This window comes from Pollachius pollachius (assembly GCF_949987615.1).
Source record: "Pollachius pollachius genome assembly, chromosome: 3".
NCBI classification, from domain to species: Eukaryota; Metazoa; Chordata; class Actinopteri; order Gadiformes; family Gadidae; genus Pollachius; species Pollachius pollachius.
Window position 1 is genome coordinate 38,859,318 of NC_136936.1, and position 72,089 is coordinate 38,931,406.

The following is a 72,089-nucleotide window of genomic DNA, read 5'->3' on the forward strand; positions in this document are numbered from 1 at the left end:
CTTTCCATAAGTCCATCAGCACCCAAGGTGATGTATTTGGCTGCTGCGCCTTTGTGCCTGAGGATCAAGTTTCTGCCTTGCCATTATGTGGCGCCCAGGAAACTGCAGCCGATACGCGCTGCGCTCCAGCCAGTGTCTAATGGTTACACTGCCAGGGAAGAAAATCATTCACAATCATTGAATTACACCACACTGATTCATGGGTATTGACTGGCCTCCCAGTAATGGTATCAGCGAAGAGGGCTTTGATAGTCCTGTTTGTGCATGCGTGTATGTGTGTGTATACAGCGCTTTGCTGGCCAGTAATGGTGGATAGATGGCGGTTTTCAGATCCCTCTGTCAACCGTCATTAAGGCCTGTGATAAATGGCTTCTAAGTGGCTCTGTCAGTCCTGGGAATACGCAGACACTGTCCATACGTCCGTTTATCTATCTACCAATTTGAAATGTGGTTAAGATAACTGCTGCACTTTCTGTTTATGGATTCGATTAGTGGGGGATATCTGCAGCATGGCTCATGTGCTTTTGTCTCTGCTCTCCTCCTGTTCAGTGATGTTTCATGGCCCGCCTCCGGCCAAGATCAAACGAGAGCTGACTCCCTCCAGAGAACTCTCTCCCTGTCGCCAGGACAGGAGTCCCATGCCCTACGGAGAGAAGTGCCTTTACAGCTACAGGTAGCCTTGTGCTTCGATCTTGATCGTACCGCTTCGATTCGCAAGACATTTGCAGCCAACACCACTGTACGGCATGCTTATCAATCCCTTCTCATCAGACAATGTTTTAAGTGTCTTATGCTTGTCCCCCCCTCTGCAGTGCCTACGACCGGAAGCCCACCCCGGGGTTCAAGCCATTAACTCCCCCCTCCACGCCAGTCTCTCCCTGTGGCCCCGCCGGCAACACGGGGGCACATCCCCTAAGCGAGCAAGCCTCCCCCTCACACCCACGGACACCCCAGGGTCAGACTCAGTCCAGGCAGCATCCCGGCCTGCAGGTGCAGCAGCAGCCCCTCGCGGCGAACCACGGCGCTCACAACCAGCGGCCGCAGCAGCTCCACGGCCAAAGCCCGCCGTTCGCTGTGCCCTGCCCGCCCCACAGCCAGGATGCCAACAGCTTCAGCCCCGAGCACAGGTAAGCCGCTGGGGTGAAGGGATGGCTTTCTGTCCTTGCTATGCTATTAGCTGAAAAAAAAACATGTACGGCTGAAGAGAAGACCGCAGATATATTTAACTCTTAACCCTGTGTGTGTTACACTGCTGTAAATGTACTTTTCCATTGCTAATGGGAGAAGCTCAGTGGGGTTGTGTTACCACTTTAATAGCTTTCGCTAATGCTGATATTGGGGGTGAGGCGGTTTGGGATGTAGAGGGTGGTAACAGACCGGGTTATGGATTGGGTTGGTGCTAGCAATGTGACAGCTCCTCATATGGATGGCCGCTGAATATCTGAGAGCTGTTGGAAAGCCTTCCTTCTGTCGAAACACCTTCTCCCGTTGCACAAGCTCCCAGCCCTCATGCTGCTCACTCTGCGAGCTGTGCTCCCATTATCTTTTGAGTGCTGTGGGTTGCAGTACATTTCATCAGCAACTCAAATGTCAGTCTATATGCAAACCAATGTGCCCTAATTGATGCGCCAAGACTGTACATCTGAAACCAGCCTTTAATATCCCATACAGTTATAGTTGGTTGGTTTTGTTTTTAGAAAGTAGGATGCCTTTTGATCAGTTGGACTTCTCTACCGTTCAAGCAAGAAGTAGTAAGGGTTCCAGTGTCGTCCAATGCATTTGTAAGACCGGTGGCAGAAATAGACATGCATGTGGCCCCCCTTGATATGCATGAAAATGATCTCTTTGGTCGCTGTCAAAACGAATAACCTCATCACCTTCGGTTACGTCTTGCTCTGCCCCAGGTTCCAGAGGCAGATGTCGGAGCCATGCCTCCCGTTCCCCCCGTCAGAGAGCCAGCAGTGCTCCCAGTTCCTGCCCCAGCCCGCCAGCGCCTCAACCAGCAGCAGCACCAACAGAGTGGCCCGCGACGGGCGGCCCCCTTACCACCGCCAGATGTCGGAGCCCCTGGTCGCCGTGCCTCCCCAGGGCTTCAAGCAAGAACTGATGGACGCGCGATACGCAGAACAAGGAGTCCCCTCCATGGGCCCCCCGGGGCCCCCGCAGGGACAACCTCAGGCGGCCTTCCATCCCATGGCCATCAAACAGGAGCCTCGTGACTTCTGCTTTGATTCTGGTGAGTTGTCACAGTTAAGAGTGCTCGGCATGCAGTGGATTTAGTAATGTGCGTAGCTGTTTACTAGTGGATACAGATCAAAGGATACCCACCGAGGGTCCAGGTGTGTGTACGCTTTCAGGCAGGGTGGGTGGAATGTTCCAGGCCCTGTTTGTTTTGCCTATGACGCATGTATGTGAGGTTTAGAGGGTAGAAGATCTCCAGGCACGCACAAACAACCACGCTAAAGGTCCTCATCTTCCCAGCCCCACCCCACCCCCTCCATCCACGGCAAGTAGAAGTGGGTCTCCTCCTATATCAGCTTAAGCCTCCAAGGGCAAAAAGTAAGTGGGTCAGCCAGCCAGGTTAGGAGACACGTCTTCAATGTACCTACCTTGAAATAGATCTAGGTCACTGGCCACAAAGGGCTTAGAGTGATGCTATACAGTCAAGCGATTGGAGTTTGACTGTACGTTTCTAGGGTCGTAATACACGGCTCACTTTAGCAGAAGGTGCTAGAATGCCTTCTTCCATTAAAAATCCTTCTTCCAGCATGGTTGGAACCATCAACTGTGCTGCGCTTATGTGGTATGAACTACAAATGTCCATATGCAATTGCTGTGGTTCATCTTTTATTTATTTATTTATCTGTCGCCCACACCGCCAGCTGTTGTTCTTCCTCATTGCCCACGTCCTCCTCCACATTTACACCAACGTGCTCCTAAACTGTTTCATCCCTTCTGTCTCAGTGCTTTTCACTGCCATTCCATGCGGAACAAGCAAGCAAGCCAGCCAGTGATGCAATGATAAATCCTCTTAGCTTTGTATGGCCTTGAGATGCCAACGTCACTGCCAGGCTCTCCCGGTGGCCGGTAGATGTAAATGACCACCATGAACTACTGTGTTGGCAATAGCGCAGTGCCAAAAACATGAGCGGTTACATTTCCACAAAGTTTAGTATTCCTTTTGTCTTCTCAGCATTTATAAGGAACTGGAAAGGCAAGATCCTGCTGCTGTTATTCCCTTAAGAGTACGCTGCTTCTTAAGAATAAATGGGGACAGCCAGTAGAGGAAACACTTGGTCTTGATTGATCTCTGGTTTTCTTATCAGTAGACAGGAAGCAGAATAATGAGGATCCGCAGTGACACAGCAAACATAAGACAGATGTCTGCCCCTGCGGGGGACAGGCCTAACTTGATTGTCAATGAGAGTTAATACAGCGACCCTGCTACTAATCCTATTTATTTGTTCTCCGTGGACACGCAAGTGATACAGGGCAGGGCTCTCTCCAGTCCCAAAGGGCCTCTGTGTGTGTCGGTCTCCATGCGTGGGTGTAGGGTAAGCATTTTTTGGCCCAGCTGTTGCGTCATGGCCAGTTGTGTAAGAAGCCGCAGATGGGGGTGGACAGTAGGCAAGTCGAAAGGACCCGCCAGTGTTTCTATGGTTACCGCCATGTGCCGAGGGTTTCTGATGGTCACCACTTGCATCAATATCGCCTCTCAGACCCGATGTCTCTAGTGCAAACAAGAACTGCCAATGCGCAGTGGGGGACATCAAAGCCTCTTTACTTAAGCCTGTGCAGAGGCAGGTGTAAAAAATGTCACAAATGTTTTGGTGTCGGACGTGAGGCGGATGTTGACGTGCTTGGAATACAATATGGCATTGAGTTTGGCTATGGCTCCTGCTCTAAACCAACCCCTCCTCTTTGTGTTACAGAAGTGCCTAACTGTCAGTCGTCCTTCGGAAGACCAGGTTTCTACCAAATCAACCATGAAGGTAAGGATCTGAGAGGATCTGCTCATACAGTCCACTAACTGTCTAGGCTTGCACATACACAACAAGGTTATCTAAATGGCTTAGTCCAGCCCTGACGCATCCACCCAAACCACTTGACATTTTAAATCAGTGAAAGTACATGGAAGAACAGGAGGTCAGCAGCCTTTAAATGATGCCACCTGGAATGCAACCAAAATATTAGCATGCTTCTGTCCACTTCCCAGATGCATGTAATAGTAACAAAAATAATTGTTTGCTACTACTGGGATGTTTGCTAGGATTTAACGCTTTTTTATTGGATTGTTCTAATAGAGCCCCGGAAGGGGATAAAATCGAGGGCCCGTTTCCCACAAGCTGCCGTTCTTCCATGTATTGCTCTTCTTTAATTTTGTTTCTTTACTTTTGCTTCTTTTCCGACCACAGGCTTCTCCTTCGACAGAGAACCTCACCTTTACTTTGACGATGCCTGCGTTGTACCGGAGAGACTGGAAGGTGAGATTTAAACCAAAGTGAATGTCACATTGCGGAATAAAATAAAAATGCAATCCGACTTTTGTCCTCGTTTCAGTTTGCTAATATGCTGCATAGAAGTAAAATGAGGCCCAAGTCAATAAGATTGCGCATTGGAAGAAGAGAAGGGTCCTTTGACTGAATGGCAGTGGCACGGCTGTGCAGAATGAGCAGGCGGGCCACTTCACAGTCGCATGCTGCCAGGAATGTCTCACCACAGTGTGGCTGTGGCAGGGAACAGTGCTCACTGACACCTCTTTTTCTCCAACTCCATCTGGCTGTCTCTCTCTCTCTCCCTCTCCTCCTGTCTCCTGCTCGCTCTGATCATAGGTAAAGTAAAGCAGGAGCCGTTGGTGTACCGCGACGGGCCGCCGTACCAGCGCCGCGGCTCCCTGCAGCTCTGGCAGTTCCTGGTCACCCTGCTCGACGACCCCGCCAACGGCCACTTCATCGCCTGGACGGGCCGCGGCATGGAGTTCAAGCTCATCGAGCCTGAGGAGGTGAGCAAACCCCCCCCCTCACCCCTCTCACCCGACGTGGCCTGCTTAATCCCACCACCTGCTCGGCATCACGTGAGCTGTGTTGATGACCTCCTTGCCCGCTATTAGAACCTAACGGTGTGTCCTCCTCTGACCCCAGGTGGCCCGTCGCTGGGGCATCCAGAAGAACAGGCCAGCCATGAACTACGACAAGCTGAGCCGCTCCCTGCGCTACTACTACGAGAAGGGCATCATGCAGAAGGTAAAGGCAGGTTCAGCCCCTTTATTATTTCCTCCTTGAATCATAATCAGCCTAAGTAGTTTATTTGAATTAGAATTAATTTGATTATAAAGCACGTCAAGCGATAGTAGGCCGTTTCCCTCCTGTTAGTAAACACATGTTAGGTATTTTATGTTCGGGAGTCTAGGCTTTTGACTAGTTTCCCCTGTCCCAAACCATTACAATAACTCCCCCTAATGCCCACACGACAATGGTGTTTCTGAACCATGGTAAATTGTTTTGATTCCCAAAATTCTTACAAGTATTACAAGAAACTTTTTACAAAGCTTCTGCATGTTTCATGTTGTGCTCATGAAATATGATCCATGACCCGGGCGTCTAACCCTCTCTCGTTGTCTCATCTCCAGGTGGCTGGCGAGAGGTATGTCTACAAGTTTGTGTGCGACCCAGAGGCTCTGTTCTCCATGGCCTTCCCCGACAACCAGAGGCCCAGCCTGAAGGGGGACCCCGACAGCCTGCCCGGCACGGAGGACGAGACGCTGCCGCTCAGCCACTACGACGAGAACACCCCCTATCTGTTGGACACCGCCGAGCAGTGCACGGCCGGCCTGCCTTTCCCCGACAGCTACGGCTACTAAACGCCACAGTGGCTCCAATGACGCACATGACGTCACAGGCATCATCCATAAACACACACACCCACACACTCTCTCTCAACCTAACGTGCACCCAGAAAAGCCCTTGAGTCTTAAGGGGCCTGCTCCAGTAACCCAGGGTTGGAAACCAAGATCACCTCCCCCTTCTTCTTTTTTTTTTTGCCATCGACACACACTTCTTGTTGCTGGACTGCCTGATTTAAAACTCGCCACACTCCCCGGAAAACAAGAAGGAACAAAAAAAATGAATGCACAGTTGAAGTCTTGCACTGGCAAGTGAGGAGAGTGAGGAAGCTAGGTGGTGTTGAAAGAGGTGAGGGGCAGATTGGACTCCAGCGGTTCTGCCCCCTGTTATCACTCCCTAGGGAAAGAGGGGAGGGGCCGGCTGTTACTATGGAGACCCAAATGGAAGCAAGCCGAGTTGTCACGCAACATTGCAAAAAGAACTGACTCCTGTGCAAGAGTTGTTGCAATTCAGACTTTGTGACAATCTTTTCTAAAGAGAATCAAATAACCTATAGTGGAACATTTCAAGTTTTTAATTCTGAAAAAAAGATCATCAAAAAAACAGCACTGTTCTATATATGCCTTTTTTTTTATTATTCCCTCAGTTCTCGAGAACCCCTCTGGAATAAAAATACATTTTAAAAGGGCTTTAATTTAATGAAAAGAATTACATAAAAGAATAAACCACCATAATTAAATTCTGCTGTTACTCCTCTGTAGATATTCCAAGGTATTCCGTGTATTATTATTTTTCATTTTTTTCTGTCTATGAATATAAACCATGGCTGAGAACCTACGCCCAGTGACTGGGGGATTCCTGATGGTAGGGAGATAGCGGTTGGTAAACGTGGACCGGCCTCCAGAGAACCACTTTACTTGCTGCACTCCCCTGCTAAAAGCTAACGCTCCTTTTCAAAGTGTCAACTCCACACTCTGTTCAAGTCCTTTGTTTTCCCTTATCGGGCACAATCTCCAAACAATAAGCACTCCTTTTTCACCGTGTCAAAAGGGATAGATTAGTACATATTTTCCCAGAGCCCATAATGGATTTCTACATTGTTAAACATTGTGTATATGAAATGGTTGCATTGTTCCTTCTTTTGTTTCATTTCTATTGGGTATTTAATGTTTTCTCTGCAGTGTACTTGTTCCTCCGATGCCCCAGGATGGCAGGAGCATCGAGGCCTTGCATGCAAAATGACAGAAAGTGAATGAAATTTGACATCTTTCTTCCTTTCTAACAATCCCATGTTGTTGACAGGAGACCTTTGCTTGTCTTTTGCATGATATCCTCAACAGAGACTGCGTTGTCCACTAACATATCGCTTTACTCTTTTTAGACAAAGAAGACATTTGTGACGTTTCTGCTTTGTTTTGATTTTGCTTTTGTTTCTGTTTCACATTAAACATTGTTTCTAAATGGTAAAATAGACAAACTTATATAAAATATATATTTTTGCTATAAGTCTGCATCTGTTTTGATTTTAATGTATAAGCTGTATAGTTCTGCCTACTTCGGTACCTTTATACAAGAAACCCAATTCTGGATCCCTGTGATGCTCGTCTCGCTGATGGTTTCCACGCGAGACCACTGTACTTGGTTTTGCAGGATGGACGAGGGAACTGCTATCTTTACTATGGCAAGCGCTTGCACGCAAAGGTCTTAGTTCAACCAATGTCCGCTGTGTTGGGTTGCAGTTTCTCTAGCTATGTCTTTTATTGTTTTTATGAGAGGAACTTAGCATCTGGTCGAGCTCAAACAGAGGGATCGTCTGCACTTGTATAGGCTTCGATCCCTCTCTTCCTCCACAATGTGTATCTTACACTGCTGACTCGATGACCATCTGTACTGGGTACAATAAAATGTCCTTTATGCTCCACTACCTGCAGTCCTGGTGTTGTGTTTCATCAGTCTCTCCCAGCATGCCGACAGTCAGCTGATCAGCCGCTGTGATCTGCTGGCCACTGTGAGCTTGACCTGCCTCATTACCGAGTCACATGCCTCCCAATCTTTCTCATCATTTTCTCTGTGAATCCGGAGGGGGGTTAACCCAAAGCAAAGTGTGTTTGTCCTGTTCTAGTTAAAAAAACGACAAAAGATTAATATAATTAGATATCATTCCCCTTCCCCAACTAATAAGCATATCAGTTTTATCAGGCTTGAGGTGTTTTAAATGTCCATTTACTTTTAATTAACAAATAAGTTAATTTGAATTTGGACATTTGGAACATTTGGATCTACTTCGCAGGCAATTGGCCAACCACTTTCTTACAACAATCTTTGTCTGTCTGTGCGCGCACACACTCATTCTTTGAAACATTTTGTAGGCGTCGTCAGAAGGACATGAGTTTTTGCTGTAATACCTATGTAATGGCTTTGTCAATGTCAGTAGGGCCCTTTTCCTTCTGTTGTTCCTTTCAGCAACAATTTCCAATGCATTTCCTTGACATATGTGTCATATTATGTAGCCTACCATTAAAGAGTTATTATTTTGCTTTTGGTGAATACATGTATGACATAAATGTGTTAAATTTGCTATTTAATAACTACTAATAGTGACTTTCTCAGTTTTCCACACAGTTCCACAGAGTCTTGTATGAAAGCCTAGCTCTGATGTTCACTCATAGAGAGAGCCAGGCAGTTTCCCATTGATTGAGGGAGGGTAGAGGAGTGCTTTTGAATGCTATAAAAGGCTTTTTACTGTGCCCTAGGGAGACGCCCTGCCCTGATATTTGTGTGTATGTGTATGTGTCTCTCTCGCTCTCCCTTTCTCCCTATCTCTATTGCTTCTGTCATTATTTATGAGTGATGTATACTTAATGTGCACTTGTCTAGCTGTTCTTTATTGTATTGTGTTTCTGGGAGTGGAGTTGAAAGTCTAGGGCTAAGCACAGTTTAGTTTTGTCTATGCATAGGAACAACACACAAAATAACAAAAGACTACTTTTGTTCACAAAAGTACTTTTGTACTCCTTATTGTGATTTGTTCTCATGGGTAAGTTACATAGAACAAGCAAGTGCTACACAATAACCAGTTTTACATCATTATTTAGGAAACAAAAGGAACAAATGTGGCAGATGAAGCTAACGGGACACTATTACGTGTAACCCATACAACACAGAATGTATTTCAGTGAGCTGAGAATATCTGGCCTGTTGTGGCAATCTTCAGGTTACTTTCCTATTTCCGCATCACACACATTGTCCTCACTTGGTCATGAAACATTTACTCTTCGGAGGCCTTTCCCTCATGAGCTTAAGCCATGATCCTAATCTAACGGTCGTGATCCACTCAGCAAGAACAAACGAGCGGATTGAGGCTTTGAGGATGTCACGTCACCTTGGAAACTCTCCATCAACAGCAGGGAATACTGCTCAATCTGCAGCTCTCTCGCTCACATACTGAATGCACAGTGCAAGGTCCGCCTCATAGTTAACTACAACATCCCTACCTCCGATCTATGTTAGTTTGTCCATCTGACCGTAGTTGTCGAATATTTTACAAAGATCTTTTCTCTTATTCAGGGATTATTATTCTGTTACAGGAAAGCAGTCAAATTAAATGTTCATCTGTATTCAATGTGGACTTTTAGAAAACAGAATTGACAATAATGGTGTGATAATTGAGTCATATTTAATGACATTACGAATAAAACCCATCCATGGGCCAAAGGTTCGATACATTGTCATCTGATGAATAAGTCAATCAAAAACCAAGGGTTAACTTATAACTAACCCTTACAAAAGAAAAATAAATAAACTACCAAAAACAAATACACTGACTCACACACATACACACAGTTTATAATACAATAAGAGTCATAACTATTAGAGAAGCCTGCCCACTGAGAGCCTGGCTTTTCCACAGTAGAACATAAATCAAATGGAAAGTCCTTCAACATAAAACAAATCAGCTGAATCTAAAGTGAAGTGACCTTCAAGATATGGCAGTGAATGCCGTAGTAGGCCTTAATCTGTTAATGGCTTCTCTTAAACAGTTGGAAGGATAATCATTACCGTTCAGTTATGCGAATTGTGACAATGAGTGAGACATGTAAGGAATAATGTATAGAACGCCGGTCACTATCGGGAAAACAAGCCTCGACAGGGCGAACAGGACACCGACGCGCAGCGGAGGTGTGTCTTGCTTCGCCCAGAAGGGTCTTATTTTCAATAATAACCGGCAACGTTCTATACATTATCCCACTTATTACACGGCTACTTGCCAAGACGAAAAAATAACTGCACATGGTGTGTGTTTTTATAATATATTTGTTAAGAGCATTGGTAGTGTTGATCAGCAGAGGAATAGTCCGCAAAAGACGTTGACGTCGCTTAGCAACCGAAGACGCTGGGGTTGACAAGTTACCGGACTACTTGCGCAGTGTTACCAAAGACGTCATTAGAGGCAAAAAGTCCTTGGTTTTCCTTGACAGCGGTCAATTATGCTAAGCAACGGTGAATTAACAAATATAATTCACCGCCGGAAGTTGTGAAGAGCCCATGCATTTTAATGCAGTTGATATAATCTTTTAATTATATGTTTTCCTATTTTGTAGTACAGATTAAAATATTTATATTTAGAAAATGAACGATGAGTGCATTAAGTGTTTGTTTTTTTGCATAATGAAAGGAATTATGTTTCAACAACCCCCTGGCGGGTACATAATGTTATTACATCAACAGGGATAGGGAAAGTCTTTGCCTATGATATATGCTATAAAACTGTTTAAAAAAATGTCTGGCCCTGGTCGATGCAGTGATCCTCGACCAGCCTGTCCTGGACTCTGTCTGCTGGCCTTACACTCATGTGACCACTAATGACCCCTCGTGGTTACCAAGGGAACATCACTGTAATCCGATCAATTAGTTAATTTCCAATATTCTACCAGAATGTTCAAGAGGCATTTCAACATACAATTTGTATATTTTATTTAAATCTGTAATCATCTGTATTGAATTGGACCCAAAGGGTTAGACTGGGAGCTATAGGACACATCTCTGGCTATGCTAGGTGAGGTCCTGGAAGATCCTAGCGTCCTTTCAGAAAGGTCGCCTGGGCCGCTGCTGCTACAAATATGGCGCGAATGAGCATTGTTCTGTGTCTCCAAATAACGGCGATATTATTATAATCAAAACAATACCACCCGTTCTGTGATTGGGACAGGAAAGGAAGACCCCACGTGAATTGAATCGTGTTTAATTAAACTAGCGTAAGCCTACGTTACAGCACTTTGGGTGGAAGAGAAAGCAGGTCACTTATGCCCGTTGGAACAGAGCCACATGCCCCTCACCTCAGCTACATCCACATATTAAGTATTAATTTTCCCGTCTTCCATAAAATTATCTTAACTTTTATAGTTGCATGCTAAACCACCATAACTATCGTTATGGTATCGCCGTTCTGATAGTTAGCATGTATAGTCAATTTAACACTTGGTTAAACGTTATAATGTGGTGAATTGAATGAACCCGTTTATAAGTATTGATCTGTCGTTGTTTTTCAGAACATGTGGTCTTCCATTCCGACACCCACCCTGTGCTTGTCAACCCCTATCTCTATGATCAAATGGTTCAGGGGTTTGCAGTCGTAGTGCCCTGTCAGATGATCAAATATAACCATGGTGTATTTATCAATTCATTAGACATGCCCTGTTCAAGTAAGTCTGCAACAAACGTATGCATTGAATATAATGGCCGTTGAAAACAAAACAATTTGATAAACACGGACCTCGGTTAATCTTTTTCACTCTTTATTGTGTGTGTGTGTGTGTGTGTGTGTGTGTGTGTGTGTGTGTGTGTGTGTGTCTGTGTGTGTGTGTGTGTGTGTGTGTGTTAGTGCAGATAGGTTTTCACCAGACAACTCCAGGAAGTACTTTCTGAATAGGTGCAGTACCACACACATTCCCATCTATTACAGCAAGCTATTGAATACATTGACGTTTGCAGTAAATGCTCATAAAGTTGTAATGCCAACCTACAGGTCCATTTTTGATTTGGTGAGAGCCCACAAGTTCCTTAAGTTGACTGACCAGCAACTGCTGAGCTGGTATCACTCTTTGGAAGTGGCAGACCGGAAGCTTATACAAGGTACCACATACAAGCTTGAATGGTTTTGACACGTTACACCAATGCGTATATTAGGACCGCTAAACATTTATGGTGTGTCATATACTTTTCTTCTGTCTTAGAGGAAGGAGGGTTCAGACTATTTCTACAAAGACACCCTGCCTTCGAGTTGAACCATCAATATGTTTATGTGAAAAGTAAGTGTGTGTGTATATTTATATATATATATATATATATATATATATATATATATACATACTGTGTTTACAGACAAAGTTGAAATGGATCTTAAAATAGGTAAAGAACTGCTATCCTTCAAAAAGAGAGAGACCTGGTTTTCTGAAGTGAGGTGTATGCCTAAGCTGCGTATATATTTTGTCAAATTAAACATGTGTTTGGTACAGAAAACTATATTTTCTATAACTTGTCTAAGAGAAAGAGGTCCCTATGTGCTCAAATTAGGTCAGGAATTCTCCCTCTACACATCGAAGCAGGCCGGTGGGTGGGCACCAGTGAGGAGAATAGGCTGTGTCATTTTTGTGAGCTTGATGAAATTGAAAATGAAATTCATTTTATTTTGTATTGTCCATTTTATCGTGATTTGCGATTAAGTTTATTCAAGAAAGTCGATGTAAAAGAAGTTCATTATATGTGTGATAGTGCCATTGGAGAACAGTTGTGCTAGTGGTCCATCCAGAGCACGACGATGCGCTGGTAACACACTACGAGCAAGCTCATACTCTTAGCCTTTTTATTTATTATTCCAATTTAATAGACACAGAACAATATTTTGGTGCACAAAGTGAACACAATGGGGTTTTGTTTTGAGCTTGCAGTGGACCAAAGAGAGGTGGAGTGTCTTCCGAACACTGTCAGAGAGAGTTTTGACCTCCTGGATAACAGTGATGACGTGCGGGCTATGCAGCAAGTGCCATGGAATTCAAAGGTCTTCTACTTTTGAGTGTTTTTGTGTTGTTATTATTATTATTACTCTAATAATTGAAGGGGGTATTGTACAGTCTCCCATTGTTAATCTTAAGTGTATTATCAATGAAAATAAATTTCAAAAATGGAACCACTGCACTAACTGAAATTGTTGCAGAAGTTTTTGGTAACCAAAACAAGCAAACAGACTTGACTATAGCTGGGTTGTGTTGATGGTGTAGGCCCAAGGCTGGCAGGAGGGAAGCGGTAAGGCTGCACTGTATGAGGACTCTTCAGCCCAGGGCAGTTTCTCTCTGAATGCAGAGCTTGAACAGCACTGTCACTGGGGGGCACCTTGGCCAGCCCCCCAGTCTCCGCCCAGCCAGGCACAGCACTGGTGCCCCTCTGCTTGCACTGAGGCTGGTCGCTCATAGTGAGTATTGATGGTGTGTCGTGGAAGTCAGCATAGTCAAAAGTGTTGTGAGCCGTACTTTTGACCCTGCTTATGATGATTTAAATAGCGTATATTCGCCTTTATAGCTCTACAAAACTGTAACTGAATGTCATCATGGGATTGCCCTGCATTCTGCCAATGGCAAACTATTCTCTACAGTTATTCTCCCTCAGCTGGGGAACACGAGTCTCCCTCTGAGTTCTACAGCCTCGACGGCACCAAGCCGTTTACCTCTCAGCTCAACCACTCCTCCGCTACCTACGTCATGGTGCCCGAGCAGGACAGCCCCGCCCTGGCCACGGCGAGAAGCTCTGAGACGGCCGGGTGCGATAGGTCGTCCCCTGGGGCCGCCCAGCCCGTGGGCGTGTCATCCCCTCTCTTCTCCAGGCAGGCGGATAGTCGGGGGGACCCCATTCACGGCAGCGTCGCGACCTGCAAAGCGGGCGTCCCCGAAATGGACCGGGAGGAGAGCTCCGACTTCCACAGCTTCCTGGGGGAGGACAAGGACATTGTGGTGGGTGAGAGTAGCAGCAGGCCCGAGACAGGCGCAGGCCGAGACCGCTCCACGGGTGCTGGCGGAGAGGCCCCGCACACTGTCGAACGGGGCACTTCCCCTTCACCCCGCGTAGTCACGTCCGACGTATCAGTCGGTACGGAGACACGGTGTGTGTCGGTAGATGCCCAGACGAAGGTGCCCGCAACGGCAGACAAGAATCATCTCACCGTGCTGCACATGGCCGACCTGGACTACCTGGCTGAGGTATACTTATGGGATGAGGAAGGGGCGATCGGGGGACATGTTTGTCAACATGCCGCCTTGTTTTTTTTAAATGTTTTTTTGTGTTTTTCTGTTTGTAGGAATTTGCGAAACTCAAGTCTGCCAAGGAGGAACTTCATGAGCTAAGACAGAAGCTGAAAAGGTACTCCGTGCACTGGCATGCTCGCTCCATCCGCCCCCTGGCCTCCAGAAGGGAGGTCTTTCAGTGGCACCCTTGTGGTCGTGTGTTTCAGCTCAGAGGAGGCCGGGGAGAGGGAACCGTGTGCGGGATGTTGTGGGCGGGCGCAGAGGGCTGAGCTGTGTCTGCTGGCCCTGCAGTACACCATGTGCCAGCAGCATGCCTGGAGGGACTGCTTCACCTCCCCCGATGACCTCAACATGACGACAACACACTCTGAGTATTGCTCATACCCAATATTTTTTATGATTTTGTTTTTTTGATGATTTGTCTTGTGTTTGATGAACTTCAAGCAGTATTCAGCTTCTTACCTCATTCTGTTGAAGTAAAGATAACACAAGTGGACTTTGATGAAGATTTACAGTGAAGCTAAATCATGAGAAGATTCCAGGGCAAAGTGTCCCGAAAGCTACCGTCAAATAAGAATGATGGTGTACCATCGGTTTGCCTTTCTCTTCCCGCAGGCCCCAGGACCCTCCGGCCAAGCTCGTTAATGTCTGCGAGAAGCTCCAGTGTGACTTCAAAGAGATGAGCCCCAAGATCCTGGCTGGTGTGGCCCTGGAGCAGCTGGAACCTCTGTCCGTCACCCTTGCGAGACTTACATCTGGCTGCCCCTGCAGCCCTCCAAAGGTCTGCTTCTGCCCGACGCTATATTATATATTTCGTCATTCTTTTTTTTAGGTTTACTCTGACATTCATGATTGACTCTGGTCTGTTCTTTGATTTACTTTAGCTCATTGATGACGCTTTGGAGGATGTCGCGACAAGGTATGTTCTTGGTGTGTACAAATGTTGTACGATTTCCAAATGCTTGTCTGCATCATGTGTTTGTCTGATTACAAGCTCTCAGCCACTGGAGGGATGGAACATGGAAACGCGTGGAGGGAAAGAATGTCCCCCGTTTCCAAAGAGCGAAGACCCGAAGGTATATTGGACCATTACATTATTATGGGAAGTCATGTACCCTGTCTGTAGCCGTTAATCCCCGATTTCCCCTTTTTGGGACGCATTTTTGACAAAATTCATTCCCCAGGAGGCTAAGAGACAGAAGGCCCCAGTGGTTCAGTCCAAGGTGAAGCGCATCAGAGCGGTTTCCCAAATGCCCAAGCACAGTGGGACAGACAACAAGCAGACGGGTGATTATTGTGTATTGATCTGTCTGCAGCAGACGGGTGAGGACACCCACGGCCACCGCTCCATCCTATAACTGTGTATTGTATTGATCTGTCCACACAGTGGATCGTGTGACTGAGGTAGTGGCCGTGGAGTCTCAAATCGAGGGGGATTCTACTGAGTTGAGTACCGGCGAGACGTGGTACGATGCTAAGGAGGACCTGGAACCCGGCGTCGTTATGGTGCCGACCGGACCGGGAGACACCCCCTCAAGGAGCGATGAAGAGATAAAAGAAGGCAAGAACGCACTGGATAGGGTCTGATGAATTCAGAAAAGCGAAAGGGGCGGGGTTACGCATTGTTTCCTGTTTCATCTACTTGCATGAGCAACATTCAGACGGGTATTTTCATTATTTCTGCTGTGGCCAGTCTACACAGTGTTGATTCGAAACGTTTACTGACACTTGTTCACAGTTTTCCACTATTGGTCGGGTCTGTGTTCCCTGTTTATTGCCAGTTCGGCCCTACAGATTCCCGCCTCATTAACGGTGTGATCTGTCAAAACAAATAAGAGGCGAAGGAATGTGAAATGCATGTACTCGGTTATCAATCTGAAGTCTGATTTGTGGGTCTAGGTCTGATGATGATGTTGTGAAGCAGGCCAACTTCCAATCTGTTTTATTGGTTGTTGTTTTTCCTGTTTTACCACAGGCTTGCCTAAGAAGGTGGAGGAACAGGAGAGCTCATTGCTCTGTGTCTCTGGACTCCGCAAGGATGTGACCGAGGTGATCCACTACACCTGTGTGGATTAAACATGACATCACACTGCAGCATCTTTCAGAATATTTTCTCTTTATTATCTGAACTACAGCTCTAATTAGCAAAAAAACGATTAAGAATAGAGCTGATAAGTAACCAGATTCGTATTGGCCATGTTGAGTGAAAAATACCAAATCATGACGTATTATAGAGAATGTTTTAAATTACAGCCACCAGGGGGCAGTGACAAATGATTTATCGTACATTACAATTCACACTTGAGCAGGTAGAGGGCCCTACCAACTAATTAATGAATACTATTTTCTTTTAAGAGCGATGTGATGCAGTGGTTTGAAAAGGACCATGTTTCTGAAGTCAGATTCTGCACTTTCAGCAACCATCTAACGTGAGTCACCTCACTGACCTATCATAAATATTAGCATTGCTTGAATTCAACTTGGCAATGAAAACGCATACTGCCGAACTCTCACGAACGTACATGGTGTAACACAATGCAAGACTTTGTTTTCTGTTTGGCCTCATTTCAATGTAAATGTGGAACACTTTGGTTGCGACAATCTTAAGCATCCGTGGCATCTATCTCACGGTGGTTTTATTCTCTCCAGAGTTGCCATGGTGACCGTAAATGGCCCTCTGGCTGCTGAGTTGGCTGTTGGGAAGATGAATGGCGTCTGCGTGCAGGGCTCCACTTTACATGTGGAGCACATCAGACCGGTTACCGAGAGCTTGAGTCCAGCCCTGCAGACCCCTATCGCCTCCAGCAAGGTACCAGAGGAGACGGGTGGTGTACCGAAACCCAGTGCCACCAAAACCCACTCCAGCCTCACTGTGGGAAAGGTGAGGGGATCTGAGCAGCATTGTGTGCAATGTGATTCACACTTCCATGGGCAAAGCCTATTCTTAAATACCCATTTATGACATTATTTGTGATGAACATTATTGCAATATACATATTCAATTGTCATTTATTGTCTTTCAATGGTATTCAGAATTTGACTCGTCATCATACCCAGTTGTAAACTATATTGAATTAAAATGACTTGATCATTTTCATATGAGTTTTTCAGTGAGATGGAGAAACTTGTTTTATGGTCCTTAAAGATACTTTAAACTCCATATACTCTAATGTTATGACCCTCAGAGACAATGTGTTAAACGGTATGCTGAACCTTTCCTCATAATTATCGGGATAAGACATTTTCCAATAACTCCCAGCGCTAAGAAATGGTGAACCGAGGTACGCTCTTTCCGGGGAACACGGTAAGCTTGGGGCCAGTCAGCCATCCAAACCTCCCTCCCCTCCGCAGGTGCCCGGCCCAGACAAGCATATGGTCCTGAGCGACTCGCCCACGGCGGAGGGCACCTGCGTGCCGCAGCACTACGCCACCATGGGCAGCTTCGACAAGCTGATGGTCGCACTGAAGGAGCGCCACCCGGAGGCTGGGAGGCTGGCCATAGTGGGCGCTCTGCAGGAGGTGAAGACACGCCACCGGGGCATCCTCAGTGGCCTGCCGCTCAGTAGCATTGTGGAGATGGCGTCCAAGCAGCTTGCTGCTTCGTCTTCTTCCGGCGCCACAGCAGCCAGTGAAGGGAGTGGGGGGGGGGAGACACAGCCCTCTGAGTAGTTGATCACCACAGCAACCTGAAGAGGTAGTTTGTGGGGGGAGTGGCAGCACCCTGAAGGGATAGTTGGGGCATCGCGGCACCCTGTGGATGTAGCTTGGGAGGCTTTATTTAGTCAAATGTTCAGTGTTCGGGATTGTTGGGTGAAGTTGTCTGAATAGCATCCACAATCCTCAAGTTTTTGATAAATACATTTTTATTTATTTATTTATATATATATATATATATATATATATATATATATATATATATATATATATATACTAAGGCTATATACTATATGTTCGTTTTGTTTGGAAGGTTGTATATGGAGCAGTGATTTGTTTGTTTATGGAGAAGTTAACTGTTTGACTGGAAAGGTTGAGTTTATTGTTTTTTGTGTAGTAGACATTGTTTTTCTTTTGTGCCTTCCTTATGTCTTTACTTACTTATCCTTTCTTTCTAATATGCTCAATTTGTATAGGCTATTGTATAGACCAAAGCTGTGTTCATAACTAAGTATTCTTTGAACGTATGGGTGTTTGAATACCATAGAATGTTGGTCATGTGGTTATTCATCAATAAAAAAAAAATATATATATATATATATGTAAAGAAATTGTCTAACAATTGAAGGTTTTTCACGCCCAGATTGATTATGCAGCTGTATTTCTTTAAATGTCACAGGCAAACGCCTTATTGGATTCTGGACTCAGACATGCGCGTCTTACTATAGGAATGTAAATGACACACGACGTCACACAAAGGATGTCACCAAGGGTTGGAAAAAGCGAGTTCTTAACGAATGGCAATCAAGCAATCGTGTTGAGAAAACGACAAGGGATGGTCCACGTTTCCATATCGATAGTCGACATTTACTCATTGCACCTGTTCCAAATGCGTAAAAAACACCGCTACGGTGTACGCTACGCCGCGGCAGAGACAGGGTTAACGGGTGATCTCTACCCCCCTCCCCGCCAGCCCCCTCGGGAATAGGCGGAGATTCCAAGAGGGACGCGTACAGGAGAAGCCGAGAAACAAACTTGAGAGCGAAATCACGACTTCCAGACGTGGTGGATTTATTTTTTTGTGGACATTTGTATTCATTGTTCGCCACAGCCAGAGACCTATGTGCTTCGGATACATGGAGTGACTGATTGATTGGGATCAACGGGGGTCGTCTGTGGACCAGTACTGAGATGGAACGGTACCGAAGTTTCTAAAGAAAACATGCAGTGGTCATTGATCCTATATACGTGATTGAGTTGCGTGTTTTACTTATTGAGCAGTTGCAATGATGGATGATAATGTCCGACCACAACATGAAGCGTAAAGCCGCCCCCAGCTTGACGGAATGAGCGCGGAATGGAATACAAATCTGGTCAACGTGGACGTTACTTCGGTGTTTTGCATTGACCGAGTGGACTCCATCCATAAAGACGTCCTTCGGACAATCCACGGGACGGTATTGGTTAGGCCTACTCAGTTATTTTGAGGTATTTCGTTTCCCCAACAAGTGACACAATGTTGATCCCAGCGACATTGATGCGGCGTGCAACTCTGTGCTGCGTGGTTTTCGAAATACTTTGGCACAGCGGTCAAGGTAAAATATACAACACTGTAGTTTTCTACAATATAACTCATGCCCTTAGATAACAGTATTAATCTCTATGCCTCAGTGACTGCTGTGCTGGGACGTCACAAAGCAACAGTGTAGCCTATTGCAATGTTATCGCTATCTTATGTTTTTGTTGTTACACATTGATGCATGCGTACATGATTTTTCTATTACATTTTATGTTTTTGTTGTTTGATATAGGTAGCCTAATGTTATTTTATGACATTGTGCTAGTAGGCCGCTCTCTATTTGGTTAAAATTGCGATAAATGGGTCAGTCCGTTTTGAGTTTCTGTACCGAGAGTTTCCCCCTTCCTCAGGTCTCAACGTGTGTATGAGTGGCAGTGCGACATCATGTGAAGAATGCATCTTAATTCACCCCAGTTGCGCCTGGTGCGCACAAGAGGTACGCGCTCATTGTTGTTGTTTTGGCGTCGTTTCGCACAACAGTTGCAAAATCCTACTCTTGAATGTAGCATCACTGAGAGATAGTCTGTAACCAGAGGAAGCCAAATCGCAAAGTTATCATACTATACTCATTCCGACGCCCAGTGATTGACAGTTAGCTGTGTTTTTAATATCATTGCAGGACTTCGGAAGAGTGAGATGTGACCTCACTCAAGGTCTACAGACCCGGGGCTGCAAGGCCCAGTTCATCGAGTTCCCCAGCAGTCAGACCTCCATCCTGAAGAGCAACCCGCTGAGCACTAAAGGGTCCGCGCCCTCCCAGAACGAGGTCACCCAGATCATGCCGCAGAAGATCTCTGTGAGCCTACGGCCAGGTATGTCAAGCACTCCGATTCACCCCAGACTAGAACCCCACAGAACCCCTGGCCTGTCCAAAGCACCATGGCTATCCACCTCAGTATCTCCTTCGACAACACTCGCGTCGTAGACTGCAAAGAGCGCTCCCAGAACCTTTTCCATATCGATATATTGTGGCCGGCGATTTGGGCCCAACACAACCCAGTTGACGCCTCTGCGTCATCACTCTCATTCCCCCCCATCCCCCCACCCTGGGGTCCAGGTGACCAGACGTCGTTCCAGGTGCAGGTGAGGCAGGTGGAGGACTACCCTGTGGACCTCTACTACCTGATGGACCTCTCGCTCTCCATGAAGGACGACCTGGTGACCATCCACAACTTGGGCACCAAGCTCACAGAGGAGATGAGCCGCCTCACCAGCAACTTTAGGCTGGGCTTCGGCACCTTCGTGGACAAGAACATATCCCCCTTTTCCTACACAGAGCCCAAGTATCAGAACAACCCCTGCAACGGGTAAGGACGGGGGAGAGATGCAGGATTCATTGTTCTTATGTAATGCTATCCAGAGGAAAATTCATGTTGAGCAGAATGTGTATCATGCACGATGCCTTTGTGTGCTGAGCAGAACAATATCATTGTGCTTTCAACACGTGATCTGAGACTTTGACCTCATGAAGCTCAACTACTGTTCTGTGGTTCAGGTATCGAAGGCGTCATCACAGCACTCGGGATATTTGTAAAGGAAATGGTAGTTCTGTCTAAATGAAACTAACATGGACGCCTCCATCAGTCTGGTCATCGTACTCACATGACTGATCATTTGATAATGATAATTTGATCATGATCATTTTATCAGGGCCGTATGATCATGACCACTTGTCCAAATATCCAAATTGAATATTAGTCTCTTCTGGCCCAAAATGATCCTGACATGTCATCGTTCCACCTATTGAGAGTTCAAAATTACATCCACAGGGTTTATTTTTGAACCATTCATGAAAGATGTATCGGGAGAGAATCCCATGCATGGTTCATTATTCATCACCTCTGATGGTGATAGTTGAGAGAGCCAGTGCTCCAAAATGGCCACTGCCTCTCTGCATCCATGTGTGTGCATGTCTGTCGACTGAAAAGAGACCTAGAATAGATGGGGAGGGAAAGCAAGGGTATGTTTGCCCTGGAGGTTAGATTACTCGGGACTAGCTAACATGCTGCCCTCGCGCCTCACTTCCCAACTAGGCTAGTGTGTGTGTGTGTGTGTGTGTGTGTGTGTGTGTGTGTGTGTGTGTGTGTGTGTGTGTGTGTGTGTGTGTGTGTGTGTGTCAGACACTGCCATGTTGTAGGATGACATTAAGGGGACACATATATAAACTATTTTGATGCTTACTCAGGCGATGTATGGTCAGAAACAGCCGATCATGTTGGGAGAGGATATGATTGATAATGGTGGTTGTGTTTGTGTGTAAATTAAAATAAGCTTTGTACATATTTACAGAGAAGAAATGTGTAAAATTATATGTAGCGAATCATAACTACTGTATAATATTGGAGGCCTCAGGACACATAAGCCCTGGTCACAAGGCGCTAAACAACAAATGCATAAATGTAATGCAAAGGTAGATGACTTCAAAACGCCACTGGGGAAGGCTCCTGGTTGCCCTTAATCTAACAGACCGGTTCCCCACAACCCTCTCCCTCTCCGTCTCCACAGATACAAGCTGTTCCCCAACTGCGTGCCATCCTTTGGCTTCCGCCACGTCCTGTCTCTCACAGACAAGGTGGACCGCTTCAACCAGGAGGTGCAGAAGCAGATGGTGTCCCGCAACCGGGACGCTCCGGAGGGCGGCTTCGACGCCATAGTGCAGGCTGCCGTCTGCAAGGTGAGCGGGAAAAGCCTCTCCTTCTGTGGTGGGGATATTTTTGGGGGGGAGGATTCTGCTTTACCATTTCTCGAACATGTAGAATGTAGATGGAAACCGCTGATGGGAATCAATGAATGAGGCTTGACATGACTATGGGGAGAGACTGCTGAGTAAGCATGACTACAGCTGCAGGCTTTGGGGTGGGGATGTGGGTGGGGAAGTGGTTGGGGAGGTCTCTGTACAGCTACTGGAGGCAGCTTCCCCCTTTTGTAACTTGTTAATTAAAAGCTGTGTGTGTGTGTGTGTGTGTGTGTGTGTGTGTGTGTGTGTGTGTTGGGGGGGATGGGGGGGGGGGGGATGGGGGGGGGGGGGGGGGTCATGAGGAAGTGCACTGTGGAGCAGCTGGTCATGCACGAGAAAGACTTGACCAGCAAGGTCCCAATCTTGTAACAGGGGCTCCCCCAGTTTAATTGTCTCCCACAGGAAGTGAAGGATAGCCTCCTCCCTATCCGTCTCCTCCTCCTTCTCCCCTCCAGTAGCTTCTGCCTTGTAATTAAGTCTACCTCCGTTGCCACGTTCTGCGGGGGGGTGGGGGGTGATGATATTTATGTTTTATCCAGTGTAAGGAGTCATTACATCACCGGTATGTGAAAGCAATTGGGTCACTTTTCCCGGCATGAAGAAGAAATATAGAAAATGTGTGTTTTGATATATATACGATTGCAAAAGTTGTTTTTTTTATCCTGTGATTATTTAGCTTCACTTCCCTGTGTGGTGGAGGTGAACCACAGCGCCAGCAGAAATTGCAAATTTTAAGGGGTGTCTCCTAATCTCTCAAGAGGGGCTGATGGTGACCGAACCCACCAGGGCCGTGATAGGAACACAAAGCTCCTGGCGTGGTCTATCTGTAGACCGCGAAGGCTGAATGATACGGCCACTCCTCTGGTGGCCACTTCAAAAGGGCCCTTTTATTAGCCAGAGAAGAACACCTGGCCACTGTGCACTGTAGCCGGGGTTTAGGGAACTACTGGAAGTGTAAATAGTGGTGTTCATACCTCTGGTGTTGCAACAATGGTTCTGTTTGATGAGCCCTATGGCATTAGTCAGCGGCCCTGTCAAATCCTCACTTTTTCTATTGTCTGCTCCTTTTGTGTGGTGTTGACCGTGGCCGGGCCTGCACTGGGTGGCTCTGGATTATTTTTTAACAAGGATAAGGCAGGTGATGGCATGTCCGTTCTATTGAATGCACTATATTTGATTGTATTTCACAAATTTGCTGTTTATCTTAAATGGCTTCATAGTGCAAGGTTTCAGGCTCTTGTTTTTATGTTCCAATATGTCTATGATCTGCATTGCATTGACATACATACAATAGTATAATAAATAGTTGACTGCGATATTGTAAAAATCCACCATACAGAACCTGTTTATAGGAAGCACCAGCGTATCCACGCGTCACGATAATGGCTCTCAAGTGTTGCATAGGGGCAGTGTTTCTGATCCCTCTGCCCTGCTCCTCCCAAACCCCCACCAGGAGGAGATCGGCTGGAGGAAGGAGGCCTTCCACCTGCTGGTGTTCGCCACGGACGACGTGCCCCACCTGGCCCTGGACGGGAAGCTGGGAGGGCTGGTCAATCCCAACGACGGAGAGTGTCACCTGGACAAGAACAACGAGAACAGTGCTTCCACCCAGATGGTAACCGTGGCGGCGATACAGCCACACATTTAATCGGATCATCTGAGACTGAAAGAAGAGATTAGCCACCTTCTAGAAAGTGCAGTGTTGTATCCTGCTTCTTTTTGTAGTTGTTTGACAGCAGTGGCACATGTATTGTGTTACGACGCGTATTGCTAGACAAAGAGGCCCTGTTTAAACTCAGTTAATGTGCTCTCAACTTATTTTCATGCATATTGGATATAAAAACAGAGTGCACACAACCACACTACCCCAGAGGGAAATAGTGGATATAGATTAATATTATTGAGAATCGTGTGATTGGTCAATGGCTCTTAGTAAAACCTAATTGGCTTTATGTGCATCTTCGGTGATGCCACTAACACACAGAGCAAATACTCCCTTTAAACAAATCAACTGAACAGCAATAAACTGTAAATGTGGACCTCTGTATTAAAGCACTTAAATCCTGCTAACCATTTGCAGGGACTTAAACAGGCACAGATTTCTAAAGTCAGTTATTCCACAATAACTTGGGCCAATTGCTAATTTTATTTGATTAAGGACGAGCGGAAATTCTGTTAGTACGAAGTCAGGAATTTCGAATTTAATCTGTCCGTCTGTATAAAGTGGATTGACTGAGATTTTTTGTCTTTGCCTGGATTTCCCCACCCAAATAAATTAGAATGGATTCAATTGGATAGTTGTCATTGGTCAGATCCTAGAATTCCCCCACACATTGACTCATATTCAGGGCCACAAAGAACACAACAAACGGCAGTGGTTAACTGCAGAGGCCTGGCTCACAGACGGGTAATGGAATGAGTGAAATATAGTAAGACGCTGGTTCTCTTACTCTGCCCTTTAGCCTCTCTTTTTTTAACTTGTCCTTTTGGCAGGGAGTCCTATGTAAACATGACACTGTTATCAGTACGCTGATGACTTCTCTTCACCCACTTCCTGTCTGGCCAAAGGTTTTTTTTCTGTTATGATAGAGAAATGTTTCTATTTCCACAGGATTATCCCTCTCTCGGTCTGCTTGGAGAAAAACTGGCCGAAAATAATATCTATCTCATCTTTGCGGTGACAAGGAGGTATTACGTCATTTACAAGGTAGTTTTGTCTTTCTATCTGTTGCTCAGTTAATGTGTATTAATGATTTGATCATGAAGTAATTCCCCATGTGTGTTTTGTTTGTGTTTTGTGTTTTTTCTTGCCTTGTTGAAGAATTATACTGCCCTCATTCCGGGAACGACAGTTGAAATCCTCGACATGGACTCAAAGAACATCATTCAACTGATCGTCAATGCCTACAACGTAAGTAAAGAACATGGATGCTTCTTATATGAATGTGAGGATTGTAGGAAAGATGGATTGATGTGTGGTTTTAGAGCTTTGTATTGTGGCTAAGGTTCAATTCTGTGTTTCCAACAAGATATTTAACATATTAAAAAGTCATGAAATTAGATATGTAAATTGAAGGCCATCAAAAGGCATAAAAAAGTTTTAAATAAAGTTGCATAGGTCTTAATTATGTTTTTGGATGGTTTGGAGATGAAAAATAATAAACCTCCAACCAAGTGTCAAACATCGATATTATATATTATAACACAGCTATTAATTTGCGTCCCACAACGTGCAGGAGTTAAATAAGAACAAATATCCAAACAAATAATTTTGTTTACTTAAAAACAATTCAAGGTTGAGGAAAGAGGCCATTGGGTAATAAAATTGTATTCATTTCTGCTATAAGTTGAACTGAATAAACATATTAAAAAGTCTTTGAACTGGTTGAAACCTGCAGATTCCCTGTTCATTTAGCCACACTCAAACAAGAGAGGTTCATAACTGTGGAGGTAATCTTCTGTCCTCGTTTCACTAACACAAATACCCCAAAAAGCCCCTAAAAAAAAACACATTCCCTTCCTTAATTAACAGGTTCAATGACAGAGAAGTAATACAAATTAATTTACCATATCTAAATCATCATTGTTGTTGTGTCAGTGTTGTCCATAGGCAAAGCAGTTCTCCTTGCCCCTTTCAGCCGCAAAGAAGTACTCTTGCGTCTGATGGCAACAGGAAAGGGTCAGCGTGACCTCGCTAAATGAAGCAGGTGTCAAACAAAGACCTCACACTGAAAGCTTCAGTGGGAGGCTCTGTGCTCAGGAGAACATGTTAACCGTCTGATGTTATTCCCATCCAAGCTGCTAAACTGTATTCCCCAACCTAAGATTGGTAACGCACACCACTCAAAATGAGAAAGGGTTTTATTCAAAACCAACTTAAGTGTTTTAAGTGTGTGAGTGTGACAACGTTTGTTTGTGTGCGTTGATGGTTTCGGGACTTTGCAGCTGTGTTCTCCACAGCAGTCTGTGCCTAAGTGTTTCATTTGACACATGTTGTACAAGCTGTCGTGTCTCTCCCCCTATTTATATATGACCTGGATCCATGCCCACTCTGAGGTTTACAGTTGGTCTAAATTAGCAGTGGCAACCCGCCTAAGCAATTCTAAGGCTTGCCTCACTTGAGGCCTTTTGCCCATCCAGCCAGCCTGCTAGCAGACTCAAACATCAACCAGTGGTTTTATTATTAATAGCTGTGTGGTAGCACATTAGCACAGCTTAGGTTTCAAGGATCTGCAAAATGTTTGCATGCTAACTTGATGCACAAGGGCTCGGAAATCTTCTAGTTGTCTTGAATGTTTATGGTGTTAAAATCGTGTTTTGTTTGTTTTTTCGTTTTTTCCCTATCCCTTACGATTATTAACAAATGAGTGGAACATGCTCATCCCTTCCAGAACATCCGGTCCAAAGTGGAGCTGACCGTGTCGGACCAACCAGAGGACATCAGTCTGTCCTTCACCGCCACCTGCCAGGACGGACAGCCGCTGCCAGGCCTCCGGAAGTGCTCTGACCTGAAGATAGGGGACACCGTAAGTACCGCCTTCCAGCCCCACATCATTTAGGCATTGTTCAAAAGAGAATGGTTGATGTTTTAGTTTTACACAGTTCATGTATAATGTATGTGTTTAATATTCATCCGCTAACATTACAATGAAGATACTTGATGCATAATACCAGAGGTGTTGCACGATGTTATAATATTGAGTCAAGTTGAGGGCGTTCTGCAGTAACTGGCTGTTCTTGCCATACTTTGCCTGGTAATTACACAGAACTTTGAAGAACATCTAAAAAATGCTTCCGTTTGTTATTGTTATTTTGAGCAAGCTTAACACAGCTCCATGTCACTAAACAGCGAGAGACTTAAGAGATTAGCTCTTGGCAGAGATCACAATGACTCTCTCAGCCTTCCTCTGTTCCCTGTTGAACACGGGAGGGGTGCCCTCCTCTGACCCAGGGTGCCCAGGAGAGCTGTGAGGAATGTCCACATGCTGTGAACAGATTCCCTGCTAGCATTAGCCCTGTCGGGTCACTGAGTGTGAGGTTGTGACCGGGCAGCTGGTGACGAACGCCTGGAGACCTTTTAAACCCTCTCTAGGCGGAGTTTCTGTTTGATTAAATAAAACTGTTGTAGCAGTGGAGGAAAGGTTGTGTTGCTTTAAACTCTCGTTAAATGGACATCACCAGCACGTGTGGGCAAATGTTGTAGGGCTGAAGGCCATCCACTATCAGCATGAATTGCAGATCAAAGGTTTACATTTTGCTATAGTAATGACATCATTGACTCTTGCAATGTGATTGCTTGTATAATTATATATTTTTGTGTATTATGGAACAAGTTGAATCACATTTGACCACTGATTTAGCCTGTTCCTTAAAGAGCACCTATTATGCTTTTTCGACTTTTATGACCTATAAACGTTGTTATAATGATTTATAGTAATTTTTTACCATACTAAAGTGTCAAATAATGACGTACATGCATTTAGACGTATTCCCTGCTGACCGTGTGGGGTGGCTGTGCAGAGCGCTAAACACTAGGGATGCTGGTCGCCATTCACATGTTCAAATTTCCGGGATTTATCTACGTAGAACAATCCAGATTTTTCCATGTATGGTAATGCTGCAACATGCTCTTCTGGAAGGTAACCAATCACAACAGAGTGGGGTTGGCAGGAGGGGGGCGAGGGGGCGGATAAGGACGAAGCCGACTGTTGACAGAGAATAATGAAAGCGCCCAAATGAGAGGAAGAGTTTCCCGAAAATCGACATCGTTTTTTGCGCTGTGATTCGTGTCCGGTTGCTCTATAGGAATCATTAATAAGAAATCTAGACCAGAAAAGTAGTATTATAAGGAGATCTCTAAGTTCAGAATTCATCCTATCTTCATAAAGTTTACTTGTTAGAAAAAAGAAATACAACCACTCCTGGAATGTATTTATTTTATAAAGTGATTTCACTCCACAGATGGCACTGTCCAGTCTGTAGGTCTGTTTACAGTTTTCTCCATGCTTGTGGATTGCCTACACTAATGAATCATATTGTAATGGATGCAGGACTGAGAGTTGTGTATAGTTTTGTTAAGCTGGGTAGGAGGGAGGGGGCCATGCTTGGAAATGAAATACTAATAACTTAAGTTGTTTACCTCACAGACTGATCTCCTTGGGCTTTCAGAGCTATGAGCTAGAATAGAAGTTGGGATCCTATTCATATCTACTGAATGGCAGAAGACTAGGGTTTCTTCTCCCTCTCTGTCTCTGTCTCTCTCTCTTATGTGCTCTCGCCCTAACATGGGCCCATGTCCAACATGTCAACCCTAGTGGAATGCATTGTCCCCCTCCTGTCTCATTGAACAAAAAGCCAGGTCAGGTGACACAGGATCCTTACACAGCTTAATCGCTTTGAGTTTTCTACAGTTCGAATCACAAACACTGACCCCTCCCGCGCTCCCACCGCCAGCTCCTGCACATTATGCAGGGCGACCAATTGAAATGGGTCGTGGGCTCAGAGATCAATTGAAATGGCTAGCGAGTTGCTACTTTGTAAAGGCAAGCTCCAACCTTCTGAATTTCCCCCCTCTTCCTCTTCTTCTTCTCTATCTCAGCTTCAATCTTTTCTACATTTGTCAGAGAGAGACTCAGTTGAGTCCTGGGATCCCTCCACTTGGGATGTGGGATGGGGACTCGACCTAGGTCAGGGTATTTCTATGATGCTCGGCCTCCATGGCCCTGCCCACTGCCGGTGCATCTCAATGAACCTCCACAAAGGCCGGGCAGAAGGGGGGGGCCTTGTGAGACCACTAGCCCTGAAAGAAACGGGAGAAATGGAAAGGGGAGAAATTCTCGCCCCGGATTTTGGTAAGGTTGAGCCGGCCTCCTTGTGAGAGCGACCCTCTGGGGAACAGAGCACTGAATGGGCCTCATGTATATGAATGGGACCGGGTGGAGCCACCGCCTTGCTCATCTCCTTACAAGATGTCCTGTCCAAACGAACAGAAACATTTTAATTACATGATGGCCCGTTTTGTTTTTTCCCACACTTGAGGCGTGATGCATCCTATTTTTGTTCTTGTTGTTTTTTTTACGACCAGGAAGTCATAATCATTGAATCAACATATATATTTTTGTACTCCACGGCAACGGGGCTTGTTTATCAGTTTGGATGATGCAGCCCCCCGCCCCCCCACACACACTTTAGTCATGGGAATCTCATAAGAGGAAACAAGAAACGCATTCCGCTTTGCTGGCTTGTTAGTTGTTGCTTGAGTGCGATATAACTGTAGGCTGGCCTTGTGCCAACCTACTTTAACCCCCCCACCCCCCACCCTTTGAGGACATGTTTTTTTTGATCCAGGGAGGTTCAATCAAGGTGGAACCGTCAGTTGAATCCGTCGGTTCTTTGGCCCTGGGATGATCCTGGAGAAGGAAATCGAGTCAAAATTGTGTTGCTTTTACCCCACCTCACCCTTGGTGTCTCCCCACCAACCCCCTTGGTTTGGTCAACTTCGTAGTGGTCCTAACAAGCCTCATGATTGGGCGAGGCGCCCTCCTCGTGACTCACGTGTTCTGTAAATCTCATCTGGTTGCTTGTTATGTTGTTAGGTTGCCCCTCACTGTCTGAGGTCGAGGACTGTTCCTCCTGCCATGATTCCCGGTCTCCCTCATCACGCTTGTTTTAATTGTCTGTCAGAATGACGCCTGTGATTGTCCAACGTGTCGTTGCACAATCACATGTGAGAACAGCCACGTATGTGAGAACAGCCACGTGCACATCACAACGCCACCGTGCTTTGACATTCTGAAATGGTGCCTGTGCACGGATTCAGATCAAGCAGTTGCCCGGCCACTGGGCCTCATCTATGGGGAGGTCTCTACCAAATCTTGCCAAGTGCCATCCCCTCCCATTTGGATCATTATCGTTCATTTAAAGATTTAGTGATTATTTTAACGATTCTTACAATCATTAAAAACAACGATAGGTTAGGTTGGCTGTTTGGAAGTTACATGCAGATTCATTAATGAACAACTGAAACACGAAAGCCAAAGTAAATTCAATCATTTATTTATGCAGTCAAATGATAGTCTTTCAGTCAGTAATTAGAATTACACTACAAACAAACATCAGCTATTTATTATTAATAGGCAAAAGAAAGATAAACAAACACATTCAGATCTGAATCACACAAAATGCATTACAATGCCGTTTATACATTGATAACACTGCTGCGTCACTAATGTTTCCACAGCAGCTTAAGGCAACAAAATAGTTTATTGCTCCCTGGGTTTGCGCAAAGCCAACCCTGTATGTCAACGGGAAACCCAGCTATAGTTTCATTACTTTATTTTTCAGCCTGACTTGTTGCTACCATTCACTCCACATGCTCATTTGAGGTCACTGGTGAGCCATGCCAGTAGATCTTTATCTAATTAACATACATTCTCCAAAGGCTTGCCACTAGCTTGACTTCCTCTCTGACCGAGCAATTTACTGTCTGTCATACATTCTGGAAACGGCAAAATGCATGATTGCTGCTTCACTGCTCAATCACCATCCCTCCTCCCCCCCACCCTCCCTTACTTGCATCTAGAGTTTAGTATCCTAGCTCTTTACTCTCGGAGGAAAGGCAGTCTTGATTCCGGGGTGTTTTACCGCCTTTCTAAAGTTGTTGGAGCTTTAATAATAGCCAATACAGTTTCTAGTTTAGTCTGGTTTAGATAGTGCTTTGAAGATTCGAAACAGAGTGGGGTCCATTTGCTCACAGCAGGACACAGAGACGGCTGCACTTCGAACCGCTCCTACGCTATTGTCAATTGGTGTAATAAACAGAGGTTTTTGTTTACATAAGGTGACTTAAAGACCCCCCCCCCCCCCTCCTTTCCCCTTAACTTTGCTCATTCACACACGCTGTAGCCAACATCAACAGATCCCACAGTGGTTGCGAAGGCCTAATATTTGTGTTGGTTTGGAGTCGCAAACGTTGCCTTTCTCAAGACCTTAAACCTCTGGCGGGATTTTCAAAGCATAGAATGTCTTTTCCTCTGTTGCTACCCAGTGTGTGCTGTCCACTGCCCGGGAGCTCTAGTTAAACCTCTGCAAAACTCCTTAAAGCTGTATTCACACAGCTTTCAGTACAGGAAAAAAAAGGGTTCCATAACTGTTATTGTCTTCATCCCATCGTCTTAACGCCCACGCTCAAGCCATGAATACTTTCCATGTCTTTCAACCAGATATTCCCTATTTTGAGGGGAAAATAACAGTAAAGTTTGAGCAATGCAATCCCCCCCACCGAGCTGGCAGACACAGTGTTGCGGTTCGTTGATTTCGGATGAACACGTATTGGAGCAGAGCCTCAAAAGCTCACGTCGTTACGGGTCCAAACTGGCATGTCTACATATCTCAAGATCCTCTTACAAGCTCCTTCCGCCGAACAACATGTTTTATCTTGACCAACTTGCACGGTTTATGCTAGCAAGCCACATCAAACCTTTTACTGAAATGTCTTAACCCCCCCCTCCATCCCCCCCGGGGCTATTATAGGCCAGGACACACAGCACGGGGGGTCACGTCAACTCTGTGTCCCTCCAGCTTCCTGTAATAGGGGTTACGCACACTCCACATTAACCCTAGGCTTAGAGTTAAATTAGAGAGAACGCTGAAAGTGAAAGATTGAATCCATGACACCTTCCTAACGTCTGGCTCTCGGCACCTCCCTGCAGGTGTCCTTTGACGTGAACGTGGAGGCAAGGAGCTGCCCCCAAGGAGTAGCGAGCCAGAGCTTTACCATCAAACCGGTGGGCTTCAAAGACCGGCTGGAGGTGACCGTGGACTACAGCTGTGACTGTGGCTGCACCCGGGCCGCGCAGACCAAGAGCAGCGTCTGCAGCGCCACCGGTGAGCGCACCCCAACCCCACCCCGCCGTCGTCGACCGCGCTCTCTCTCTCCGCACGCACACCGCATGTGCTCTATGGGCAGCATGTAGCTCAGGAGGTAGAGCGGGTTGCAAGGTTGCTAGTTCGATCCCCGGCTCCTCCTAGCTGGGTGTCGAGGTGTCCCTGAGAAAGGCACCTCACCCTAACTGCTCCTGACCAGCTGGCTGGTGCCTTCTGTGGCTGACGCCGCCGTCGGTGTGTGAACGTGTGCATGAATGGCTGAATGTCAGGCAATATTGTAATGCCCTTTGGGTGGCCTCTGGTTCCAACAAAAGGCAGTTTACCATTTACCATTATTGACCGAGTCCAACCCTTCTCCGGATCCAGGTACCTTCACCTGCGGGAAGTGCTACTGCGAACCGGGCCACCTGGGCTCCCACTGCGAGTGTCAGGAGGGCGAGTCGGGCAGCCACCTCCTGGGCGCCTGCAGGGAGGCGGAGGGCAAGCGGATGTGCAGCGGGCGAGGGGAGTGCAGCTGCAACCAGTGCCTTTGCTACGAGTCGGAGTTTGGCAAGGTCTACGGCAGCTTCTGCGAGTGCGACGACTTCTCGTGCGCCCGCCACAAGGGGGTCCTCTGCGCAGGTAGGAGAGCTGTCTCCCCCCCCCCCCCCCCCCCCCCCCCCCCCAGGGTGCAGTCTTCTCTGGGAGCTGAGCTCTGTCTGGTTATTAAATGATGGAGTCTGTTGGAGCATGAGAGGAAGAAAGAGAGCGCTGGAAGGCTATTCTTTCAACTCGTGAGATGTTTTGTTGAGTCATTTTTTCTAAGTGGTGGGGCGGTGAAGTGTAAGGTTGTCTTGGCTTTGATTGCTAAAGATGATTTTATGGGGATTATGGTATTTATGGTATGTGAAGGTAAAAAAAAGAAGTGCTAGATACGCATGAAATCTGAGGCACAGTGTAGGTTATTGTTACGGCTCCAGGATGTTCGCTTGCTACGTCTAGGGGGGAAGTAGGGGAACCATAACACATGTAACTGTTGGACTGACTGGGAGAACAATAACGCATGGTACAACAGCAAACTAGTTACATAGGTATTTATTTGGCGAGCATTCCGCCAAGGGGAATAGGGAACTATAAGCGGAGCCAAATCAAAGAAAACAAGATAAAGTGACAACTAACTAGTGCACACATACAACATACCTAATACATACAGAGGGTGGCCCCGCTTCTAACCTGATGTGATAACAGAAGAAAAACTACGTGATGGTAGTGTACACCCAAGGGTATCTTACCTATTCACCTAAACCCCTATGGCATCTCAAAAACAAAGGCAACAGCATGACACAGCCAACAAACAGGCAGACAATGGCGTGTTACAATGGACACAGGCAGGTGTAAGGCCTGATGACACTGATTGGCCATCAGACAGCTCCCAGATTGGACAGGGGGTTGGACGATGGTGGAGGAACAGCCAATGGCATGAGACCTACGGAGAACACAGGAAGACACAGGAAAACAACCACACATGTAACAGTTATAATCATTATTGAAAATCGAATGTTCAAACATGTCCTTGGCATGTCTGCTTGCACTCGCTGAAATGATTTGAGTCTTCTGATCTATTCTGAAAGTTGGAAGTTTCACTTAATTGCTGTTTTTATTGCGTTGATATGCCCACACAGCACTTATTGCAGGCCTAGCAATGCTATAAGCAGGATCACTCTCAAAGTTTCTTCAATTTCCTTTCGGGGTTTGGTGCCGTGGTTTTTGAGGGCTGTCTCGGAGAGTATTGTTTGGGTGCTCTGTTTTCACATCAGCCTTTTAAATTTGGGAAGCTGTTTTGTAAAGTTATTTTGATTCGGTAACTGTGAGAAAGGGATGTGTTTGGACTTGATTCAGCTCAATGTTGCCACCTCTGGTCTTGTGGGCCTTGCAATGCATCTTGTGGAGATGACAGCGAAGGAGCTCTTGGCATTTAAACTCTTGAGTACAGGTTGTTGTTGGATGCTTGTGTTCTTGTCTTGAAAAAATCGTTTTTTAATATGCATGTGCAGTTTATTTGAAACAGAGCTTCACAGAGATCCACACTTGTCAAAACACTTTCATGCTTTTATTTCTTCACCCCAAAGCATTAAAATACTCTCTTAATAAAAGATGCATGTGAAGAAGTGGCCTTTAGAAACCCACTTTTCCTTCTAAGCCGTCCGTGTTTCAGTTGGCCTCCCTACAGTCTGGTCCAAGTCTTTGTTTTCCACAGCTTGGTGTATCTGCTCAGCCATACTTAACCAACCAGGCCGGTTCTCCTGCCAGAACATCGATGTCCATTCCTCACTGTGTGCTGAGGCCAGTTCTGCATAGTATCTGTGTGTTTTTGGTGAAGGAGGGAAGGCAGGGGGGAGGGGGGGGGGGGGCATGGCTCATCCCCAAGCCAATAGATGTGCCTCAGAAACCACAGAGAACGCTTTGTAATAGCCGGGGGCCAGCTCCTCTCACACAATGCCTGGCTCCGTTTGTCCATGCAGAGCCGATTGGTGCTTTCGGTGCCGAAACATAAAGTGATGCTGGACCTCTCCGAACGTTCCCGTAACAGAAGGGCTGCTTGTTTCTAAGCTGGTGGTGATCCATAGACGGTCATTAAATGTTAACACTCCAGTTCCTTCTGGAAGCCTCTCTCCTTTTTTTCTGGTTACTTTCCTTTCTCAGCATGGCTTGCCCAGTAATGAGTCCCTAATGACACCAAGCGGTAGTCCTCCAACGACTGCTTCCCTTCACTTCTCCTAATCAGTTAATTATTACCACAGAGCGCCCTGTATACACAGTGTCAGTCTGATCGTGTTCCTCACAGGAAGGGAAGGCCAGCCTTTCGTCACTCATCCTGGTAAACATGTAAAGTGTTAAATAGCGTTGAGCAGAGCCATGATTGGTCACAGTCCGTCGAGAGCAGCCCACTTGTACTGAAGTTGCCGTCTGGGTAGTCGGGCTCCTGTCCATGTCCTACTGGTAAAGTGCTTAAAGGCACAGCTGGTTATGTAAAGAGGGAACCAGCAGGATGCATTTTCTCACAACTATGCAAAAATTTGCATTTTCCCAGTCTTCCTAAATTGTAATCTTCTCATAAACCTCTTCTGGCCATTATCTTCAGAGACCTTTACTCTGAAAAAGGCCTGTTTAACATCAACACTCAAGCATGAACCATGCTAACACTGATGGAAGGATGACCAAGGTGGCAGTAGCCCCTAAATAGAATTAAAGAAAAGACGTTGATGTTGAGTCCTGCATCGGTGGGTCTTAAGCCTCAGCATTAGCATGAGCCAAGGCAAATGGATGCCAGCTTACAGAGAGACAGCTGGCCTGCAGTGTGCCAGAGCTCCTCTCCTACACCAATACACAGTGGCCCGAGTTGGCCTGGTCTCTGCTTAATTGCAGCTGAAAACTGCATTAAAGATGATTGTCGCTTTAAAACCACAGTTTATATTCCTTAGTGAATTTTTTGCCATTTCTCTGTTGATATTTCAAAGGAATGCTTATTCAAAGAGAGTCTCTTGCGTGCACAGCGGATGCCGCTGACTTGTTTGAGAGGCTTAGAGTTCTGCTTGGCTGTTACTTCCGGGGCCCTTGTTTATTGTGTTGCAACGCTGTCGTCGTCTTTGGCCTTTAAGGGCCACGGCATTTGATGTGTTTAGCAGCAACTCAACTTGCAGGTTTTCCAGGATGCATCAACTTGCAGGTTTTCCACGCCACACCCAGCTGTGGTTCCTATCTGTCACGGCGCGCGTGCGTGTGTGTGTGTTGGCGGGCATGCATGCGTGATGTGATGTGCATGATGTGCATATGTGGTGTGTGGTGAGGACATGAGGTTTCTTTTTAAAATGATCTAGACTGTTTTGTTGTACACTAGTTACAACAGGGTTTGTCTTGATCACAACGACTAGAGTGCTAAAATAAACATATTAAGCTGGAACTTTGATAATTTTTTCTTTGTTTTTTCTTGCTGTAATCCTGCAGAAAAGGGGAATTTCACAGACGGAAAGCTGTTCATAAATTAATTACAGCATCAGTGAAATGATATTAGTTCTTATCTTTCTTCATTCTTTAAGAGAATTCATCGATTTTGGATGTTGACTTTGGCCCGTTGATTCAGCCCCACAACACAAAACGATAAGATGGGTCTCAAAATGAGCCCAATTTCTTTCTTGCTTGTTTCTCCCATTCTCCCAGCAGCACCCTTGATGTTGCGGTCTATGCACAAGCGATGGAAAGTTCCACAAATGAAACTGCTTCACCCAATCCGTGGAAATGTACTGAATCACTGCTGTTTCACAGCGCTCTTAGTAGTCTCTTTGTGTTTATGTCTGTATCCCTGTGACCGGAAAGCGAACTGAATGTCTAATGGAAAAATAAATGTAAAACACACAACAAAAAAAAAAGAATATAAGGACATACAGCAATGCAGTATCTGGCACAGTCGCACGTGGCTGTGGTGGTCTGCGTCAACGCTTCGTTTGAAGCAGACATGTTTAGTCCTAAGAGAGCATTTCCCAGTGGAGGCCTGCATGCAGAGCTCCAGTTCCCCTTTGCCACACCATGACAATTAACTCCCCAGCCCACTGCAGCTGGATCTACACGGTGATCTCAGACAGCTGCTCAGCGGTCGTACAGAAATACAGAAATGGAACAGCTGTATTTCCCGGGCTTGCACACTTTGAAGCACACTCGTCTGTCTGTCTGTCTGTCTGTCTGTCTGTCTGTCTGTCTGTCTGTCTGTCTGTCTGTCTGTCTGTCTGTCTGTCTGTCTGTCTGTCTGTCTGTCTGTCTGTCTGTCTGTCTGTCTGTCTGTCTGTCTGTCTGTCTGTCTGTCTGTCTGTCTTTTCAAGTGTATTGATTTGTGTTTGTGCCATGCCAGGCTACAGTAAAAGAATAATGACTTCATTGACGTTGGAGTGTGTGTTGGGAGGGGAACTCAGACCTTTGACTTACAACAGTGATAACTCATACAAGTCTGTCTTTCATTGAGAGTGAAGATGGAGCCTTCCAGCCATAGACGGTTGCGATGGATTATGGTTTCAGCTGATCCCAGTAGCGCTGGCTACAACATGTCCAAACGCAGCTCATTCCCTTTTCAAACCGTATGCGTAGGCTGACTTCCATCCTGCAATTTCCCTGTGACACCTCAAACCACGGCGCTAATGGCTGGAATCTGCCACGAAATGCCACACAATTGTAGAGATTTGAGGGCTAACACTCTTAATAAATTAAAGTTAAGCCTTTAAGTCGGGTGGCTGTAAGTCAGTTGGATCCAACTTTTGGAACTGGGAGCTTTTGCTTTGCTACTGCTACGTGCAGTGCGGTTGATTGGTTGGCTGTGGTTTGTATTGGTCTTTATTGTAGTGTTAGCAGAACGTGAAGCAATTAGTGTGCATGTTCAGGGCTGATTCCTGGCAGGCTGGTCCCGTGGTCGACCTCGGAGGCCTTTTCATTCTACACTAATTACAAAAGAGAAGACGCTACAGCGCAGTCTATGAAACATGTTAAAGGTGATTTATTTAAATTGTGACCATTTTGTTGGTTATTTATTATTTAAACATCTTGATTTTCTTTGAACATACTTAAACTATACATATTGAACAAGGGCCTGTGCAACAGGCTTTGAAACATTTAAGATACATGACTGTACAAGACAATCAGCTGTGAGGCAGAATGTCAAGCAGTACCTCATTCCTCATTCTCTTGATATCAGAAAGGTATATGGTCTCTTTCATTTCATAATGTCAGCCATGTTGACGTTACACCGCCTATGGGGCTGCATTCATACAGTATTCATACAGAACATTCACAAAGTCTTATATCCATTATTTTCCTGAAGAGCTACAGATCAATGATCTTATTTGAGTTATCTTAGCGGTGGCCTTAACCTTTCATTTAGATGAAGGTGGTGAGCTGTCTGCTCTGGACTAGTGCAAGTAGACCCTATACAGCCATATAAAGACAACCACAATCAGACTCAAACCGCAACTCTATAGGCCTCTGCTCCATGAATAGCGCTCAGTGGCTGAAAACGTTCAGTTCCCTCTTCCGCCCCCCTCCCCCCCTGCCCCACCCCGGCTCCCCTGGAGGTAAACAGCCCTCTGTGGAGGCTAGACATGACTGAACTTGACCGTCCCCCCCCCTGTTCCTTCAGATCAGGTAGTCTCGCCTCGCCTCAAACCCTACCAACACCCTAAGACCAGTTTTAAGGTAGTAATACCAACAGTAAAGTAGAAAAAAAAGGGTGGCCTTGGGTGTTTCCTGGTAGTCAAACTAAGATTAAGCATTACTCACTTTCCTCTTTTATCCTTTTATACTCTCTCTCCTCTATCCTCTCTCTATCGTATACACTTTCTCTCTCTCTCTTATACACTCAACCCTTTCTCATCTGGCCGTGCTTAATAAGTGCCAGTGTTCAGTCGACGACAGCATCGTGCTAAGCTACACAAAAGTGCTAGAGGTCAGGAGTATTTAGCAGAATGCAACGCAGAAAGGGGATTCTGGCGCCCAGCTCTGGCAGCCCATTGTGTTTAAAGAAGGGATCGCACCAGGTCACATTTCAGCCGCGAGGCGCTTAGCTGCTATACGATGCTAACGTGATTGGGCTTATAGGGGCTGTGCTTCTTCCTCAATGTCACACCAGTGATGTAAGGTCATTGACCCCAGGCCAGTGGTCTAATCTATGGCTCTGTATAAAGCCTGACTCTCGGTGTGTTGCCCCGTGTGTACAGGAAAAATAGATACAAATGTGTATAAACTGTGCATAAATCGTTCAGAGTATCAGTGCTTGACAAAGAGCTGTGTGTTGCTGAAATATTTTTTAATCGCTCTCATTGTATTGTCTGTTTACTCAGGCACGCTTATGGTCGTCTCAGGCTTCTGGGTGGTTCCACCCGCTCCGATCCATTTCATTCCCAAAACAGAACCATGGACCAAAGTCCCTTGTTGAATCCATTTGTGAATCTTTTTCTCCTTTATTTCCCCAGCTGTTCAAACGCAGCTTGCTCGCTTGCTTGTTGTTGTTGCCTGCATGGTGTGTGGACTCTAGGCTTCTGAAGCAGGAGGAGATGATGACACAACAAACAAGAGCAGAGCTCCTGGGCAGGGTTGTGTGCTGAGGAGTGGGATCCAGATGGAGATGTAGTTCTCCTGCTGTTTATTTACCGGCCGAGATGGATAGTAACGCTTTAATGTTTGAAGTGTTCATGGCTGAGAAGGGCTTACCTTTTTGTGAGACTGCTTTCAGCATACAGTTGTTCCATGTGCCCCAACACTAAGTGTGTTTCTGTTTGTTTGGGTGAGTTTGCGTCTGCGTTTTGGGAAGACAATGCTCCTTTGTTGTTTGATACAGTGATACAACTGTGCTTAGAAAATCTCATTGCATATTCACTTTTAATTTATGCCTTGTTTTTCTGCATTCCTTACACTTTTTTTTTTAACGTGCAATTGCTGTTCAGAGTGTGCGTGTGTCTGTTTATAAACAACTGTTTGAAACACTGAGGTGTTGAGAATGGAAAAACGCTTGGATAATTACCCAAGCTGTTAATAACGACCTGTTTCTCAATCCACATGCATGGTTTCATGAGGGCTTTCCTTTCAGTAGGCAATTTCCAAAACCAAATGAAAGGGTTTGAAGAATATGGAATAGAGGCTTATGTCAACCGAGTGGGCCATTGAATTTATCTCTAAGATTCTGGTGATGAATGCGATGCTTTAGCTGAACAAATAAACAACAGTGAGAGATGGCCTTCTGTGCCATCAGAATTGGTTTGCCTTTTATTTTGGCCCTTTTATTCATGCACCATCAACAAAAATACCCCTAGCTCTACCAACAACACCACTTCCACCATTTCACATCACAAGTCTACCCCCTTCCCCCAGTACAGACAAAAGACCAGACTATATGCCGACTCAGCAAAACAAACCAAATATCTGACATACCCTTTAAACAAATATCAGCTGTGTGTTGACCGAGGTACTCCCCAGGAATAGTTTGTGACACTACATGGGTCTTTGTGTGTGTGTGTGTGTGGTTGTCATTTGCATGGAGTTATGAAGGGGAGAGCACGGCTGAGGAAACACATGTCCATTAGGAAGCAGACTGACGACACCAGAGTAAACATTGGTTTCACGGCTTCTAATGATCGTTGTCTGTCGACGATGTTAGCTTTGTTGCTATGTTTAAACCCCCCTCAGAAATACGTCATCACAGCTCTTGATAACGGTAATTTGTGTAAATCCACCACCACCGCCACATGGTCCACGCACCACATGGTTTGCAGTGAGGTCTTCAGACTAGGTATTTTAAAAGGTGAAGGTCTAAGCAGTATAAAGACACGACAGACACCTTCACCTTAACCCTGCCCTCCGTCCTGGTATCTGGGGCTGGGTCACTGTTGACTGTGTGTTTGGCTCTGATGACAGACGGCTTGCCTCCGTGTACACTGGGGAGCTTGTCTCGGCCTGCATATCTTCAACCACCCGCATATTTGGGAAGTTTTGCTGAGCGGGAGAACCACAGGGATGGAGGTTGTCGTGTTTGTATTATGTGTCTTGTCAATGCTGACACCATTAAAATGCAGAGCGTATCGATCGACATGTCTCCCAGGGATGCTTGTTGAATAGCGTTATATCAGACTTCAACTTGATTGTGTTTTTTGTATTTGTCTGTGTCTGTCTGCGTGTGGCCGTGTTACAGACAATACAATACTCTATTGTTATATCGTACAGCAGTGCAGACAAAAAAACAACCGAAAACGATCCTCCAACCCACCGAGGCGTTCTCATGCAAGCCATTCACAGACTCAGATTCCCTCTCTGCCCAACCCTGGTTCTATTTTCTATCCATTTTTTGCGAGGAGACACACGCATGTCGTGGTGGTGTGGCTGTGGGTGTGGACAGCGTCACGGCCTACGATGTTGACCGCCATCCTTGTTCCAGCCGGTTCTGCCTGGATGTCAGTTGACGGTTCAGTTCCTGGCCCTTGCTGGTGGGGTTTCCTGTGGGGTTTGGGGGGACCCTGGGCTCCGATGGCGGATAGGCAAGGGTTTGTTTCAGCAGATGCTGGCTGCTTTGCATCACCTCCTTTTAACTTTAAAGACCTTCATGTTTATCTGGTACAAAAAGGGCCTTTAGAATCTATTTGCATACGCTTTGTCTGTCCTGAATTGATTTGTTTTTTTAGTTTTTAATTTGACCATTATAATCTCCCTCCAGACAGCTGATGGCATTGCAACAAACACAGGCAGACAGGGTTGTGCACTTGGGATGCGAAGAGAGAGCCGCCAACAAGCCTGTTGTCTTATCTATAGGACAGAATGTCTCTGTGTGCTGCACGCCTTTTTGCATTGACAAGGTTCTCAGTGATGACTAGCCACTACTGCTGGTGTAAACACCCAAGAGTAACATAAGCAAAGCTGAAGTCCAAAAAAAAAGTTACTCTAAACAAAAAGGACGAGTCACGTCGACTGTAGCCCAAAGTCCAAGAGGAACCAAAGAAACTCAGACATTGCAATTGTTGGTATTTATCGTTTATGGGTTTTCTCGTGGTCATTTCTTTTTTCATGTGTCAGCTATTTTTCTCCTATCAGTCAGGGGATCCAGTAGAATGCCCTGTCTGCAGTTTCATCTGCCGCTAAAGTGAGCATGGACTGGTAACTCCCTGTGTGTACAGGAGCCCCCCCACTCTATCTCTGACGTTACCGAGAGCACAGTCTCTACTGCAGTTGTCTTAGTGGTTTTTCTCCTCACTGTCATCAAAGTATCACTTCTCCTTCCATCGCCGTTGGCACGAAGGGCTTATATTTTTACGTTACCCAATGATTGCGGGATTCTTTACTCCATCCTCCCGCGTCCGTGTGCATTGTCTGCGTATGCGATTTAAAGATTGCCGTTGAAACCACTCTTTGAGCAGGCCAAGCTTTCCCTTACACTAAAATAAACAGATAATGCAAAATAGAGAAGCCCTCTTTTCTTAGTTCCGTCTCCCATAACGGTTAGAAAGTTGTCCCCTCAGAGCCAGCCCTCTCTAGCCGTGAACCAACACAAGGGCCTGTAATCAGATCGAACAAAGCGCTGTGGAAATACCACGTGTGGTTGTTGCGATACAGCTTTTTTTGTTAAAGCTGTCATTATAATGATGTATTTTACAATCCGTCATAGTAGAAGGGAGGGGCTTTGCGCCGTAATAACATGATACCATATAATGCATGCAATCCTCTTAAACTGAAATAGATACACAAAAGACACAGTTGGTAGTCCTGTTGTTAACCTTCAAATTTGAAAATGGCAGCGCTCCCACAAAGCCAAAGAACGGCTTGGTTTGCAAGACCTCATGATTGGGTAGACAGAGTATTAATGCAGCTTTCAGTGAAATGCTCCGTCCAATAGAAAAGGGAAGGATCTTTAAGGAACATATTTTTATCGTCCGAGAGGCCACAGCTCATTTCCCCCCTAAAATAAAAATATTTTGTAATTTCATCACAAAGTCACAAAGTCAGTAACTTTGTTTCCATGAATAACCTCCATAACCTCTATGGAGTGTTTTCTAAAGCAACTCAACTTTTTAGTACGTCATTGTGTTAGAGCATTATAATTAGTAACGCACCACTTGATGCTTCTAAATTGTTCACACTGGACCTTTAAGTGTCACAGAAACATATGCATGCACAGTTTGCACACAGAAACATCCGCTTGAGAAAGGGGCTCTGACCACAAGAGGAGGAGGTCTTGCTTTGATTTTCTCTGTCCCTGTCTCCGTCCCGCTCTTTCTCTCTGTCTCTATCTCTGTCTCAGCCCTCTCTCCCCCACTGTCTGTCGTGTCCACACTGGGAGGCACTGGGGAGTCAATGTTCCTCCTAGTGTTGTGAAGTGCGGTCTGCTTTTAAATAAGCCTTTGTGCAGCAACCACCAGTGCATCGAGCCCACTATTTATAATGAGGGCCGGTGGGTTCATCAGGTCCAGTCCATTGGCTTTGGCTTCTGCAAGGGGTCGTTTGGTTCCAAACAGCTACAAGAATGCTGACAATGTGATGATTACACACATGATAAAAAGTAGATCTTGTTTTTTGATTTTTTGTTTGTTTCTTTGTGCCGGGTCATTCAACTAAAACAGCCTTCGCTCCTCAAAACCCTTCATACGGTTTTAAATCAAGTTTGGAGTTGTTTATACCACTTGACTTTTATACTTTTAACACAGAAGCAGCAAAGCAGCTGTGCTCCAGATTGTTTATTAAGCGAACACTGAATGGGAAATATAATTTATGGCTTAGATGACAAATCAAACTCATGAAATGTTACATGAGTCACCTCTGCTCCCAGCAACGGGGACAGTGTTGCGGACCTTTGACTAATGGAGCAGGCTGATGGGAAAGAGCTCTCACAAGCTGTGTTTGTTGGCTTGTTATTGATCAGTCAGGCGCTGTGCTCTGGACGTGATTCATGCCATGGACGGGGCATCCTTCCAATAAACGGCTTGTTGTTCTGCAGGTTCCAGACGTGGTAACGACCAGCGTAACGGCTATGTGATTGTGTTTTTTACGCATCAGGCCATGTGAGATTGTGATTATCTGCATTTAGTTTTAAAGCCGTAGCACATAAAATGCGATGCCCATGACGAAGAGCAACAGTTGATCCATTTTATGGACAATTAAAGCATTGTATCTGATAAAATGAATTGGGTTGATGATGTTTTGTCCAAATATAGTTAGCTAGATCCATAAACATGATTGTTGACAGCCCTAACATAACGCTAATGTTCCAAAACCTCTCCAAACAGTACGCTATGCATGGCTCATAATATATGTAATGTCTTCTAGCCCAGGTCTGTCATTTTTGCTACTGTTATTCACCTCATAGGTCATTATAGAAGTGTTTGAATTGTCTGTTTTCCTTTCCACCTTGTGCCTCTGTGTGTTGAAGTGCTGCATTGGTCACCGGCGATGGTTAAATACCGGATCCCAGTTAACCAGCAGGAAAATGTGGGCATGACCCGCCTCCACAAATGCAATTGGATGATTTCCATTTTGCAGGAAGCCGATTCCGCGCTTTGGGTCTGAACCATGTCCCTTTGGTCTCCTCTCTATTGTGTGTTTGTCTTTAGTTTTTTGACCGCTGTGTCCTGTCCTGCCCCACAGCAGGGGTGCGAGACATCAATTGACCCAGTGACCTCCACGCACCGAAACGTGGAGAAAGGGAAGGAGAGGGTTCAAGAGTTCACGACCGGATGCGTGTCACATTAAGGCAGAAATAACACGTCAATGTTGAACTGAGATTTCCTCATTTCCTTTTCCACTTCCACGGCTTAGTTAGTCATTACACTGCCCACTTAATGTGACCATCAGGTGATGTCGGGGACACCACAATGATAGACGGAAAAGCAAGAGGGAAATTGCATAACTTAACAAAGTAAGGATGATTCATAAACCTGCGCTCTCTCACGCTCATCTGTTTTTAAGGGTGTAGCTCTTACAAAGCCTGCGTGCTTAGCTCAAACTCTGTCGTTCTTTCTCTTTCTGGTGATGTTAAAGGAACAGATGAATGATTATCAAGACAATAATAATAATAATGGGCCAGGGTCATAGGATCACAAATGCTAAACGAAGTGTCGCGTTTGTTCTGATAACATTAAGTGACCGGACCGACCGGTCTGTAGAGTTTGTTGACATACAGTTCTAATTGATCTGACCTCGTCCATATCCATCCTAATATGTCAAGCTTAAATGATTAACTCATTAACAATTCATCATGTAAAATAATGCTTGCATTACAGCTAACAAGTGGCCTGTCACTGGAAAGGTCAACTAAGAGATGTATCGATCACTGTATGATGGCATTCAACTGTAGGAGAGCTAAACATAACAGGTGACGGAGGACTAATACACTTGTTGACATTTTGGACTTGCAGCTTCAACGTCAACAAGAAAAACACATAATTGTGAATTAATGTCACTGTTGTGTAACTGTTGTGCACACCTGCACAATAATCTCACCATCAGCAGAAAGGAATATTGAAGGCACACGTTGAAGCATCTTGTTTGACAGCTAGACGTTGACACCACCTAAACCCTGTCTCGATTTAAAAAAAGAGAAAAAACACCTCTAGCTCTTCCTCATTGATTCCCTTGGAGCCCTGCCATCCTGGTAACAACATGCACCCATGACCTTAGTGCTGGGACTCATCCAGACAGCCCAGTTGGTCATGCAACCGCCTACCACTGGACCCATTTTGGAAGCGGTGCTTCAAGCCACGTAGTGAGGAAAAAACTCAATTTTATTGTGCTCCACTATTAAATCTTAATTGTCTACAGCCGCCAAAAGATTTTAAGTTAGATAACAGCATCTACGAAATGGCTCAATGTACCCTTTTAAGTTGGCAAGATCTTTACATGTATATAAAAAAGGCCCTTATGTGTTGTCCGTAAAGCTGTCTGTATAATTTTACAGATAGTGTATTGTGTAATAGGTCTGCGTTATGGTAACCACCCAGCTGTGTCTGCAAGTTGTTTTTCTCCTTCAGTGTCTGTGTGACTTTAAGCGGTACAGTGATCTGTTTCCCATTATCCCCAAGTACACTGGCTGCTGGTCAAGTCTAGAGCTGACTTTAAAGTTATTTTTGCTGTCATTGCGGTTGCCATCAGTAAATATCTCTTCCATGTCTCCTAAATAATCTCATTTATATAATTTGTCATGATGTGTACTGTATGTAGAGATGTGTGCTTTTAATGTGTAATGTCATAAGCCCCATATAATTAATAGAAGCTAACATCCAGGTCTTGAGCTAACACCTGAAATATGTTGCAGTATTTATCTTGATGGTCCAGCCAAACCCAAGTTTAATGATGGCCTGTGGAATTTATTTTAACAGAAACTAAACCGTGCAGCAGCCCAGAGCCACTTGGTGAATTTGTAGTTTTCATTCCTATAAAGTTTTAAGTATCCCTTCCTTGTGTCTTTTAACCCTCAACCTGACCCAGTCACCTTTCGCCTTAAGCAGGCCTATATTTATGGGTTAATTTGCTTGCCCAAAAGCCTATATAAACAAACATCTCTCAAACGATTGGCCTTGACAAAATACGCCCTTGTCCCTTCAGTTAGATTCCACGTTGGTCCCAGTTCTCAACGCTGGAGAGCGACTGAATGAGAGCCTTCTTTGTACGGGTCACGGACCAACGGGCGCGAAGCAGGCCTCCTTATTAACAACACAGCCACCAAGTCACCGTGGCAAGGATTCATGGCGGTGTTTTTTCCGCCGTATGAACAGTGGTCACGCAGGACAGGGTGGGACGAACCAGTGTTCTGACCGGTAGCTCACCGTGCTGTCTGAAGAGCTCACGCCCTTGAGCCGTCTCATTGGACTGGAGCCAGGAGGAGGGAAAGGGTGGAAGGGGTTGGGAAAACACCCTAACCTCCAGGGGCTGTGATTTGGCTGTAGAGGTGTGCTTTGAATGACCACGGCGGTTGCTATGGAGACACTCGACACGGTTTCATTGGCTGTACACTACCCCCGGTCTGAGTGAGGCACCCTTAGGAGATTACGTCAGGAAAAGCAAACCATAAAGTGCGTGCGTGCGTGCGTGCGTTTACGCTTTGTGCATTTTATCGTTTTATCGTATTTGGATACGTCTTGCATCCTACATTTATCCAACAAATCACCGTTCTTTAAACAATACTTCTACACACCTTTTGGATGAACTGGCTTCCGGGTCTTGGCTTAGCACTAAACATACAATTGCGTGCTGTGCAACGTCTGAGGTGTAATTACTGCTAACGACCCCCGACCCTGACCCAACGCCTGCTTTCCTCCCCGCCCCAGGCCACGGAGAGTGCCACTGCGGGGAATGCAAGTGCCACGCCGGCTACATCGGCGACAACTGCAACTGTTCCACGGAGACGACCTCGTGCCTTGCCGACGACGGCCAGCTGTGCAGCGGCAGGGGCAGCTGCGTATGCGGCCGCTGCCGCTGCTCCGAGCCCGGGGCCTTCGGAGACACCTGTGAGAAGTGCCCCACCTGCCCTGACGCCTGCGGCACCAAGAGGTAGGAGCCCTCTGGCTTAAGGGGATATTACTCGCAGGTTGGGTTAAATGTTCAGATATATCTGGTGTCGATACACAGCGTCGGGAGGAGTTGCGGTTGCTAATGGCGTCGTGGGGAAACAGGCGTACAACGTTTAGGAACAACTGAATTAGAGATCGGTATATTGTTGTCTTTGTTGGGACCATTGGGCTTCTGTTCACTTTGGTTCGAGCTCCTCCGAGAAGGATCTAAGGAACTATTTGAGGGGTTGAACAGCTTTATTCTGTGTCAAATGTGGTGGAATGCAAGGCGTTTTGGGTAAATAAGTCGACACTTGCTCCAGGGCTTGACTCAGTCGACGTTGTGATCATAGACTGGGGATGTAGGTTAATCCGTTCCTTGAGTTATGGCAAAGCCTAAAATCTGACTATATGGTTTAAATATAGATATATATTATTTAATCTATACAAATTAATGTTGAAAATGTCAACCTGGATACTCAAAAGGTAATTCTGGCTACATGGTGGTAACTGAAATGACAGCATGGCAGTTTCCTGGCACCTGCACTATTGCCATACAAATACTAAACAGTAATTGAGAGAAGAATAATGGCTGAAAGTTGAGCTGAACCAATTAATGGTCAATCAATGGTCTTGAGAAGATCCTTCCCATCAGATAAACCCATTGTACAGCCTTTAATTTGGTGTAGACTCTGTTACGGTCAGGCCGTGTTCCATTTGGTATGAATAGGGACGTCAAAATGCTGTTGTAGGCCAAGACACTCAGTAATTGTAGTTGTTAGTATGATGCTTACAAGCAGTGATTGCCTGATAACGAAAGACATATGATAGAATTATGGTATTCATTAGAAGTCTACCGAAAAACGTTTGAATTTCCAACTATTACTGGCAATTGATGTCATGGTACATGCAGTGTTGGTTTTTTGATGCTAAACACTTCGACAATATCTGTTCGATCAAGACAGCCTACTTCATAAATGAATAAACAGTTTTGCTTTGGATTAGAAGCTAAGTACATGAGATGAGATGGTCATTCCTTTGCCACTGCTGACCCAAATAACAAAGGTTATTAACCTCCGGAAGTTGAGGTCTTGATCTGGTGATCTTTTTCAGAAGACTTTAAAGATTGAATATCTGCATAAGGTTAAGGATACCAGAATCAGTTTAGTGAACCCATAGACAGATATGGATCCATTTCATTTTGACCTACCTTAAGAAGTAACCTTTGTCCCTTCTGTCTGTCTGTCTGACTGGAAAGAAAGATTGTCTGTGTATCACTGATGTGTTCCTCTACGAACGGAGTAGTGGTGGTGGTTCCGCAGGTCTGATGCGCTCTGTGTCCCTGCAGGGAGTGCATTGAGTGCAGACTGTTCAACTCTGGCCCCCTCGCCGACAACCAGACCTGTCAACGTCTGTGCAAGGATGAAATCATCACCGTGGAAGCACTGGGTGGGTGCAAACCGGCCTGCGCTTACACACACACACACACACACACACACACACACACACACACACACACACGCACACGCACACGCACACGCACAGGCACACACACACACACACACACACACACACACACACACACACACACACACACACACACACACACACACACACAGGCACACGCGCGCGCACACACGCCACAAGAACACGGTTAGCCTCATCCATAACATCAGACAGAGATCCGCCAGGGACACTTCAAACCTCTACAATACACACTACTTCAGTAACTTTTTATTTGGTTCTGCAAGGTGATTCCATGTGTTGCACATTCAGGAATGCATTTAAGGCCTTCTCTCTCCTTTGTGCTCTCTTGTTCCTTCATAAACTCACAAACTCTATTCTCGTTATAATAATAATGGTCTATGGTGTCCTAACCAATTATCTTTGCTAAAAGGGCGCAAGATTCATGGCACATGATTACCAGTCATCTCTTCTCAACCCATCGGCTCTTGGTTCCCTTTGAACCTGCACCGACACTGGATCATGTTTAGGGTTAGCTGTTCTTGTTTTTGACAAGAGAACCTGATTGCTCGGAATGCACTATTATTAGATATGATGGGAGGTTGTCGACTGTGTGCTGAGCAGGCAGGCCCTCCTTGGTGTTTATGTTATTATCTGGCGCGTGGCAGTCTGGACACCTCCAATGAGGCCTGCAATGAAGTGCAGCTACAGCCAAACCGTTAATTTGGTCACTTGAAGCCACTCCATTAAATTATGGCATTTGACACCGTCACCCCCTCCTCTCTCCATAGGTGGTATGCCCCGCCCACTACATGCATGCAACGCTGGCAAGTTGTCAGTCAAGTCCTAGCCTTATCTTATTTGATCTGAAAACTGTATAGACAGTTTATTTATCAGTTATTGAACAATGAATTCTATGTATATGTAGAAAATCTTTTTATATGTAGGCCTATATACATTTTTGTATTAGACATATGTGATATAGTTCTAAGATATTTGTTGGATAAAAGGATCAAATAGGATAATAACACTAGGATAGCATTTGTGTTATTAGTGCATCTCATACAAATGGTGCTTTGCTTGCAGTCCTCCCAAGAATCTCTGAAAGCTTCCCGAACTTCCCTCCCAGTCCAAAGGGAGAAATCAGCATCATGTCTGGGAATGTGTTCAGCAGGCCGTACGGGCTCAGGCGCTGTAGGAGACAGCAATGGCTGCCATGACCTTGAAGATAGGCCATGAACCACGAGAAGGACACAGGCGGATCTGAAGAGCGTTTCCATATTGGCTCTGACCCAATTCTGAGCTCATGGCATAACATTCCCTGCTAGGCCTACTGTGATGCTGTCCCCTAATGGACTCCACATGTGCATACCAGAAGATTTTTGGCTTGAAAAAGAGGTGCAGGAATGGAGGATTGGACTGAGGGAGGGGTGGCTGTCGTGTTTGGACTGCGTTCGCCTGACCTCATAGTCCCTGTGGGCTCTGAATGTTTTGGTTGAGGTAGCCTGGTTGAAAACAAGGGCATCCAGATTCTGGGGTCCAGGCTTCTTTTGTCCACTGATTTCTTAGTCATCATGTAATTGTTTTTTGTTCCTCCCTCCCCGCACCAGACACGGACGACTCGGCTGGCGTGCTGTGCCTGTACAAGTCGGAGAACGACTGCGTTATGAAGTTCATGTACTCGGAGCACGCCAACGGAAAATCCATCCTCACCGCCCTGAAAGAGCCAGGTCAGTGCAACACGAAGTCACCACTAATAAACTATGAAGATAAACTCTGGCTGTTCCAGTTGGCTGCCGCTGAGAGCTCTCAGATGTGTATTGTAATGTAACGTAACAAGTATATTCAGGGCCCAAGGCACCACATATTAAGGGCCTTCTCGGCTGATCCCAGACCATTTTCGTTACGCATTCTAACAAGAAGTGTGTTTTATTAACTCTTTGACTCTGTCACCTCTCCGCCCTCATGCCTCTTCAGAGTGTGGTGGAGGTCCAGATGCCCTCATGGTGCTGCTGGCGGTGGTGGGCAGCATCCTGATGGTGGGCATCATACTGCTAGCCGCCTGGAAACTGGCCATCACCGTTCACGACCGCAGGGCGTTTGCACACTTCCAGAACGCTCGCTGCCGGGCGCGATACGAGATGGTAAGAACCTGACTTTTTCCACCTTTTAATGTTTTCTTTTAAGGCGCTTTAGGCGTCATCGTTTTGGCTTACTCACTCCGAGTTTTAGCAGTTGGCTCCTCCCCCCTCTGTCCCGCCGTCACCATAAAGGCGAGACTCGCGTGACTCATGTCTCTTTTTCCTTGTGCCTTTTTTTTCTTCTTTATTTTCTTCAGCTGTCTATCTCTTGGGTGTTTGGTAGTTTAACCGATTCCAGTGTTACTAGGAGTGCGGGAAATTGTAGCTTCACCTCTTCTGCCACTTTCAGTCAACACTAAAATCCTGCTGCCTGCCTGTGCACTCAGAAAGGAACACGTCTTTGTGGAGATGACTCCCCTGATTGGATGAAAGTGGGACACGGACACAAGAAAGTAGTTTCCTGTTTACTGCAGAAGGGCAGGACTGGGGAGCTGACCAAACACTGTAGATCAGTGAGGGCTGTCGGAATATAGAGCTGTTTAACACTTATTTTTAGAAATAAATACTGAGCCTTTTAAAGTTGTTTCTCATTCAGATTATTTTTTGTTTTATAAGTCTAGCCAAAATGTAAGAGAAGAAGGTAATTTAATAAATTGTGCAGACTGAATACAATTGACTTTTCAAAAAGAGTTTTTTTTCAGAAGAGTAGATCAATTGAGTGTATGCCCCGTTCTCGAATTTATTGAAAGGTGTGTGACTCAGAACCTAATATGTGGTAAATTGTTTGGAATCTTCAACCGATCTACCAAGTAGCCATCTTCTGTTGGTCTGCTCTTCAACATGTAGTCATTTGTTTCCAGTGCCAAAGAACCAGTTCCATCATACACGCCATTTAAAGAGGAAGCAAATTCAAAAAAGAGATAATACAGGGACAGCACCATCTAGTGGTGAAACTAGTAGATGGAAAACTACAACCTACAAAAAGCAAATCACAATAATTAAATATTTTAATTTGAACCTTGCAAAGCAGTGGTTCTTAAACAATTTTGGACTAATCTACCCCGTATATTCTTTCAGACAAGCGCCCCTTTCACTGGCACAAATCATTTACGGAGTGTGAACATACATCATTGATCCTTTTGACCTGACCCAAAGTCGTAACACCTTCTCTTAAAAAAGACATGGCACTGCTGCAACTGTTGGCTCATTTCTCGCCGAGAAAGGCAGCAAGCCAGAGGGTTCGGAACAGAAACCGACAGGCAAAAGATTTGACGTGCCTCTTTTTAGCTGTAAATTTTATGTCTGATTATTATTTGGTTTTGTTTCTTCTTGTTTTGTACAAGTTTCTCAGGAAGCGATGCAATCTCACTCACTCCACCAATCCCCCCCCCCCCCCCTCCTGTCCCAACAGGCTTCCAACCCTGTGTACAAGCAGCCGGGGGCCAGCGACGCCGTAAGGGAGGACTTCAGCATGTACGATAAGCCTTTCAACGGAGGGCACCACTGATCCTCCCCTCCCCCCCTCCCCCCCTCCCCAGCCTCTGCGGGGCGGCTGCTGGCGGCGGGACCCATCCCATCAGCCCGTCCCCGGAGGACAGGGTAGGGTCGGGTGGGGTCGGTGGACCCACGCTCACCCCACCGACCGGCTCCGTGCCTACGCTAGGGAACGGACATGACGCGCGTGTGTCGGAGACGGCGTGTGACCTTAAATAAATGGAGAAAGAAGAAAAAAGGCTCTTTGAAGAGTTAACATCTGACAGGCCGCAGTGACTTAACTGATTGGGCCCGCGGCATTGCAATTTTGCAGCAGGTTATGACACCCGGAATGCTGATACTGGTATTGGGTTGTGTCCAAAAACAAGCTTGTTGGATTGTAGATAATGGACACAAACGCACAAAAGACTTCATTAAGATATACGGCACATGACACTGACCTTTATAATCTTTTTGTATATATCTTTTCAATTTGAAAAATGCCTTTTCTCACTCCCAGCTATGCTTTGTACAATACGGTACCCTCGGTAAGGAAACTTTATATAGCATCGGAGGAGCTTCAGCTCCACAAGATTATCGTGACCATGGTGTTACTAACAAATCATTAGCAATAGACAGCCAATCTTTTGAGTATTTGGGGTCTGAGGTCTGAAATCTGGACCCCCTACTTTGTATGCCGTGTTCCCTCCTCATTGAACTCCATCCTGGTTATCTGCAATGTACTAACTCTGGGCTCCTCAAGGCAACTGCAACCAATCATAAGTGGATGTACTGATGCATTTATATAGGCCCAGAATCAGGCCATTGCCTTGCGATGCATTTTCAGAATGCAGGGTTTTTCTGTATCCTGTACTGATTCATCGACCAGGTGGCTTCGAAACAATGATTCTTGTCGTCCAACCAAAATAATCTAAGGGCCGAGGATGGTTTCATTGCAAGCTGCGGATATTGACACGCCCTTCCACCAAGCCAGCTTCGGTAAACCCCAGAGAGACTTGGAGAGAGAGAGAGAGAGAGAGTTAAAAGATTAACGCACTCCAGAGTTCACTCACATAACTGCACTGGAAAAGCTTGGAAGTGGGTGACAAGCAGCTAGAAGTGAAAGGGGGGGCAGCTTTTTGGTATTTTTGTGGCAGTCCTCAAGTTTCTGTGGCTGGGTGTGGGCAGACGGACGGGTGGGCGGGCGCTTTGGCCCAGAAAAATATGAGCTCATCCACATGAGAACCGCCCGGGGTATATCCTCTACTAGAATGATACGCAATGTGTCTGCACAGCCTTTCAGAACAAGTTTATGCATCTGTACACAGACCAGGAATGGGAAAAAAAACAATAAATGGATTTACATCAAGGCATGTCTTTTTTGGTTTACATGTGTAATACAAGCCGTTTCAAAATCTGCCCAGACCTGTGCCTTGATGACCTCACAGGTGGGAGTGTCCACCAAGATATCTGATGGCTAGATAAGTCTCCCAATCTAGGCAGTGGACTGCAGAAAATTGCTCATCTATCCATCATACATCTAGGGTTGTAATTGCTCATCACACTCACACCTGGTGGTACACTAGGACTTTAGTTTTTCTCAATCGTTTAAACATGTTTTCTGAAACTATAGCTCAATTTCTCAAAACTCTGAACACAAACCTGAGAAGAGTTAATCATTTTGTCAACACTCCACAAATTCTTCTCAAAACTGATTTTTTTCCACCAAACAGTAAACACAGCTATCAAATGAATATATCTTAGAGAGCATCAATTAAACACTGGTGTGATAAATTCAAAACACTTCCATCAAAATACTATTTACATATGTTTTGGCTTCATGAGGCCATGTAACATATTCCAATGAATAAAATTGTTTATAAATAACTTTCTTTTTGAAAGTTGCAATTAGGTGGTACATTTACACTGTTGCCATATTGTAATACAATACTGTGAATATATATCATATAAATATTGCATGGACACAATCGCATCAGAATAGGATGCAATGCATATTTGTCTATCCAATGAGCTCCAATGGGCTAAACTCACTATCCAAGCTTCCCAGAGTTATATTGTACACCAATAGTTGATGCTGTAACATTGTTCTGACAATACACCAATGTTACCTATATTACAGTACAGTAATTGCACTAATAAGTAAAATGAAAAACACTACAGTAAGAAAATGTTTAGACTGTCTTTCGGGGATGTAATGATGAAATCAGTGCACAAGTACAAAAAGGTAACAAAGCACATATTTATTTGTTACTGTAATACAGTAAAATGTTCAGCTGAACTGACTGCATTAAAAGCTTTTCGTAGGCCAACAAAAAATAAAAATAAGAATATAAATGAGGTGAAACAGATCTACATGTAAATCAGTCTGTATCCCACCTCCAATCCTGATCAGGCCAGAGGACCATATCCACAACACAATAGAGCATACCTGAGGCATCTTTTATGCTCTGAAACATGATTGAAGTGTTTTGCCAGTTGAGTTTGAACAGGTGAGAGGAGTGAGTTAGACGTTTACATGACGCAAAAGTGGCGTCGCGTCTTCACTTTTTATTCCGCGTTTAGACGAGCGTTTTCGGGAGGAAATCTGCGAGCATACGGTGACGCAGAAGTGTGTGTAAGTCGATTGGGTATGCATGTCAGGCGGCTAGATGGTGCTGTGATACACGATGACGCAACACCGCCATGTCTGAGCGCATGCGTAGAATCTTCAGTCTTCTCTTATCTGCGCCGCGAAAACCAAAACATAATTACAGATCCTTCTCTGTTCAGTAATACTGTCTGTTCATATCCTGTACATTTCGTGGAAAGACTCCTGTAAGTTTATTAGAGCTGCCAGAGCAGCTTGACGGTCCGACGCATGAAAATAATCCAACATGTTTATTTCCCTGTATTGGCGCATGTATGTGACGTAAACGCGTACGCGACGTGAGCAGATTTGAACAGAGTTTTGCGTCTTGGCAGTGTAGACGGAAACGTTACTGCAGAGCGTATTCAAGTTTTCCGCTCTGGAGTGTGGTTTCAGATTTTTTTTTGCGTTTTTAAGACCGAAAAACGCCGTCGCCGTCTAAACGAAAGGCACTTCCGATAAAATATTTGGTCGTTTTTACCCGCAAGCGTCCTCGTGTAAACGGGGCCTAAGTGTATCATTTTGACAAGGGTCTGAGCTGTTCTGCTAATTGTGTCTAGTGTTTTGCAAACACAGGTCCTCTTTTCAAAATAGTGCCTAAGTAATTGAAAAACAAATGTAAAAGAACCTCAGCTTGCGTGTGTTCGTTGTTGAGTTTGCTCTCTGCAGCGCTGATGCATGCAATATGCACAAGCGGTGGAATCAACTTTTCTCGACATTTCTCTTGGGAGGTGAAGGCATTTGGATTTAGGCAGGTTTTTCGAGATTGGAGAATTGGGGATGGATGATAAACAAAACGTTTAGCAAGCTGTAGTTCTGACGCCATCTAGTGGATATTGATTAGGATATTATTAATTATCCGATTCAAACAACGCAGAGGGAGAACCATTCCAGGCATCCTCAACCTTGCAGACAAGTAACAAATAAACGAAAATAAACACGAGATTTACGTTTACAGCTGATTTGGAAAATCTATAGCCTACTGCATTTAATTCCAAGATGTGAAAACATTCTCTCGACAGACACAGTTGCCCAATCAAATGGGCTTTTAATTGTTTATTGACAATTATAGCTTACAAAAAAGACTAAGATATACGTAGACTAATTTATACACACTTGGGAAAAAGTTTCCTTGACGCACAAAGTTGTTGGTAAAACACTTTTTTACTTAAAACAAACAGCACCACAACAGTCATTTCACTTGCACAACTCAAGACCTCCTCCAGCCGAGAACGCTGGCCCTGTTTAGTAGCACCAGAATGGGTGTGGCTCAATTAACCAATGAGCCCCAGCTGCAAACTATCACATGGCTAACAGCCTGACAGGAACATGTGCATCTTTTAAAACATGGTTTTACACAGTGAAGATGCCTTTTAACATCTTCACAACACTCATTAGTTTAAATACTTAACCTGTGATATATGCTAGAACAGAGCTCCGATTATCATTGACAATAGCCTAATAGGGGGAAATAATAGGGTGTAGTATACTGCCTTTGATTTCAAAATGCAGAATAATACTCGACATTGGCATTTGCAAATCCAAGTATAATAGTTTAAATACAACTCTCCGATCAATATAACATCAAAACTGTACAAACTACACATTTGCAGTTGCTTCCCCCTGACATATACGAGAGCAAAGGACAGGATTTCATTAACAGCATAAAGGGGTGCACCGTTCCTGGAGGTACTGCAATACCAGGTCGATGCGTGGAGTGGACGGAGCAAGCCCCTTTTCCATCTCCCAGTTCCAAAAATCAATTTAATATATGGTCCCCGGGTAGGGGACGTATCAGATATTAAACTGATAAGAACAGATACTACACTTGATCTTAGCCAAAAGGCCGAGAAGCGATACCGACATTTGTTCAGTGCTAAGGACCAATTTCCAAGTGTGTCACTCTCACGGACGGTTTACAAATTAAATAACAGAACAAACTAATACAATATACACCACTCATTGGCAACCACATATAGCCTGTTGCCTTCCTTATATGTAGCCCGAAAATAACTATTTTATTTAGACACTTTATTCAATTCATTGCACACGTGGCAGTTACTGATGACGTAGGCTAACATGCGCCAACCAGAATGCTAGAGAAGTAAAATGCGTTTGTTGTGATGAAATAACATTATATACTCCTGTCTGACGTCAATCTCAACTGCGGACACATTTTTACTATTCAATTGTGTTCGTTTGGTAAAGGTGATTAACCAAAATAACCTTTATCAATGAAAGATAAACGCACACGTTAGGAAGCTACCTCTCCTCCTCCATCTAGTGGACAGTTTAGGTCACCAACTTCAACAAAGCCGAGCTGTGTGTAAACCCTATATTCATTGTGTGAACCAGGCGCGTCGTTAGACCTGGGCATTCGAGGCTATAGCCCCGGTGTGAGTGAGTACCAAATGTGTTCGGCTGCCAGATCGGTTCGGGGTCCTGCGCTTACAGATGACGTATCGACACTTGACGTATCGACACAAGCCAAAGGACAAAACCCGGAAGGGTTGTTTATAAACGGTGCTCAATCAGTTTTGGTTTTGAATTCATTGAACGGAGCCCGTTCTCTCACAAAGCCATTGGAAATAAGTCTATAAGCGCTGATGAATGCATATTTTTATTTTCACATATGTTAAAGTAAGGATTGCCATTGTTAAAGTTAGATATTAAGACAGTATTTTCTGTAATGACAAAAGTACAGAATTAATATTTTCTATATACATTTTCTAGTTTCTATTTACTGAAAATGAAGAGCTTGGACAGTCATATGATTGATGAGATTTTATTTACTCATACAAAACAGAATAAATAAGACAATACATACAACTGAGGAACAGCTAAATGTAAATCCATAATAAAATGGCATGTTTAGATCCCATGTTGAATTGAGGATGAATTCATGAATGTGTTCATATTAGATATTCATCCTAGTCCTTGAATATTGATTTTTTTTTTTTAATGATTTTCCAGATGTTCACTGACTTGTATCCTTGCCTATACAACTAATAACAATATAAAATGTAACATTTTCCTCAATTGGCCATGGGATCAAAACATGCAGTTTTTTTATGGATTTACATTGAGCTGTATGTGTGTATGTGAATTGCAGTGTATGTGTTTGGATACACACACGGGCACACACACTGACATATTTGTATATTATTATATATTTTTTTATTCATGTGGCCTGCAGTGGCGATATCGCACAGGTGTATTCCCACAGGCTCTGAAAACAACAGTCATCAAGCCATATCTCCACTCCTCTCGACGGGAAGGGGGGGTGGGGGTGGAAATGCCATCTGAAAGAAGCAGAGGTATGCAGATGTATTTATCCTGAGACCTTCAACTTCATACAATTAGTCTGTTAGTTTAGTTTGCTAGTTTTCAGAATTAAGGCCAGAAAACAATTAATTCAATGGTATTAGGTTAGGGGTAATTATCACCTACAAAAGCCCCCCCACACACACACACACAACTTCATACAAATTTAGTTCATTTTTAAAATTTCTATCTATTTTATTTATATTGTTTTTGCTTTATTATAAGTTGGCTGTCGTTATTTTGTTTTATTTCTCAAGTATGCTGCTTCGAATAGTTTGTGGCGTGTTTAGTCACATAAAAACGCCTCTTTTATTCATAGATTAGAAAAGAAAAGGCGATCGTTAATACAGTACTTACCTAAAGAGCGGAAAAACATGTCAGCGTTTTAGTATGCGCATGCGCATTTAATGACATCGTTTACAGGAAGTGCGTCATTATTGCGCATCTAGGACCCCCGAACCGATCTGGCAGCCGAACACATTTGGTACTCACACCGGATCTTTTAGGAATAGCCCCGGATCGCTGTGCCGTCAAAATAAAATAGAAAATAATAATAATAATGAGGAAAATAGCCCCGTAGAGTATACTTCTTTGTGGTTGCATTACCAGCAGCCATAGATGCAACATTGTACCCAGTGAAAACTGCAAAATTCTGACGTGTCCATATATGGGAAGATTTAGAATAATTTGTTGCAAATTCAACGTCGATATATTTTCTTTATGCATAGCGCATCTCGTCGATATTGCTGTTTCGTGCTGCTAGCCTTTTAGTGAGATCAGAGTGTTGAGAAGGAGTTATAAAATATCTTTTGCAAGATGGATATAAGAAGAGAGATCCGCAGTGAATTCAACCCGGTCCACTTGACATCGGGTAGGCGCATGACAGTGGTACCGTAAAACTTTAATAGCCCGGGCTTTTATTTCTTTCAATCACTGCACTTTCGAACAAAAGTCTTGCACAGCAAAGATGGGAAATACTACACACACACACACACACACACACACACACACACACACACACACACACACACACACACACACACACACACACACACACACACACACACACACAGACACACACACACACACACACACACACACACAGTTTTTCACCCGCACCGTATCCAGTATGTTCCACGCTTAAAGCACCCAGGCTACTAGTATGCGGCGAGCTGGGGCTCTCATGTTCCCCCCTGCGGTGTATTCCTTGTCCGCAACCCCTGCCATCCAGTTGTCATACGATTCATGCAGACTTGCTTTGAACGGCTGATTCCATGGATGTACTTAGCGTGTGCCGTGTTTTTCCGCCGATGTGGGGAAAGCATATGGTTATGCTTTTGCTTAAATAAATGGACTATATTTACATTTACATTTAGGGCATTTAGCAGACGCTTTTATCCAAAGCGACTTACAATAAGTGCATTTGTTACAATAAGTACATTTGTCATAAGAAGTGAAACAATATATCGCTGTCGGTGCAGTAAAGATGTCCATAGAACCAAGTGCAAGTATTACAATCGCTAGGCTAACCCATTCCCCGTGTAAAGCAATGATAGCAGCTACTGTAGATGCTACACAATTACGTATCTTGAATAAGTGCAATGTACAAGTGCCAGGACGTACAACATTCAATGGTGGCTGTGCATTGGTTTCTATGCAGAGTCGAGGTGATCTCTGAACAGGTGAGTTTTGAGCAAGGGCGTAACTTTGGGTCTACCTTTGGGGGGGTTAAACTCGCGGCATATTTATTTAATCAATCATCTTCTTGTGTAAAAGGTAACATGCCAATTTGCCGTTCCTGTATTAGAAATACATTGCGATACCTTTACTGATTTTGGCTTCTTTTTGACTATTTATGCCATAATGACACAGTAGTAAAATTCAGTGTTTAAGCATTAGTCAGCAGTGGCAGCTTCCACTTAATTGATTTTGTGTGTGTCTATCTTATGAAAAAACACGCAAGAACTTAAAGATTAATCAATTGCATCACTGTATTATTGACACCTACAACCAGCAAATTCACACAATTCAATACAAATGCACAATTCAATAAACATATTGTCGGGCATCACCAGCTCAAACTATCAACATCTAAACAAAAGCAGGTAAATACAAAAGAAGTATAAAAGCATTTCACATAAAAGCACCAAACACCTGTTTGCGTCTTGGTGTAAAAGAAATGAACTGTGCACAAATTGACTTCTTAGTTAAGAGGTCCAATTTGTCCTGATGGATGTTGCACACTGCAACATGGTTCAGCCTCTGCTGTGACATACTTGTGCGTAACCAAGTTTTTAATCGTCGAAGAGCACTAAAGCTCCTCTCTGCCTCAGAGGACGAGACTGGTACCACAAGGAGTAATCTCATCAGAGTTTCGACTTCGGTAAATAATCCTCGCACCTCTGCTGGCAACTCTCTGATAATGTGTGTAGCCTCTCCACAGGAACGGTACATGTAATTGTGTTTGAACATCGGTAGCTGGATTTCCAGCAGCTGGGCATTAATTTCTGGGTAGTCATGAACCACCGGATCAATATTTCCAGAAAGCAAGGTGTTCTCCAGCTTTTGGAGGGTAAGAAGACCACCCTGCTGGAAACGTTCAGTGAACTGTGTGTGAATGGTATCAAGTACCTTATAAAACTCAACTCTGTAATATTCTATAGGAGTTTTAGGACTGAATCCACTTGATTCTCCATAGCACTTGGGTGGTTGTCGAACTCTTGGCATTGTTATGGGTTCTAAGTCTACAGAATTCACAACTGTAGATGCCCTCTCAAAAAGGTGTTGGAAGGCCTCATCACTCCTCTTGCCATTGAGAGTAGACTGAACCTTACAAACAGCAGCCCGCATACCAGAAACAGTCTCTGTCCTTCTCTGAAGAGACCTGTTGAGACACTCTAGCTCTCCAATAACTGCTTGTGCCATCACAAGACCAACTACAGTGCTGCCTCTCATAAACTGCTGAAATAGACCATTTGCAGTGGTTGCAGTGGGAAAGTTAGTCCCTGCCATTTCCTCTAAGGCAGTGAGGATTGAGTCATACTGTGTTAAAACAGAATGAATGGCACCGTGTCTGACGGTCCACCTAGTAGCACAAAGTGGTTTCAAGGCACTTGAGGTTCCGTGGTCAGATATCGCTATCGTATGAAACATATGTTTGAATTTGCCAGACTGTCCACACAAAACTCCTAATTGATGAACCCAGTCAAGGGCATCTCGCACAACTATAGAAGCTGTGCATGCCTTCTGTGCTATCAAATTAACACAGTGTGCTCCACAGTGCACATACAAAGCAAGTGGTTGTTTCTTCCTAATGTGAGCCTGTGTTCCAGAATATTTGCCAGACATATTCGCTGCGCCATCATATGTCTGCCCACGCAGAGCTGACAATGGCAAATTTAGTCTGCAGATAACATCTAATACTACATTTGCAAGAGATTCTCCTGTGGTCTCATGCACTGAATACATCCCAATGAATTCCTCATGAGGATTTAAGTCATGATCCACATAACGAAGACATACAGATTCTTGTTCTTGACCTGATATGTCTTGTGTCCCATCAACAATCAAGGCAAACTGTGTGACTGGGAGGCATCTAATAGTGTCAGCTATTCCTCTTATAATGTCTTTGCTCATTATGCCTAGTACCTCGTTTTGAATGAGAGGACTTGTGTAATCCTGCTTGCGTGTCTCTAACCACTTCTGAAAAGCAGGGTCATCCTCTGCCTTTTCTTTCAGATGTTGGGATAGATTACCCTTCTCTTCCACATGACCTCGTAGCGGTAAACCTTGCCTAGCTAAGTATTTGATTGAGCCTACAATCTTCATCAATCCATACCTTGCTTCCTCCTGTTGTCTGGCAACAGCTGAAGAAAGCTGTGAAGCTATAGTGTTACCTTTTTGTGCATAGATGTTCACGGCATGGATATGCAACTGACTTTTTGCATGTTGTGAGAACTTCTGGATAGCTTTTTTCCAATTTCTAAAGCCTACACTCACAAAGGCAGGGTCACACTTGCTTGCATATGTTGGCTGATTCAAAAAAACCTTGGCACAGTGAAAACATATGACTCCTTGTAAAGTGGCACTGTAATGTAACCAAGGAAAAGTTTTGAACCATTTCTCTTGAAAAGACAACACACAGTTATCTCGCTTCTGCACTACTATAAGCTTAGGGTCAGGTTGTGCAGGCTTTGTGCAGGTGAGGATGTCTGAAACATCAAATCCCTGGGGCTCAATATCCTGTAACATATGACATGAAAACTTGTCACTCTCTGAAATAACAATCCTATTAAATGAATGTATTGATCAATAATGCTCTTCACAGCTAAATTATGTTCCCTTGTGTTCTCACCTGCTCATTTGCCTGACTGCTGCCCTCATCATGTGACCCTCTGTGGGGAAACCACAGCAACCAAATTACTTACTTTACACAAGATCTCTCATTCAAAACTAAATACTAGGCACAATGAGCAATGTCAAGATAAGTCAGCACTTTTTGAAAGGGCATCTACAGTTTTATTTACACTTAAAACCCGTAACTGGGATTCTGGGATTCCTCAGAATTAAGAGTATGTTACAAATTAAATTAATTATTATTCATATTATTATTATAACAATGCCTAGAGTTTGACAACCCCCCAAGTGCTATAGTAGAGAATCAAGTGGTTTCAGTCCTTAAACTCTTATGGAATACTACAGAGTAGTATGCAGTTCAGTGTTCTGACAGTGTATGGCATGCACAATTTTGTTTGAGGTCTCTTACCTGGTCATCTGGGCCTCCTGCGCTGCCTGTCTCTGTGCTCTCTCTCCCTCACTTTGGCCATCTGACCCTTTGTCGCCTCCTCTGTCTCCTTCTTCTTCTCTCTCTCTCTGGTCACCTGACCCTCTGTCTCCTCCTCGCTCTCCTTCAATTGCTCTGTCACCTCCTCTGTCTCCTTCTTCTCTCTCTCTCTGGTCACCTGACCCTCTGTCGCCTCCTCGCTCTCTTTCAATTGCTCTGTCACCTCCTCTGTCTCCTTCTTCTCTCTCTCTCTGGTCACCTGACCCTCTGTCGCCTCCTCGCTCTCCTTCAATTGCTCTGTCGCCTTCTCTCTCTTTCTGGTCACCTGTCCCTCTGTCGCCTCCTCTCTCTCCTTCAATTGCTCTGTTGCCTCCTCTGTCTTCTTCTTCTCTCTCTTTCTGGTCACCTGACCCTCTGTCGCCTCCTTGGCCATTTCCCTCTCTTTCCCTCTTCTCCTGATATATAAAAAAATATTAAATGGGTTGAGAGGTGGTATCGATATCAGTTTTGGAGAATATGTGTTCCCTCACCAAAAAGTTGTAAAGCATTTTAAACTCCTTTTGCCCACTTACTAGCACATTTAGACTGCTACACATTTTTGTATTAAATAATAATAATAATAATACCATTATTATTATTATTATTATTATTATTAATAATAATAATAACAATAATGCTGTTTCAATGTTTCCTACGAGCAAGCCTACTCACATGCACCGTCATTAACCGTTGTGTGTGTGTGTATGTGTGTGTACAGTACAGGAGTGCACGCTCAAAAGGAGTGATGTAACCTCTGAACTAGCCCACAGGAGCTAGCTGTCAATGGATGACATCTCTAAGTAAATTAATGCATTCCCCCAAAAAACTGTATGTGTGACTGTATGGGAGCAAACAGCAATTTGGTCTCTGTACTCACATTGCATTTTACCCACCCGTAACCGAGTACGTTTGAGGCAGTGGGTTCTAGAATCTTAGTTTGAGGACGTCTATCGATGCCATTACAACGTAGCCTATGCTAATCATATAAAGTTCACATAGTTAGCTAGCTAGCTCTTACAAAGCGGGAAATAAATATCTGGCATGAATCAGGAATTATTCAGATCGTCTGGTTTTACTGCACATAGCACACCAACGATACTGTTTGAATGTGAAATTATGCTCTCAATCGAAAATTATTTTGTTTCTCCACTGATACCTCTTTATTTTGAGGGTTTATGGGGAAAGTGAAGGTCCCTCTCCACTTTAAATGGAGGCGTAAACTATCCAGGTAGTGAAAAAATATAGAGTGGATGATAACACCTAACTTAACAATACGGATATTTACCTCCTTATCGTCAGGATTTTTACTCCTTTTGGCTTTTGGCTCCTTTGACGACCAACAATTAAAAATTGTTGTCTGGCCCTGGCTGCCTTTCAGTGTCCTTTTCATATCCATTCATAGTTAGCATTAGTCTTCTCTTAATATTCACCCCAGCGACCTTGCGAAATAGTTCGGGTAATACCAAGTAGTCGGTGGGCTGGGGGGGGGGGGTACATTATAGATTATCAAAACATGATACTATCTTGCTGACAAATTAAATTAATAAAGAAAACAAACAAGGTATTAATTCAGAATATTTAATTTTTTTGTTCATCTGAATTATGTGTGATGATATTGAGGGGGTTATATTAGCTGGATCTGATTATTGAGGGGGTTATAACCCCTCTAACCCCCCCGTAAATTACGCCTATGGTTTTGAGTCTTTTGCGGAAGCTGGTGAGCGACTCTGCGATCCTGACATCGGTAGGGAGCTCGTTCCACCACTGAGGTCCCAAAACAGAGAATATAAGTTGACTATGAACAATTATTGAAGTTTAACATTTTGTTCAGCAAATTTGACATCTGACAGATGCAATATTGTAGCCAGTGAAAATGGCAAAATTCTGACGTGTACATTTATAGGCAGATTTAGAATCATTTGTAGCAAAATGTTGCAAATTGTATTCTCTATGCATAGCGCATCACGTTGATATTGCTGTTTAGTACTGCTTGCACAGATTCAGGAGACCCGCAGTGAATCCAACCCGGTTGAATTCATTGGGTAGGCGCATGACAGTGTTTATTTGGCAACAAGCTTTTCTAATGTCTCATTTCGGCTTCTGGTGTATGTGGTGCACTTTCCTATCCTTAACGTAAACATTAACCTACTCAGTAGGCCTGCCCCGACGTGAGTCGGACATGACGATTGGTTTTTCCTTTCCTTCTCAAACTACGTTACAATTGCATATTTCATTAGCCCGATTTTCAAAATTTCTCGGTGGAGGAACCCCCGAACACCCCTTTTAAAAGGGCTCTAACTCTGGGCTTTAGCCCCGAATGTTTTCAATTGCTAGCGACGCTTATGGGATAAGCGTAGGCGAAATGACGTAGCGTGTGACGTCCGAGGCTTCATCTCGGCCTGTTCCGCGATATGGGTTCACAACTGGCACATCATTTACAAAAAGACACAACCTAGTTCCAAGATGACTTTAATGGCTATTGAATTAATCACTCATTCTCAGTCATCATGCAGTTTTATTATAATTATTAGTAGTGGCCACTGTAGTTGATAAGACCTTCTATTTTGCCCGGGATGACTACTTCAAATCTTTGTCAAATGATTTATTTTCTACCATGAGCTCGGGAGATATTTATGAACGGCACCCTCACACGTATCACTGAAATGACTTTAATTCCAAATGTTTTGATGTTGTGCGAAGAAAACATCACGTTTTGGGCTGGGTTCCCAGGAAACTTTCTTTCATCATAATTTCATCCACCACTTGGTGGCCCTAGCGTACTCATTTGAAGCATCAGGGTCGAACCACTTCGGTGGTTAATCTGGCTGCGAGGCTTTGACGTTTCATGAGGCCTCATCTCGACACCAATATCATCCACTGCGTTACACACTTACTAAAGCTTAATATTTTATTAACAGCACTAGGGGGTGCACCGTTCCTGGAGGTACTGCAATACCAGGTCGATGCGTGGAGTGGACGGAGCAAGCCCCTTTTCCATCTCCCAGTTCCAAAAATCAATTTAATATATGGTCCCCGGGTAGGGGACGTATCAGATATTAAACTGATAAGAACAGATACTACACTTGATCTTAGCCAAAAGGCCGAGAAGCGATGCTGAATAGTGTCAGTGCTAAGGACCACTTTTCCAGGTATGTCACTCTCATAGACGGTTTACAAATTAAATAACAGAAAAAACTAATACAATATACACCACTCATTGTCAACCACATATAGCCTGTTACCTTCCTTATATTTAGCCCAAAAAACACTAACAGACTCATGATTCAATCCATGACCTACTTGGCAGTAACTGATGACGTAGGCTGACATGCGCCAACCAGAACGCCAGAGGAGTAAAATGCATTTGTTGTGATGAAATAACACTATTTACTCCTGACCGACGTCAATCCCAACTAAGGATACGTGTACGATTGTATTGGGTTACTTTGGTAAAGGTGTGATGAACCAAAATAACCTTTATCAACGCAAGATAAATGTAAACGTTAGGAAGCTAACCACTCCTACTCCATCTAGTGGACAGTTTAGGTCACGAACTTCAACAAAAAAGATGTGTGACAAAAATATATCTCAAGATATGGCAATAAATACTGCCTCGTCTGAAAAATTGTTTCCAAGTCACAGAGTAAGACGGGAAAGGGAAAAGTGAGCGAGGACCTGTGTTATATATTTACCAATTAAGCGCTGGAAGTTGTTATATCATTGGTGTATTTGTCAATAAATATTCAGATGAAAGATTGTTTGGGGGAATTGCTCAAATAGATTTAGTTTACAAAGTAATTCTCAGCAGAGAACAATTCCAGGGATCTTCAACCTTGCAGACAGCTAGTAAATAAACAATTAACTGAACACCGGCGTATAATAAAAAAAAGATGTTTGAATTTACAGCTAAATTGGATAAGTATACTGCATTTGATTTGAAAATGCGTTATCGTTCTCTGGACATTGACATTTGCCAAATCCAAGTTTATTATAATAGTGTAAAACGAATGTTGGGCTTAAATATGGCCGTACGGCTACATAGAATTCTTGACATACACATAGAGAAAAAAGTTAGCTGATGCATATGACAATGTTAAGTTCAATTTTTAATTGACAGCATTAGGGGGTGCACCGTTCCTGGAGGTACTGCAATACCAGGTCGATGCGTGGAGTGGACGGAGCAAGCCCCTTTTCCATCTCCCAGTTCCAAAAATCAATTTAATATATGGTCCCCGGGTAGGGGACGTATCAGATATTAAACTGATAAGAACAGATACTACACTTGATCTTAGCCAAAAGGCCGAGAAGCGATGCTGAATATTGTCAGTGCTAAGGACCACTTTTCCAGGTATGTCACTCTCACAAACGGTTTACAAATTAAATAACAGAAAAAACTAATACAATATACACCATTCATTGTCAACCACATATAGCCCTGTTACACTTTTTATATTTAGCCCAAAAAACACTAACAGACATGATTCAATCCATGACCTACTTGGCAGTAACTGATGACGTAGGCTGACATGCACCAACCAGAACGCCAGAGAAGTAAAATGCATTTGTTGTGATGAAATTACACTATTTACTCCTGACTGACGTCAATCCCAACTAAGGATACGTGTACGATTGTGTTGGGTTACTTTGGTAAAGGTGTGATGAACCAAAATAACCTTTATCAACGCAAGATAAATGTAAACGTAAGGAAGTTACCACTCCTACTCCATCTAGTGGACAGTTTAGGTCACGAACTTCAACACAAAAAGATGTGTGACAAAAATATATCTCAAGATATGGCAATAAATACTGCCTCGCCTGACAAATCGTTTCCAAGTCAGAGAGATAGAGGTCACCAAAATGTATCTTTGGAGGAAATAGATTCGGACGATCCTTATATGAGTGAAACGTGTTGAATAGACCTACAATTTATTTGGCTACGGCGTAAGTGACCAGCTAGCCTGTGAGCTCTTCAGCCGTATGCTCGCATGTTTAGGTTGGAAAAATGTACGATGTGACAGCAAGATGTGACCTACTTTTTTAAATTTATTCCCCCATGCAGGCATAAAGAGTAATACTTCTTAACATCCTTACATACTTTGCACGTTGAAGACGACTTGTCCAGTGTTGAGCAGTTGGATGGACAAGATGTGGAAGGGAGAAGTCAGGTCCGTTTCGAACTATAAAAATCGGATCAGTTCCCCCAAGCCACCAATGAAATTAGTACTACTTACGTGAGAGATTTCATGTAAAATCACAAAAGGCAAACCGTACGGTGGGTGGGTCGTCGAGAGAAGGAAAGGTAGGAAGACATAAATGGTGAGCGACAAAGACAGTGGTTTGCTTTCTTCAAAACTTCTAATTTAAAAACGCATAGGCCTATCCGGCGTAGGGCCCCTAGATGGCCAGAAAGAAATGGCCCTGCACCCCGGTTTGCATAGGTTAGCATTTGATGTTACTTTCACTACTTCCAATAGTAGCCAATGTAAGGTATGTTTGTAATGGCCATTGTGTTCAGTTATAATAGCCTTCCAAAATAAGTTAACCATGCATTCATTGGTTTGCAGTAACTTTGAGAAAGACATCAATTTGACCAAGACAGCCCACTACACCATGAATGAATATTAATTTGGTAACTATTAAATTGTGCATATTTACGAATAAATGAGTCTATTAAAATATACAGCCAGTGAACTTCTCTATGGATCCTTTAGTTAGATGTGTATAAGAGGAATGATTCATATAAGAGGGATGAGTCCTCTATGTATCGCACATTGTTTTTTTTTTAAACAGAAACACACTCTGGTGGTAAGTTAAAACAAACCTCTCATTTTTTTTTATTTTTGTACACTTCATATAAAACAAAGGGTAGCTGACAAACAGCAATCTCACTGCATCAGGAATCAGCAATCCTGCATCAGCAATCTTACTGCAATAGGAACTTGTGTAGAGAAAACAAAGCAAAACATCGGACACACACTCACACAAACACACTCTAACACACACACACACCCACTCAAGACGGCGATTGTCGCGACCGGTGAAGCCCATCCTCCAGATGTGATGGACCTTTCGGTTCTCAGTCCAACAGCGGCGGATGACCGGTGATCTTGTGTAGCGTGTTCCCTGTTGAGGCAGACTTAAGCCCCCCCCCCCCCCCCCCCCCCCCGAGGGGAGGCTGATGCTGAATTACACACTTGTATCATCTCTCTCGCTTTCTGAATTATTTTGTGTGGATTGGGGTTTGGGAATAAAGTCGTCCCATTTTCTTTCAGCGATAGAGATCCGTACACGACGCAATATACAAAAGAAATAAAATAACTAAGTATTCTCTGCATTCACACACACACACACACACACAGAAACACACACACACACCTCATCAAAGCATTGTAGATGTGCAGAGCAGTCCCGCGATGAGGAATGACCACCTCTTGCCCTTGACCCTTTCCAACTGAAAGTAACCTCTCAAGTAACTGAAAAAGCATCCCATTCAGAAAATGACATCAGCATTCGGCCCCGGTGGACATTCTACAAAATAAGAACAGAGACACACAAGGCACTGGACAGGTGCGACACACTGGCACATAGCTGGTAGACAAAAGGTAAGACAGGGGAGGGAGAAGTGATGGGGGGTCCTGTGCTAGATATTTACCAAGTAAGTGCTGGCAGTGTTTGTACCATTGGTGTATTCGTCAATAAATATTCAGCTGAACAAATGTTTTGGGGAATTGCTAGAATGGACCCAAGATAGCTTTTGTTTAAGAAGGAATTCTCAGCTAAAAATGTACATAAGAAAATGGAACAATGGCCGATGCTGGCCACCTAAGATATACTGAAGCAGTGGGACGAGGAGGAAGTTCAGTGTGGGACAATCAACAATGCAGAATCATATCGAGGTCCCAAGAGCTTTCTATATATATGTAAAAAAAAAAAAAAGAAAGAGTACAGAATTGGCTGTGCACATTAAGATATGCATCCCCCCGTTAACACTGCAAAAAATGTCCCCACAAACCCTTGTTTTTATCAATACATGGCATACCCTGGTTTCTGTTACAGAGCCAACAGCCCACGTGTCCCAGTATGGACACTTGCTTTTAAAAAAGGACATAAAAAACAACATGAGGACCAAACTCCTCACATTTGTGCCTAAAGCCGCCCAAAAACCTCAAAATTTAATTTGTGCTTGTTTTGGGTTAACATTTCCATTGACAGGTTTTCAAACTCTACGTACCTCTTTGTCAACTGCAAGGAGCCTCAAGCATTAATTAAATAATTCTGCATATAAGTCAAAGTTTTAAATCTCAACCTAACACCCGCCAGACAGACACACACTCACAGACACACACAGACACACACACACACCAAGGTGGAAGTTACACGTCTTTTTCGGTTTGCAGCTTGTTACAAAATGGCTTCTTTTTACTTTGCTTAGTTTCTCTACGGACAGACGGGTGTCTGAGGCAGGTCTCGTGAGGACTGAAGTACCACGGTCAGTTTGGATTTCAGGCACCGTGGGAGAGAAGAACAAGAACAAGAGCGACAACACAAGCATGCAACACCGCCCGCTCCACCCCCACCTCCGCCTCAACCCACCACAGGAAGGGCTTCAAATCAAAATGAGCTCTGACTTAGTCCATAGGTTGTGATGTGAGCATCCCGCGTCCGGCCGTAGACCATCCCCTCAGGGGCTTTTCCTAACCGACCCTGAGGGGATGTCAGCCGGTGGAGAACACGCATGGAGGCTGTTGTCTCTTACTCAACGGCTCCCCACAAAATGCTGCGTCGCGCCCCCGCATGTGCGTGGTCAACTTGCCACGAGTCGTTTCATTTCCTTGGACACGTCATCATTCATCAGTGAAACGGGGGAGTCTGCGCGGGCCTTTCGCCGCCAGGCGTTGAACCTAGTGATTTCTTTCGCTTGGACACAGCCAAACTGCGGAGGACTTTGGGAGTGCCTTCCATTCATTATCACGCCAGCGTTTCCCATCCAAATGACGAGTCGACGGCGCGCTTGCCGGATGTGGCCCTCAATGGCTCCGGGGGGGGGAGCCGCGACGGGCTGACCGTGTCCCCGTAGGGTGCGTGTGGAGAGCGGTCCTTCGAGTGCCGAACCGCAACGGGGGGACGTGCAGCGCCTGGGGCTGTGCGGGGACTTGCATGGGGTACGCAGAGAGGAAACGCTGGCGGTGCGGGTGTGTCCAGAGTTAGGAGAACACTTTGAGGTAGGAGGGCCGAGAGTGCAGGCTGGTGTGCTCCGGGACGCACAAGATGAGGGACGAGACGGGGAGGCGGTCGGAATGGCAGGGCGCGGTAAAGGGAGGGAGCGAAGCGGTCCTTTTGGGACAGGGGGTGTCAAAAGGTCTCGGAGTCTTCCGAGTCGTTCTCGGTGGTCCCCTCACTGGATGGCCCCGAGGGGTTCCTGGGGCTGCGGGGGCCCCGGGGGCCCGTGGTGACGGCGGCCCCAGAGGGGCCCCCCGCAGGGGCCTTGCCCGCGTGCTGGGGGGGCAGCTGCCTCAGGAGGGAGCCTGGGGAAGGAGCTCCGGAGCTGCAAGGGGAGCAGAAAGGCATCATGGTAGCCAGAATGAGAGCCAGACAGTCGGCAACCTCCCGGCTGGGAGCGCAAGCCAGAGCGGGGGTCAGACCTGGGGAGAGAGAGGCACAGACAGAGAGAGAGAGAGCGACAGACAGAAAGAGGGAGGGACAGCAAAAGGGAGGGAGACAGACAGCAAAAGAGGGAGACAGATGCAGAGATGCAGAAAGAATATAAGGAGGGGGGAGGGGGACAAACAGGGGATGAAGCAGCATTCTATTAATATGAAGCAGGCAAGCGCCGTACAGAGGAGCATAAAACGACTGCAGATGCTAATGCTTACAACGCTGCTAATGCTATAAGTGCATTCAAACAAAAAGACAAAAAGAAAAGCACATGATAGGCTATACAGAATATGCAACTAGCACTGGAGCGCAGGTAAAACAGGCAACGAGACAGGGCCCGCGGCGCACACAAAACATCACAGCAGCGTTAAGTTGTTCCATTCGCTTTTCACAATAAAAGTTGTGTCGTAATAGTCCGTCACCACAGAGTGACGGCCGACCTTCAACTTGACCTACCGTTCTCGTCCACCGTCTGGACGCTGGCGCCCCGTGTCAGCAGCTCCTGCACCGCCTGCTTCAGCCCGCTGCGGGCAGCCAGGTGCAGGGGTCTGTCAGAGAGATCACATGGAGGTTCACCCACACACACACACACA

General features: G+C 44.8%; 3 protein-coding genes across 4 annotated transcripts in view; 2 read left to right on the forward strand and 1 right to left on the reverse strand.

Moving 5' to 3' along the window:
* The window catches only part of etv5a (ETS variant transcription factor 5a), a 12,228-nt gene extending 4,471 nt beyond the window's left edge, over positions 1–7,757 (forward strand). Inside the window, exons 6-13 of the mRNA XM_079731303.1 lie at positions 550–673; positions 813–1,127; positions 1,905–2,236; positions 3,933–3,992; positions 4,416–4,484; positions 4,833–5,002; positions 5,142–5,243; positions 5,630–7,757. Of these exons, the coding sequence (XP_079587429.1) occupies positions 550–673; positions 813–1,127; positions 1,905–2,236; positions 3,933–3,992; positions 4,416–4,484; positions 4,833–5,002; positions 5,142–5,243; positions 5,630–5,860 (1,403 nt within the window). The 3' untranslated portion in view covers positions 5,861–7,757. The remainder of the gene's footprint in view (positions 1–549; positions 674–812; positions 1,128–1,904; positions 2,237–3,932; positions 3,993–4,415; positions 4,485–4,832; positions 5,003–5,141; positions 5,244–5,629) is intronic.
* Positions 7,758–18,607: 10,850 nt separating this feature from the next.
* On the forward strand, positions 18,608–53,396 carry itgb5 (integrin, beta 5). Its single transcript, XM_079733249.1, has 16 exons — positions 18,608–19,386; positions 19,721–19,806; positions 19,990–20,182; positions 20,428–20,677; positions 21,876–22,044; positions 23,561–23,722; positions 24,719–24,814; positions 24,929–25,018; positions 26,499–26,633; positions 31,818–31,992; positions 32,359–32,613; positions 46,809–47,031; positions 48,379–48,479; positions 50,105–50,224; positions 50,472–50,638; positions 51,987–53,396. Exons 1-16 carry the CDS (start codon positions 19,308–19,310, stop codon positions 52,080–52,082), a joined length of 2,397 nt encoding a protein of 798 aa, XP_079589375.1. The 5' UTR covers positions 18,608–19,307; the 3' UTR covers positions 52,083–53,396.
* Positions 53,397–69,015: 15,619 nt separating this feature from the next.
* ankrd44 (ankyrin repeat domain 44) overlaps positions 69,016–72,089 on the reverse strand; it is a 24,570-nt gene continuing 21,496 nt past the window's right edge. The window contains exons 27-28 of one of the 2 annotated variants that reach the window (XM_079733032.1): positions 71,953–72,044; positions 69,016–71,483 (exon numbers count right to left, since the gene is read on the reverse strand). In XM_079733032.1, the coding sequence (XP_079589158.1) occupies positions 71,194–71,483; positions 71,953–72,044 (382 nt within the window). In that variant the 3' untranslated portion in view covers positions 69,016–71,193. The remainder of the gene's footprint in view (positions 71,484–71,952; positions 72,045–72,089) is intronic. The other variant, XM_079733033.1, reaches the window with a different exon arrangement.

Coding starts and splice junctions, on each gene's coding strand:
- itgb5 (XM_079733249.1), top strand. CDS start 19,308: ATGTTGATCCCAGCGACATTGATGCGGCGTGCAACTCTGTGCTGCGTG. Junction 23,723..24,718: donor ACAGTGCTTCCACCCAGATG/GTAACCGTGGCG, acceptor CTATTTCCACAG/GATTATCCCTCTCTCGGTCT. Junction 25,019..26,498: donor TGATCGTCAATGCCTACAAC/GTAAGTAAAGAA, acceptor CATCCCTTCCAG/AACATCCGGTCCAAAGTGGA.